The following is a 72,089-nucleotide window of genomic DNA, read 5'->3' on the forward strand; positions in this document are numbered from 1 at the left end:
ATATCCTAACCCCTCCTCTCATTCATCTCTTTCTTGTCTAAGCCAGTTTGCCGAACCTTTTCTCAGTTTTCACAATGACTCACAACCTTACACTCTCAGGCAAACACAGAACCGGTGCAACCAGTAAACTTCGGCAGACCGACGTGAGTCCTCTCTCTCTCTCTCTCTCTCTCTCTCTCTCTCTCTTGTTCCTCTTCTCAGTTCTCACTTCTCTCTCAAATCCCAGACGCGAACTCAGGCACCGGTGAGGTGGCGAACACAAACCCTAGCGGTGGCAGTGAGTCCTCTCTCTCTCTCTCTCTCTCTCCTCTTCTCACTTCTTCTCTCTCAGAATCTCAGATGCGAATTCAAGCACCGACGAAGTGGCAAACATAGGCACCGGTGGTGGTGGTGAGTCCTTTCTCTCTACTCTCTCTCTCTCTCTCTCTCTCTCTGACGCAAACTCAACACCAATGAACACAGCCATCGGCGGTGAGTCCTTTCTTCTGTTAGGTTGGGCTTTGGGCTTGAGCTCAGGCCTAACAAAATCCTGTTTATGAAGAGTAAAAACCTAGCCCAAGCCCAGCGCATGAACAGGTTTAGTGACAATGAACTAACACTGTTTTTCAAATAAATGGCTAAACACCACCTTAGTTAAATACCTTTAGAAATATTAGTGGGGTTGTCTTCATCTGTAAAGAGAATAAAACAAAGACTTCCTATAAATTTTATTGTTAACTGACACAGCCGATGCTTAGGTGCTTAGGTAGTGTGGGCTATTATTGGGCTTTTGTTTTTCAGAACTGTTTCACCTCAACATTTGCCTGGTTTTAAGGTCATTAACTTGTAAGTTAAGAGATCGACGTAATATCTCCCTACTTGTATGTGTTGCACTGAAGCCGATTTTCTAAGTTAAATACTTAAATTGATGCTTAGATTGAAAGAAATGAACTGTTCTATTGTAATGCCAATTTCTTTCTTTCTTTTTTCTTTCCGCCAATTTCTTTTTAATGCCAATTCTGCTTACAGCAATTTCATATGTTCTTAATTTCCTATCCGTCCGGCACTGTTATTTATTTATTTATTTTTTCTGAACGTCCAGAAAGGCGATCTATTCCACATTGACAAATTTACGTCCCTCCCTCATCAAGAATGATGGAATTGATGCAAATGCAATCCGGTACCCCGTCTTCTTAAAGCAGGCTCCTTTTTAAATTCACAGCTTCCTTAGCCGAACGATGAATGAATTACATTATTACATTCTTTTCGAAGTTTAAACATAATAATGTGTTGTAAAAATAATAAAGAAGGCAGAACGGAACTTATTGGTAATCGCTTTCTAAGCTAAAATTGTAGAGATGTGATGTTGCAGAAATTTGAAACTGCATTTGCCCCTTACAGTGCAATCGGGTGATCGCAAATCAGTCATCAAGATAAAACAGCCCATAAGCTTCTATTATGTGTACACTTGCTTACTAGATCTCTGCGAACCACAGAAAAGATGATGCTCAGATTACGAAAAAGACAAAGAAGAAGACTTGTTGAGAATTGATCTGTGTGAAACTGGGTCAACCAACATCCTTTTTATAGATTGGTCTCAAGCCCGAATGGACACAGAGGTGTCCTTTCAGATAGGAGCATTTTCAGAACAGTGCACCTGTTCGAAGAGGCACAAGGAGAAGAAGAGACACGAAAAAAAAAACGTTTAAATTGAAAAGCTTTAATTCAGTTAAAACAAAATGATTCTGTGCACCTGTGCCTCGACCTGACCCGTCGAGCGTGTGTGAAAAGCACCCCTAACCCCCCCACCCCCACCATGCATGAAATATCTATAGTGCTCTCCTCTTATAGGTAATTCATAGAGAGAACAAAACTACAAATATACTCTATTTCCACTCTTTTCCCAAGCAATGTGGGAAAATGAGTCTTTTCATACACTCAAGGCTAGGAAGAGGAAAAGAGGAAAACAAGAGAGGGAGGAGAGAGATTCTTGAAAATTTGAATCTCCCTCCAACAATCCCTTGCAAGATTCAAAATTACAAGAAGATTGAACAATCTGAGCATCGTAGTGAGAAAAGTATTTTACAAGAAGATTGAACAATCTGAGCATCGTAGTGAGAAAAGTATTCATGGTGATGTCTTTTGGACTTCAATCAACATTTAGGTATAGTAGGCTATGTTACAGGTGGAGTCAGACTCCTTCAACCTTTCCTCTTTATCGTAATTAGCTAACCGGCCAACCAACTCAATTCACCAATTCTTTAGTGGTTCTTTTGTTTTGGAACATTTCAGCATTGTTCCCCTCTTGAAATCATGAGTGTTTTAGAGAGTCAACCCTAGATATCTCTTACAAGTGGCCACACTTTATACTCACTTAGATCAGTTATAAGCGTGCACTACACACACCATTCATAACAGATTAAGAGCCTCATGCTCAACCTCCTCAAATTGCAGTGAGCACTATTTTACCTTGACATTTGAAATGTGACACAAATTGATAGTGCTTTCCCAAATCATCTAGCGATTCATTTTTACCCATTCAACCTAATTCCATGGATCTCCTTTCACATAGGTTGGATGTCCATCACTAATGACTTTGTAACGGGCTTCAACCCCGTTCCTACCGATGCCTCATAAACCACATTAGAAGTTTGTGGTTTGGTTAACGAATATGCAAGGTTCTTTTCAGACCTTACAAAATCCATAGTGATTATACCTTCGCTGAGGTATTGTCTTATTAACTTATGCCTTAAGCAGATATGCATTCTTTTACCATTAGATGTCTGGTTCTTGGCTTTGGCTATTACTGTTTGGCTATCACAATGGAGAGATATGAATGGAATCGGCCGTGGTCAAATTGGTATATCTGCCAGCAAGTTCCTTAACCACTCCATCAGGCCCCACAAATTCTAGTGCAATGAACTCAGCCTCCATTGTTGAACTTGTATTGCATGATTGCTTTACTGATTTCCACGATATTATTCTTCCACCTAAAATAAACACATATCCACTGGTGGAAGTACTACCTTTGAATATGAAATTCAATTCACATCAATAAAGCCTTATAAAATAGGAGGAAAACCTAAGTAGTGTAAACCAAAATTTATGGTTCCTTTTAAATATTTTAATGATATTACTAAAGATTCCCAATGTTCATTTCCGAGATTATGAGTATGCTGGCTTAATTTTCCCACAGCTATAGCTATGTCTGATCTTGTATAGTTCATTAAATAAGATATATATCCAATTATACTTGCATACTCCTTTTGTGAAACACGTTCTCCTAAATGTTTCTTTAAGTGAATACTACAGTCAAGAGGTGTTTTAATTGGTTTAGAGTCATTGTGTCCACATTTCTTAAAAATAATCTCTACATAGTGTGATTGGGAGAGAATAAAGTTTTCTTGTTGTTTATGGATTTTAATCCCTAAGATTACATCAGTCTCACCCAAGTTCTTGGTATCAAATTTGAACATTAAAAATTGTTTTGTTTGTTTTACTACCTCTAGACTAGTTCCCTTTATTAACATATCATCAATATATAGATAGATCATGACTCCTTTATTATTTTCAAATTTGCTATAGACACATCTACCAGAATCATTTCTGATATATCCATTAGTTAGTAACACATTATCAAAATTTTCATGCCATTGTTTGGGAGCTTGCTTCAAGCCATACTGAGACTTAATTAATTTACATATTTTATTTTCTTCTCCTGGCATTATAAAGCCTTCAGGTTGCTTAATATATATTTCTTCATCTAATTCTCCATTTAAGAAAGTTGTTTTCACATCCACTTGATGAATTATCAGTTTTTAAATGGATGCTATAGCAAACAAAAACTCTAATTGTTGTTAACCTTGCAATCGGGGAGTAGGTGTCAAAGATGTCTACATCTTTCTTTTGTCTGAACCCTTTAGCAACTAACCTAGTCTTGAATTTATCTATTGTACCATATGGTTTTAGTTTTTTCTTAAAAATCCACTTACAATCTAGTGCCTAAGTTCTAGGTGGGAGATCTGCAAGTTCCCAAGTGTGATTAGTGACTAAAGAGTTTATTTCACTTTTTATGACTTTCTTCCAAAATATTGCATCAGGTGAAGTTACAACTTTCTGAGAGATTAGTAGGTCCTTGTCCACCAGAAATGTGAACATTCTATCACCCAAGTTTGTTTCTCTTCTTTGTCTTTTACTTATTCTTAAGTCTGGTTTTTGCCTAAGTGAAGTATTGACTCCTTAAGCACTTGTTCTTAGTTTCTAATTTGGTGTTGGGAAGGTTCCCTATTTATTGTTTCTTTTCTTTGAGGAAAAATGTGCTCAAAGAACTCTGCATCTCGGGACTCTATTATTGTATTATTTTTGACAACATTATCAATTGTTTTAATTACAAGAAACCGATAAGCCATTGTGTTATGTGCATATCTAATGAACACACAATCACAGGTTTTTGGTCATAATTTCTTTCTTTTAGGTTCGGGTATTACAACCTTTGCTAGGCAGCCCCAAATTTTTAGGTAATTCAGAATAGGCTTTTTATTATGCCAAAGTTCAAAAGGTATTTGTCCTTTTTTCTTGGGTGGTATTCTATTATATAGGTGACAAGTTGTTAGGGTTGCTTCCCCCCACAAATACAGAGGTGCACTTGAACAAATCAACATTGCATTCATCATTTTTTTTAGTGTTATGTTTAGTCTTTCTGCATCCTTTGGTCTAAGTAGAACTACTTTTGCATATTTAGAGAAGTCATCTATAAATGTTATATAGTATCTTTTTTCTCCCCTAACTTCATGACATTTAAGGTCTCCTAGATCACTGTGTATAAGTTGTAGTAATTCAGTTTCTCTTTGTACACTTTTATAAGGTTTCTTAGTGATTTTTGCTTCTACACATAATTGGCATTTTTTAATTGTAAAATTAATAGGAACATTCAAAACTCCTAATTTATATAATCATTTTAAGTAAGGAGTACTACGATGTCCTAGTCTAGCATGCCAAATATCAAATTCAATAATATAAGCAGAAGATTATGTAGTTTTATTCATAACAACATCATAAATATTCAATACAAATAATCCTTCTACATTGTATCATTTTCCAATAAAAACATTAGTCTTAGTTAACACGGCCTTGTCTGCTTCAAGTTGAGCTTCAGTCCCGCTTTGTTGAGGAGTTCTCCCGATACCAAGTTCTATTGGATCTCTAGCACATGCAACAGATCATTCAACACTAGGATTTTTCTTGGAGTCAATTTCAGGAGCACATTTCCTTTGCCGATGAGATTCAAAGTTTGTGAGTTTCCCATGAAGACTTGCCCTCCTTCGGACTGAGTTGTATACTCATAGAAAGAATTGCAATCCCCACATATGTGCTTTATAGCACTAGTGTCCAGTATCCACTCCTTCGACTTATCAACTAAGTTTACCTCAGTTACTACTACTGCGATAACATCCTCAGTCAAATTGACTTTTGGTTTCCCAGAGTCCTTTCAGTACTGGTAGTCCTTCTTGTAATGTCCGGATTTGTTACATACATAGCAATTTCCTTTCTTTTGTTGCTTCTTGAATTTCTGATCATTTTTCACATTCAGATTCATTTTGAATTTTGTAGTCTTTTCCTCCACCAGATTGGTTTTGGAAAACTGGTCCTAATCTTTCTTTCTGTTCATTTCTTCTATCTTTCTGTTCATTTCTTCTATCTTAGTTCAGACAACTACTTGGTCCAAAGTAGTGTCCTGTCTCTTATGCTTCATAATAGTCTTGAAATCATTCCATCTATGTGATAGTTTATATGAGAGAACCGACAATGAATTCATCTGATAGTATCATGCCTTCCTTTGCTAGTTCCCTCACAAGAACTTAGAACTCATTTATTTGAGCAAACACATCCATGTCTTCTTTTATGGTGAAGTGCAGGAAGTTGACAATGACATATTTCTTATTTCTGACATTTTTGAAAGCATACTTATTGTCCAATGCATTCTAGATTTCATAGGCATAATTGTAAGAATAATAAACATTGTATAGTTCATTGGACAAGCAGTTTAGGATATGGTTAGTGCAGAGGTGGTTGGCTGTAGTGTAGTGTTCTACAACAATAGAACGGGCTGGTTCCTCCATGTTTGATGGGTTTGGTTCAATCAAAGCAAAAGCTACCCCTAACTGTTCTAAGGCAAAAAGTAGGCATTGTCTCCAACGCTTGTAGTTGGTCCCATTGAAGGGTTCAATCTTAGAGAAGTCAAGAATTGTTGACAGTATTCGGTTCCTCATGAAGGGGTTAGTAGGGATAGGTTCCATGAATGCGGTTTTAAGATTGTTATAAAAATAGTAAAGAAGGTAGAATGAAACTTATTGGTAATCACTTTCCAAACCAAAATTGCAGAGATGTGATGTTGTAGAAACTCGAAACTTGGAATTGCAGGGAAAAGGAGTGCTAAGTCGTGCCACTTGGTCATTCTCCTTAAAACCGCATTTGCCCCCTATGGTGCAGCTGGGTGATTGCAAATTGGTCGTTGGTGTAATCCGGAAGCTTGTTGTTAAGCACTTCGGAACACTAGTTTAATATTTATAAAATTTTTTGACTCTCAAACAAATACTAACGCAGTAAATGGGTGAGAATGGGTCATATCCACAAGGAAGCAAGGGAAAAATTAGTATACACTCAAATTCAGACAAGAGAACATAAGAGGGAAGTGCTAAAATATAAAAGTTAATTAATTAAACTGAGGAAAATATTGAATTCGAACAATACTAAAAGTTAAAAGTGCAAAAACATAAATAAATATAGAAATAAATAAATAAAAGAAATGAAATAAAAATTTGTAATCAGATTAGACGTAGAAGTCTCTGGATCTCTCCTTTGACCCTCGAACTTCTCGAGATAGGCCTTCCGTCTTACCTGGCCGAATTGCAGATCTGTAGAAAAGAAAACGAAGATAAAAAATAATGAAAATAAATTGCAAAAAGGAAATAACAAAACTAGAATTGAAAGAACATAAATTAAAATTAAAATGAAGTAAAAGTGGTTGGGATTTGATTCTAGAGGTGGCAGTAGTGGTGTTGGCGAACTACAAGTAGGAACCCCACCTCTTGTTTGGGTGTCCTCCTCTTGCTCTACCCTTGGGCAGAATCCAACCCCTTCTACAAGGCCCTTGGGACCCTATTTGTAGAGAATGGTAGATACAACTAAAAATAGAGAGAAAGATGGGGGGGGGGCGGCTGCTGGGATTTAGCAAAGTTAGGGATGCCCTAGGGTTTTTAATGGATGGCTAAGATGGTTTTGGGGTGATCCTATGGATGAAAATGGAAGGAGAGGGTTCCCAATATTATGTAGGGCTGAGATTTGGGTGCCCATAAATGGAGGGTGTAGATTAGAACATCTATGGTTGAAGGGTTAAGATTAAAAGAATATGTGGTGCCCTAGATTGAATGGTTGGGATATAGGATGGAGGGAGTGGTTGAGATTTAATGGTGAGGATTAGTAGAATAGGTGGTACCCTAGGGTTTAGAAGCTACAAAGGAGAGCCCTAAAATGGATGGTGGAGATTAGAAGGAGTGGATGATGGAGGTTTCACATCTGGGGTGGCTAGGGTTAGTTAAGGAGGAAAAGATTAGGTTAAAAAGGCTCCCTAGGGTTTGCTAAGGAGAGGGGAGCATGGTAATACAGTAGGATGGGCACCAACTGGGTTTAGCAGATAGGAGGTGCCCTCTTGCTCTCAGTTCTTTACAAAAACACCCCCTCTCTCAGTTGTTTTTCACACCAGCTTCCCCAAAACTACACTTCAGCCTAGAAAACTTCTCAGTTTTCTACATAATTTGCACAGAGACCCTTAGGGGTCACACAATTGATTTTAACTAGGAAAAGGGTACACTTTGACTATTCTAAGGCCGAAAATACCCCTAAATTGATGCCCTTAAGGAATTAAAATGTAGAGTTATTAGTCGCCAAGATAAAATAACTCATAGGCTTCTGGTATGCATGCACTCGCTTACTAGACCTCCATGAACCACATAAAAGATGATGCTCAGATTATAAAGAAGAAGACTTATTGAGAATTGATCTATGTGAAACTGGGTCGACCAACATCCTTTTTATAGACTGGTCTCAAACTCGAATGGACACAAAGGTGTCCTTTCAGACAGGAGCCTCTTCAGAACAGTGCACTTGTTCGAAGAGGCACAAGGAGGAAGAAGAGACACGAGAAAAAAAAAACATTTAAATTGAAAAGGTTTAATTCGATTAAAACAAAATGATTCAGTGCATTGTGCGTACATGTACACACACCCGCACCCACGCTCCGACCTGGCACGTGTATGTGAAATGCACCCCCAACCCCTCTCACATGCATGAAATATCTATAGTGATCTCCTCCTATGGGTCCCTACCCATAGAGAGACCAAAACTACAAATATACTCTACTTCCACTCCTTTCCCAAGCAATGTGGAACAAGGAGTCTTCCCATGCGCTCACGGGTAGGAAGAGGAAAGGACAAAAACAAGAGAGAGAGGAGAGAGATTCTTGAAAATTTGAATCTCCCTCCAACATGTTGCAATCTAAATAAATTTACATTGACACAAAACTATGGCAGTAAATGATTTGAATTTAAATTATGACCTTTCTTGTTTCAAACTTTAGCTTATTTTGTTTGATTACAATAAAAATGAAGTAAATTAAAACATGAAATAGAATAAAGTGAAATAAAAAACAAAACTAAATGAAAATTTACATTGTTTTTTTCATTTGCATTCTTATGCATTTGTACTAGTACAAATAAAATTATATTGCAACCAAACATAACCTAAACAACAAATAGAGCTTTTTGTTTGAGGTCACCCTAGGGCATACGATATCAGGCTTTGGGTACATGATTTGTTTGATAGACACCGGCTGGCTCACTAAGGGGGTGTTGGACATCACTTTAGTAAATTGATATTATTTTTCTAACTTTTTTTTTTGGTAAAAGACTAGCAAGGTGATTTCATTAAAAAACAGACATGAGATACAAAATCAACAGTAGTTAAGGTCTAATTAAATCTTGGTTGGCCAAATTTTGAATCCACTCTGGAGGATCTTGGACAAACAACCCAAACTCTTTTAGACCTTTCTTGGCAAGCATGTGCGCAACATCATTACAAGACCTATTTACATAACCAAAAGAAATTGTTAGATTATCAATCAATAACTTTATATCTAAACAAAGAAAGTTTTCATCCAAAACCAAATCCATACTCAAAACCTCCAGACTGTTGAGAATCGCCACTGCTTCAGCATGAATGGGAGATGATGCTGTAGATTTGCCAAAAACTACAGCTATGATTACACCATTCTCATTCCTTAGTACAGCTCCAAAACCTGACCTTCTAGGTTACAAAAAACTCCCATCCACGTTCAACTTGAGCGTCCCTGAATTTGGTGCTTTCTAAAAAGAAGAATTCACTCTCTCCCTCCACATCCTGTAAGAAGTTGCAAGTGTAACTGTAGGAGATGGGTCAATATTCTAAAAAAATTTGCTGTTCCTAGTTTTCTATATATTCCATAAAAGCAGAAAAGATATAGCAAGTAATTCATCTTTTCTATCTCTTTCTGTTAAACATAACTTGACCCAGGTTGAAAACCAACAATTGAAGGACATGTTCAGTCCACCTCTCATACCCATAAAACTTAGATGAGAGCCAAACCAGACAGCTTTTGGATGATCACATTCAAAAAGGTAGTGCATTACAGTTTCAGACTATTGATTACATGTTGGACACAAGCTGTCGTTCAAGAGTTTTCTTTTATAGATATTTTCTTGCACAACTAGGGCATTTTGAGACTATTTCCAAATAAAATTCTTGATTTTTGGGTCAATTTTTGCTTTCCAGATTTCAGTCCATTGCTTTTTCCCCAGAGGAGCCGAAGACCTAGTGGCTGGAATCGTATTAAGAGAAACTAAGGCATAGTACCCAGTTTTAACTGTATAAAACCCTTTTGGATTAAAAGTCCATTTCAACTTATCCTCCCATTCTCCCTTGGCTAAATATATACTCAAGATATTTTTTGCAATTTCCTCCCCAAAATTTTCCTCCACCACTCTTATATTCCACCTTTTACCCTCCCCCATCATGTGATCCTTTACCCATATCAACTCTGGGTTCTTCATTCTGGGCCCTATGATTTTAAATGACTTAAACATTTTTTTAGCCACGGATCATCCCATTTCCTTACTTTTATACCAGCATTAACTGTCGAACAAGCCCCTTTCTGAATGACTTCTTTAGCTGCAACCAAACTTTGCCAACCCCAAGAACCCCTCTTAGGCAGACTATCACTCCGAAAATTTCTCTCCTTTATGTATTTGGCTTTAATGATCTTAACCCAAAGATTATCTTCTTCAACACATAATCTCCAAGCTTGCTTTGCAAGCAAAGCTAGGTTAAAACTATAAGGATCCCTGAATCCCAACCCTCCTGCACATTTGTTTTTAATAATAACCTCCTAACTAATCCAATGTGTTTTATTCTGATCCTTTGTTTCCCCCCACCAAAACCTAGTTTGGATTCTCTTAAGTTCATTACAAACATTCTTAGGTAAGAGAAAACAAGACATTGTATAGTTAGGAATTGCATTGGCTACTGCTTTTACCAGGACTTCTTTCCTTGGGATAAAAGAGATTCATGCCATTTTGAAAGCAATTTCTCCACTTGTTCAATTAGAAAATTGAAAAGACTTTTCTTTGATTTACCAATTTTTGTGGGAAGTCCTAGATATATGGAGGGGGTTTCTACTCTTTTCATTTTTAAAAAGTTTTCCAAGAGCTTTTGTAATCTATGATGCAGATTCTTGCTAAAAAAACCTCAGATTTAGAGAAATTTACCCACTGTCTTGAGGCCTCTCCATAAAATTTGAGAGCATCCAGAATACTTTTCCCTTCCCCCATTTATGCTTTAGAAAATATGTAATTGTTGATGGTGCATGATCTGACTACTCCTAGCTGGTGGACGACGAGCTGGATCAGTCTGCAAAACAATCTATCAGAGAACCTGGGGTGGCTAACCTGGTGAGGTCGCTTTGATGCTTAAGTTAGTATGCTGTAAATGCGAGTTGAGTGCTTGAGAGCTTGAGTGCCAGAGAGTAGAGTAATCATGCGTACCTTTGCCTTGAGGGTTATGCCTTTATATACTGGACTAGTCGTGGGTCTGACGAAAAAGCTCCAGGATCTCTGGGGTATGGAGATAAGGTTCATTCCGCTTCCGAAGGAGCAGTACATAGATAAGGCTTATCATTTCACCTCCGACTCTAGCGGAGTCGAAACGAGTTCATCGTGATCTCGAAAAAGTCGGGATCTGTTAGCTCATCGTGATCTCAAGAGATTCGGGATCTGTTGGGGAGGCCCTCAGAATTGGTTATACAATGTTTTAGTTCGTTGGCTTTACGCCGAGGTGGGTCTGAGCCGAGTTGGCTAGATACCCGAATTGCGAATGCTGCGAACTAGGATTGCTAGGCTGACCTGTCATCCCTTGATTAGATCGTGCCCATGTGTCCCCTTCTCGCTAGGTCGGGCCAAATCACCCTTCATCAATTTCCCCCCACTCCCTGAGCCAGGGGTCTCAATCCGGTGCGGGGAGTTCATGATGAGTCTAGGTGGATTTGGCACGAGGTCTAGGTGGCTTGACGGGCAAATCATTGGTCGGACCTGTTCGACCGCCTAACTCAACCCAGGAATAACCCAGGTCGCGTCTGAGTTACGTGCGAACCTCACGCTATTTTATAAACTCCGCGGATGTCAAAACACGTGCTAAATCGATTTCAACCTCGGGGGTTATGCAAACGGTTTCCTTAGGAGCCATCGGATCGTGTTGATCTCGACCGTTGATCCCCGAACATACTGGCTATAAATAGGGGCCAAGGGGCTCATTTTCCTCGCTAGAAGTCCACAAATTCGTAATCTTTGAGGTCACGTTCAAGTCTTTTAAAGGTCGCTTTCCTTTTCTCGGTCTTCCTTTTGGTGAGTCCCCCTTTGCTTTTTCTTTTTGATTTCGTGTCTTGTTAGTATGTCTAGCTTTAGCTTTGATAGTCTCTTAGATGGGAGCGATGAATCCACTGGAGCTGAGGTGGGTACCTCGGCTCAGACCGTGGATCTTCGTCCTATCGAGGAGGTTACTTTGGGCCAGGATGCAGTCCATGGTCCTCTCGAGGTGAACTCATCTCGGCGGGAGGGAGAGGCCTCAGGTAACCTGGCTTCCACCCCACATCAAGGTCGGCTACCAGACAACTTTGGCCTATCGACAATGATGGAGGACAAGCTCCTAACCTTAGTAGCTCGGTACAGACTTCCCAACGACTTTGTGTATAGTATCCCCATAGGCAACTTCCCTTTGGATCACGGTCATGACGAGATTATGATATTCGAGGAGTAGCTTGCAGCTGGTCTTCGCCTTCCACTTCACCCTCTCATAGTTGAGATCGTAAAATTTTTCAACATCACCATTGATTAGTTACACACAAACTCCATCCGCAACATCATAGGGACCATTTCACTTTTTCACGTTTACAACCTTCCTCTTGACCTTGACATTTTTTCTTCTATTCTTTCCGTAAAGAAGAATTCGTCTTGTGTTTCCCGAGCATAGACAAACTTACTATCTGTCACCTCACCCTAGTTTTAAACTTTTTCATGAGCTCCCTAACAAGGCCCTAGCCTAGAAGAGGTGCTATATCATGGTCCGCAACACCTAGGGGTGGCCTTTCCCGACTCATTGGAGGGCAGCCATCCAGGACCCTAGCGTTAGGTTGGACTTGAAGACAAGGGAGGTGCTCTGATCTTGGGCGGAGCTCGGCCTGAGGTTCGAAGACTTCGTAACCGAGGAGAAGCTCATGTAGGCCGGCCTGAGTCCTGGTAGGTTGCTGTTTGATGTACTTACCCCATCAGTTTTACTTCGGTACTATATTTGACAGCTAGTTTTTTGTCACAACTGTCATGGACATCCCCACCAACGAGTGCTTTAGGAGCATGAAGAGGGGGAAGAAGAGAGCCACCAAAAAGGCTCGTGTTGAACACCCACCAGATGCCATTCCTGAGCCCAAGCAGCCGTCAACTGTCGATCAGCCTCCTGTGATAGATCTGTTCGAAGAGGACTCTGCAAGCCCTTCCCACCCCGCGTGCCCGAGGAGGTTACGTCTTCGGAGCTCGTCTCGGCAGCTGCCGCTTCTTCTAGTAGCGACGACGCAATTCAGAGTATTTTGACTCCAAAGTTCAGTCTTCTCAAGAGTAAGGATGCGGTATTTGATGAGGAGGTTGCTTGTTGGGCTGAATTGCCAGTTGCTCAGCTCAGAGCTCGAGCAGCTACTCACTACATTATGGTAAGTTCTCGGACTTGTCTTTTCAAACTGTCTTGTACTTGGATTTTTGTATACTGACGTTTGTTTTCTTCTCTTGGCGGGTGAATTCCACTATCCATGCCTTGGCTTATCAGCCCGAGGTGAACTTGAAGCGGGCCCTCAGAGTTGGGGAGTCTTCTCAGAAAGCTCACGCCAAACTGAACTTAGCTCGTAACGAAAATAACCAGCTGAAGAATGATGTGCGGGCTAAGAAGGAGCTGCTCACTTTGTTAGTGTTGGAGAAGGAGCTCGAGGAGCATGAGGTGGAATTCAAGAGGGAGGTGGAGAACCTTGAGGCCTATGTGAAGGAACGAATCGAGCAACTTCTTCAGGAGATGGAGGAGGCCAAGGCTAAGGCTGTTGAGGAGTACAAGTCCCTAGCGGAGTTTCAGAAAGTGATGGTTGAGGTAGGGATGATGAGTTACCGCAATGGATTCAAACTTAGTAGGTGGCTGACTTGATGTGAATTTCCCCAGCTCGACCTTAGTGCCATAACCACTTCGAGAATCATGGAGGAGATGGCCGTCTAAGCTACCCAAGATCCAGACTCTGAAGTAGAAAGTGACGGCGACCTGCTAGACAAAGATGAGGAGATCGGTGCTGGCGAGAGCCGTATGGAGACAAGTTCTCTTGCCGAAGCCTCCAGTAAGGATGAGGAGAAGTGACTAGATGCCTCTTTTCTTGGACCCCCTTTTGTAAGACACCGAGCTCGATCTATTGTAATTTTTTTTGTACCCGAAATTTCATATCAGTGAAATACAAATGTTTTTGCAATCTTTGTGTACAATTTTTTTTTTAAGTGTAGATTACTCTTGAATTGGCGGACTAAACCAAATAGGAGTGATTTTTTTTCTAAGTGTAGGTTACCCCAAATTTTCCAGCTAACGAGCTAGACTCTAAGTAGGGATAACTTCGTATCGTTGTATGCCGAGGTGGGTGGACACTATAGGGTATATACCTGACTTGTTTGCACACGAGCTACTCGCTTAGGTGTTGGTTATCCCTTAGTGCCGAGCCAATGGGCCTGACTTCAAACGGGAATAACCTATTGTTATACGCCGAGGTGGGCTAGACGTCGTAGGGTTTGTATCCAAACTATCTATGCCTCAGGCATGAGAACTGGTTTGCCTATGCCTAAGAGGTGACTAGGACTTGTCTGCCTATGCTGAAGAGGCGACTAGGACTTGTCTGCCTATGCCGTAGAGGCGACTAGGACTTGTCGTAGTGCCGAGGTATTATGTCAACTCAGTATCATGGCCCTTAGGCTTCTAGGAGTGACTTGCAGTCCTCTCTCCAGTTCGGTTATCCTTTTTTGTCCCATTCGGTGGTCACAAGTAGTACCTTCTCAGGTTGTCAATATTCCATGCTTGAGGTACCTGCTCCCCTTCTGAAGTTTTGAGCTCATACGTGCCTTCCCCAAACACCCGTCTTACTCTATACGGACCTTTGCAATTCGGTCTGAGCTTACCAACGCCGGGCTTAGGTACCATAACCTTCCAAAGAACTAGGTCACCGACACGGAAGTGTCATTTTCTGACCTGAGCATTATAATACCGAGCTACTCTTTATTGGTAAACTGTAGTTCGGATGTAAGCCATGTCTTGTATTTCTTCTACCAGGTCTAGGTTAGTACGGAGCTCGTCATCATTCATTTCCTTGTCGTAAGCCTCCAACCGTAGTGTGGGTACCTCGATTTCCATCGGGATCACTGCTTCTGTGCCGTAAGTGAGGTTGAAAGGGGTTTCACCTATGGCGGTCTTAATGGTAGTTTGGTAAGCCCAAAGGACACTGGACAGTTCATCCACCGACAACCCCTTGGCTTGAGATAAGCAAGCTTTCAGTCCATGAAGTATCACTCTGTTAGTGACTTCTGCTTGCTCGTTCACCTGGAGGTGTGCCATCGAGGTGAAATTTTGTTAAATTCCCATTTTGGCACTCTAGTTTTGAAACTTGATATCCTTGAACTGCTTTCCATTGTCGGAGATAAGTACCCAAGGTAGCCCGAAGTGACATACTATGTTTTTCTAGAAGAAATTCTATATGTTGCGGGCTGTGATCGTTACCAAAGGTTCGGCTTCCACCCACTTCGTAAAGTAGTCCACTGCTACAACCAAGAACCTCCTCTGTCTTGTCAATGGCAGGAAAGGGCCAAGGATGTCGATTCCTCATTGCGTGAAGGGCCATGGATTAGTGAGGTATTTCAAATTAGCAGCAGGTCGATGGTGAATGTTGGCATGCCTCTAACACCTGTCGCACTTCTTGACGAGCTCAAATGCATTTGTCTTCATCGTGGGCCAGTAATAGCCTTGCCACAACACTTTCTATGCGTGAGCTCTTCCCCCAACTGTCCGCCCCACAGGCTTTTGTGGGTGTCATGGAGTACATGCTCGGCCTCTGAGGGTCGCAAGAAGCGTAGGTAGGGGAGCATGAAAGATCTTCTATACAACTGTCCGTCTATAAGAACATACTTAGCTGACTGGCGCTCTACCCTTCGGGCCATGTTGCATTCTGCAGGTAGGGTCCCGTGAAGTTGATAACTTATAAGTGGGTCAATCCAGCTCGGTCCTGCTTGTGATACGGGAGCGACCTCTTTTGCCCCCCGAGAATGCTAGGCCGAGATTAATCCTCAATGTACATGATTCACTTGGTGTTACTCCTCGTACTGGCTAGTCAAGAAAAGGCATCAGCATCAGTGTTCTCGGACCTTGGGATTTGTCTGATGAAGTAGGAGATGAAACTGCGCAGGATCTCTCTGACTTTGGCCAAATAAGCTGCCATGGTGGAATCATGGCCAAATAAGCTGCCATAGCTATGGGGAGCTATAGCCTGGTAGTGGGCTGTGGATTAATAGGAATTTCTTAGAAATTACCATATGTCTAGTTTTTCAAAAAATGAGAAGGCCACTTGTCTAAATGGTGGCAGTGGGTTGTGAACTTTAATAGCAACTTCTCAAAAAATGCTACATGTCTGAATGGTGGAAAGCAACTTTATGGGGTGTTACTTGAAACGCCCATAAAACATCCAACCAAATAGAAAAAGCAAAAAAACGTTTAAAGTAGCACTTTTTAGATAAATATTTATCTAAAAAATGCCTCTCAAGAAACTCCCACATAATCAAACATAATCTTTATTGAGGTGTTTATGGATTGTCTTGGTAATCACATTCTATGTCCCCTTGGTGGAGAAACTTTTCTATAACAATATGCTACATCAATCTAAACGTATAAAGATGTTTACTCTTCACTACAATCTAATTAAATATATAAATATAATTAATGAATTTAGAAGCTAAAAATTGTTAGACATTGGGCACCTTTTCTTTTTGGTAAGAGTTGGAATCCTAGTAGTGTAAATGAGAGGACTGCATTTTGCAAGATCTAATTCTATTATTCCAAAAGGGTAAATTGCTAAAACCTCACTTGAAGTTTTTGGTAGTTGCTGAAACCTCTTTGAAGTTTTGTAATTGCAATTACCTCCCCTGAACTTTTTGACACAATTACAAGTAGATCCTCTCTGTTAGAATCCTTTAACAATAGGTACGAAAATGTTCAAAAATACCCACTGTGGCCTCGAGCCTCTCCAATCTCTTTTTGAAAATTGATTTGTTTTCCAAATTTGTTTTATGATCTCTTTTCTATTATTCATAAAGCTTATATTTTTTTTTCTGTAGAAATCAGACTCAGTAGTAACTATACAGTTCTTTTAGAAAATTTCATACTTCTTTATTAGAGGATTTTAATAGAGGGGATCTACTTTCAACTATCTCAGAAAGTTCAAGGGAGGTTTCAGCAACAGTCAAGAACTTTAAGGGAGGATTCAGCAATTTACCCTATTTGAAATAAATCATCATTAAAGTAAAAGTAAAACCCTTGTTATAAATGGATTTGGTAGGTAATTTGAGGACTACAACACCTAGGGTAAGGTGTGTTCCCTCCTAAATCTATGTCTATATATTTAAACTAGGTCTGCCACGTTAGCATGCATCTCCTTTTGCGCATTGGAAATATCTCACATGAATAAAAATATACAAGTACAAAGATGTTCCCAATGCACGATTACAAAAGGTTGTGAGGACGGTTCCATGAGGATCAAATCTGATTTCTTTCTCTCCTATTATTTATCTATTTTGTGTTTTTTTGAATTTTTATTTGTAAAATTGAACAAAACAACTTAAGCAAACAATCAATTTTAAGACTTTCATCTCTCCTCTTTAACTCATAACTAATGGGGACCCATGCGATGCACGGGATTTATTAAGTGAAAGCTAAATAATAGAAAGGGACATTTACTAAAATACCCCTTATAGTTTCATGGATTTACTAAAATATACCCTATATTTAAAATTTTACTAAAACACCGCTTATAATTCATACTTGATTTAATCAATCTTTCATTAGATAACAGTGGAAAATGATAGTGTTGACCTAATGTTCATTTAAATAAATTTAATCAAAAGAAAATAAAAATAAAAATACCAATTTTCCCTTTATAAGACACGGATAACCACTCTATTGTCTATATTTGGTTAATTTTTGTTTTCTGTACAAAAAAAGTGTTAAGGGTATTTTTGGAATAAGAAATCATGAGCCTAATGGCAAAACAAAAACTCCTTAATGAAAGATTGATTAAGTAAATAAGTTATAAAATATATGGTATGTTGTAATAAAATGAAAACTTTAAGGTAGGTTTAAGTAAATATGTAAAACTATAAGATGTGTTCTACTAAATGACCCTAATAGAATCACATAAGTGTACAATTGTTTTATATTTTAAAATTTTTAAATAATAAATAATTATTTATATTTTATATACTACCTTTAATAAATTTTTTATAATACAAAAATAACAATAATTAATTTCAGTTAGGTTTATTCATCAAACTGATGAAACCGACCAACCCGATCAACTCGACCCGAGTTGGTTGGTTTTCTAGTATTTTAGGTCGGCTTTGGTTAAAAAATTTTCCAATTCGACCAAGTTGGATCAATTTTACTTTAGCCATTTATAAACCAACCAAAATCGAACGACCTAACCATGGATATATATTAATATTTTATATTTTAAAATAATTTTTTATATAAAAAAGTGAGAAATTTCCCATATTTCTTAGTCTAAAATGTTTTATATCATAAATCTAATTTTTAATAATTGCACTATAATTTTTAAAATTAAATTAATTTTTTAAGTTTAAATCTTTTGAACCGCCTAACCAAACCAAAAAACGACCCAAACCGATACAACTTGAGTGGGTTAGTTTTCACAAAAGGTCAGTTGGTTTCAATTGACCAACTCCCCAACCTGACCAGGTCAATTTGGTTGGCCAAATAGCCTACAGCCGAACCGAACCAACTCATGAACACTCATAATCTCAGCTAAGTTAATAGTTTCATCTCTAATATATAACAATAGTTTAATCTCTTATAATTATTGAAAATTTATAGCAAAAATACACAATTATTGAAAATATATTGATAACAAAAAAATACAATAATTACAAAAATACAATAAGTACTGAAAATATATTAACTTAGTCAATAAATAGTATAATCTCTAAAAAATATTAATCAATAAGTTATAACAAAAATACAATAAATATAATAAGAACAATAAATTAAATTTAAAAATTTCACTAATAGTAGTTTAATCTCCAATAATTATTGAAAGTTTTCTATTAAATAACAAAACAAAATAAATTTATGCATAATCATTGAAAATACATTTATCACAAAAACAATAAATAATTACTGAAATACAATAAATATTAATTTTAGTATATATAATTATACAATAAATATAGATTAAGAGTTTACAATTATTATTAATAAATATTAATTTTTGAAAGTTATTTTCTCGAATTATTACTTGATATAAATGAAATTAGTTATAAAATATTAAATTATTATTAATTTCAATATTATGTTATAACTTTTTTATACTTTTTAGAATTTTTTTTTAAATTTATTACATAATTTCTTTATTTTAACTATTTAAAATCTAGTTATGTTAAATATTTTTTTTTATTTCAAATACCTAGTTATTTAAATACTTAAATAATATTTAAATATTAAAATTTTAAAATATTAGTTATTTATGGAATTTAAATATCCATAAATTCATAATTTAAACTATTATTACACAAATTCATTTATTAATTTTGTAATATATTAAGTTATAATTAATTTCAATATTATGTTATAATTATTTTTCTGCTTTAAAGAAACTTTTTAAATTTATTACATAATTTCATTATTTTAACTATTTAAAATATAGTTATGATAAATATATAGCTATTTAAATATTTAAATAATCTATAATGTATTTAAAATTTTTTGTTATTTTAATTTTATTTATTTAAAGCTATTACATATTATTAAATGTTTGAAAAATATTTAAATTGATAATCCAGAAAAACATAATTTAAGTTGTTAGTACATAATTTCATGATATATTTTGTAAAAATATAAAGTTATTTATCAGATAATTTCTTTATTTTAACTATTTACAATATATATATATATATATATATATATATATATATATATATATATATATATATATATATATATATATATATATAGCTAGTTATGATAAATCTATACCTATTTAAATATTTAAATAATCTATAATGTATTTAAAATTTTTTGTTATTTGAATTTTATTTATTTAAAGCTATTACATATTATTAAATCTTTGAAAAATATTTAAATTGATAATCCAGAAAAACATAATTTAAATTGTTAGTACATAATTTCATGATATATTTTGTAAAAATATAAAGTTATTTATCAGATAATTTCTTTATTTTAACTATTTAAAATATAGTTATGACAAATATTTAGTTATTTAAATATTTAAATAATATTTAAAATATATAAATATTTTTTGTGATTTGAATTTTATTTGTTTAAGTCTATTATATATTATAAAATATTTGAAAAGCTTTTAAGTTTATAATCCAGAGAAACATAATTTAAATTTTTAGTACATAAGTTTGTGATATATTTTGTGAAAATATAAAATTATTTTTTGTGTTTTTAATAAATATTTGAAAGTTATTATATAATTTTGTTAGAATATTTAAATAATTTTTAATTTTTTTAGTCCAAAATTTCTTTATATAGATATAGATAAAATGTAGGGGAGAGGATAAATAGGAATTAGAGATAATTTAGAAGATAAATAGGAATTAGAGATAATTCTTGAGAAAGTGGGGAAGGTAGTTTAGGATAAATTTTAGGAGAATAGATTATTTAGGTTATTGGGAAAGTGCATCTTATTGGTTGTTTCAAAAATGAAATTGAATAAAAAAACAAAAAACTCAGAAAAAGGAGAAAATTTTCTTGAATGCTTTGTTTTAATATATATATATATATATATATATGAATTCTCTCTTCTCTTTCTTATTAACTCCCTTGATTATCTCACCTCATAAATCATTCCATTACCTATATCTCTTTCTTCCAATAACACACTCCACTAATTCTCTCCCCTCATAATTACTCTATTAAATTGCTTAAAGTTCATCGACTCTTTTTCCCTTTTTCATGTTTTTGTTTTTTCTTTCTATTTTTATTTTATTCTCTTTCATTTCCTCATTAATCTAATAAGCCAAAAGCAATTTTCTTAGGGGTGATCATTTCAATATGGCTTGGCTCCAAGTAGCACCTGGCCCACAAATTTTAGGGCTAAGCTTGGACTTAATACTTTAAAAGGTCTACATTGGCCCAATCCAGCCTAAAATTAGTTAATATAATTATCATAAATAGTTAAATTAATTAACTAAAAATAATGAGAAAGAGAATTCTAAGTAGGGCTGTCAATGGGTCAGATTTAACTAGATGGACCCAATAGACCTGAACTGATTGGGTTGGTTTTGGTTCCAAGATTAGTATTGATGGGTTGGTTTTGATTGCTAATATATCGCAACAATTATTATTGATTCGGAATCGGTTGTACTTAGTATCAAACTAACTCAAACTGGACCCAATTTGGTTGTACCTAAGAACTGATCGGCTCGGTATTGGATCCCTTGGGTTAGACCCAATTGTCTTGAGAATTGATCGGCTAGGTTTTGGTTATAAAATTACAGATCATGTAGGGTTTGGTTCAGTTTTGGTTCCTTGGTATTTCTTGTCGATCGGTTCCAATTCTACCCTATTTCGATCTAGACCCAACCCATTGATAACCCTAATTCTAAGACATGGTCCCTACCCCTTTCATCATTAACCTATTTTAGCATATTTCCATAGGCCTCTTCCATTATTAGCCTATTGTATTCCAAAGAGAGAATTTTACCCTCATCCAAATTCCATTTATTTATTTTTTTCATATTCAAATTCGATTTAATTGGTTAATTGTCAAAAAATTATAATTTGAAATGTAATAAATAGAATTAATAAAAATTATTAAAGTTTATAAAAATATTAAAATTTAGCAAGTTTTTATCTAGCAATTATTAAAAAATAGTAAATTTATAAAAAAATAATAGTTCATAAATTAAAAATTAAAATACATTTTCATTCTATTTAAAAACAACTAATGTTAATAGGATAGTTGAAATTAATGGAAAAGTTAAAAAATTATTAAAAGTAATAAAATAAACCATTTACATTCCATATAAAAAACTATAAAAATTAATGAAAATAATAAAACTAATAATGACCTAATTAGAAATTTCGTAAAACTCCTTCTACTTAGGGATGATCATTTGTGACTTAGCCTAACCTAGCTAGACCTACAAATTTTCAAGATCGAGCAACTATTTTCTTCTAAGCTAGGGCTGTAAACAAATTATATTCAAATAAGGTCTGGCTGCATCCACATTCGATTATTAAATCTCTAGATCTGCATCTGCATCCACATTTGATTATTATGTTGGATTTCAGATTGGTCTTGAATTTAAGACATAATCATCTTATTATGTTTAAAATGACCAAAAAATAATAAATGGTTTTAAAAAGTAATTATTTTTAAAGTAAAGTATATATGTGTAATAAATGTATATGAGTATAAAATATTAAATCAGTGAATTATAAACTTTATATAATTATACATACTATCTATATGTACACATAAAATAATAAATTTTTATTGGACTTGGTTTTTAATGAAATCAAATAGGGTTAAATCCACATCTGATCTGATTACTAATTGGATGCAAGTTCTAACATCCAAAGTTTTGATAATCAGATTTGGAATGAAATTGGATAACATACTTACAGAGTCCATTGACAACCTTAGAAGGCAAGGCCCAAGCTAAGAAACCCCTAAGCTTGACCTGGAAATTATATACATAATTACATATATGGTAAATATTATTATATAACATTTATATAATAATTTTTATATTAATATATATAGATAGAACTTTTTGTATATTTTTATAATACATTAAAGTTAAATAAAAATTTTAATTTTTTAAAAATGTAGTTTTATAATTAAAATGGGCAAGTATGCATTGCTACCTTGTTATTTGTCATAGGCTCAGACAAATATTATTACACTTGGAGTGTCAACTGGGCTGGGCGAGGAAACTTTAAAAACAATTAATACATTATAAAAATCTTGCCCAAGATCTTTTATTTTTCTAGTTTATTGGGATACACAATGGGGGTAACCCATCCCTATAGCTCATTCGACTTCAATATTAATAATTCTTAGATAAAAGTAGTTAAAAATCCTATAATAATGCATGCAGTTGTTGTACTTGATTTGGTTCAATCCAATTACGAATGCTACAATACTACATTGTTCTTAGGGGTGCAACTTGGATGGGTTTGGTTAGGTTGAAGATCAACCCAAGTCGAACCAAAGCCTTAAACCTCAAACTTGGGCTTAGATTAATTTAATTACGACTACAACTTATTTTTATATATTTACTAATAATTACAAAAAATTATAACATTTAATCATTAATAAATTAAAATAAATAAAATAGAACACTAAAAAATAATTATTTTATTAAGTAAATAGCAGTAATTTATTATGTTTAAAAGTTAATTATTAATATAACTAATCCAAATTACAAAACTATTTTTATAACAAATTATTAAAATAAAGATCAATTATTTTAAATAGCATTACATTCCTGCTTTTTCACTTTTTCTTGAACTGTAAAACCCTCTTGATGTCTTGTTGTGATCCGTGAGAAACACAAGATGCCCATGTTACATGGGTCATATATAGAATGGCTTGGCAGAAACGTCAAGCAAAGCATGAAAAGAAAAGAAATCCTCAATCGTTGCTTTTATCACGTCACATGTGTCTTTTCCTTTGAGTTTGATTCCTTTGTCTTTGATTTTGATTTTCTAACAGTTTTAATTGTCAGAAACAGACTGCATAACGCATCCATGATGCACAAAAGAAAATGTAACCAGTTGGGGACCCACACTTAATTACCAACCATAATTGCTTACCCAATTAACAGCCATATATAATTTTTCTTGGAAAATATACATTAATAAAATTGCAATGAGCCTGCAGCCATTTGGATTTTCCCCAATCCTGACCAACCACATTACAGATTAATTACACCACACCACACCGCGCCATACTGTGTGTTTACGTCCTGTCTCAGCCAAGCTAACCTCCTTTCTCCTAAGAAGTCTTATTTAACCAACCGACCGATAACAACCTCTTCTCTCCATTGGGCTTTGCCGACAAAAGAACAAACCCGATACCCCATTTAATTTTGAGACATGTAAATATTTCAGATTTTCAGTTCATCTTCACCATGCATGTGGATTTTCAGTTTATTGCGGGTGGTTACTGGTTATCTTGGCTTCGTAGTACTACTTTAATTCTTATTCTTAAGGTTGCGTTTGCTTTTGATGTAAATTTTACTAACTTTACATCAATAATTGATGTGAAAATAAAATAAATAAAAACAATGTATTATTTATATTGATAATCAATCCATTTCACTCGGTCCATCAATATACTTTTACAACAATAAATATTAATACTCAAAACAAACACAGCCTAATGAGCCTCAATTTCATATATATCGACGCTCAGGCACAACCGAAGATCAGAGATGGAAAGGTGACAAGGGAACGATCAGGCTGGTGAATGAGCTAGCCTAATCTTCCATCCAGCCAATTGATCAATAAGGAGATATAAAATAAGCCAATCCCAACTGAACTGGATTGTTATATGTATATTTGGAACATCATATGTTGGAATTGATGGGGGCCAAAAGTTTTGGACGGAGACGTGGCAAACTGAGACCACCCGTTAGAATTATAAACCTCCAACCCCCTTTCTAAGGAAGGACGATGAATTAGATGTGATTTTTAAAAGGCTCAGTTTGGAAGGAGTACAAATACAAATATGTAAAGTGCAAAACTCATATTTTTTACGTAAGGTTTAAAATTTTGATATGATACGGCTTATATCGAATGTATCGTATCTTTTGGGCTTTAATATATTTTTTTTCTAGGTTTTTGGGGAACCTACTTTTTTTAATAAAAAAATATGTTTTTAATTCACCAAAAATTAAATTTTGAAAAAAATCTAAAAAAAATGTTTTCATTGTTTCTAAGTTCTGATAGAATGCCTCTACCAATACACAAAATAAGTGTATCGAAATTTATATGTATTTATAATATACATATTTGTATTCATACTCTTTCCAAACTGTGCCTAAAGAAGAATTGACACTTTTACTCATCCTGATGGCAGATTTTAATGGATTTGTTATTATTGTTTGACAGATTTTGTAGCTAGATGATGGATGACCAGTCGCATTCAGGTGAATGACTGAATCCCCACTTTTTTTAGGCAATTTCTTTGGTGGCGAAAGGTATTTTAAATAAATTTATTATCACTATAATGGTTAATTAAGTGTTGTGGAAGGTACTGGTTGGTGATGAATGAAATTTGTGCACTGTAGCAGGTTGGAAAGTTAGTATACCCTCTCTAACTTTAATGCATTATTGTTTGTAATGTTTTAAAAATTGACTCGAATGAAAATCGTTCTTGTCATCAAATTTTGATTGATAGTTGGACCGTTTGGTTAAAATAGATGGTCCATTTCAACTTGAAAAAAAGTAAATAAAATAAAAAAAGTAAAAAACCATTACATGAATAAATTGGATTGATGATTTGATCACTTGAGTCAATCGGGCTGCTGATCAAATCAATGGATTTTAATCAAGAATCAGATTAAGGGTAAAACCAAGTCGATTGCTTGAATGATTCCTAGGCCAAACAATCCGACCATCTAGATCAATGACTATTAAAAACACTGATTATGTCTGCTATTGCTGATTACCTGTCTCCGATCTCCGGTGTCCACTGTTCACATTCCGTTAGAAGATGATTTGGTGTAATAAAATTGTAGACTTCTGCATATGGATTCAAAGAAAAAAAGAGAACTTGTGTTTAACTAGCTCAAAAGATTAATAGTAACCACACTGAACTAAATTGAAAACAAAGCAACTTAATAGCGCATTAACCCAAATTGAATGGAAATTTCAGTAAGCACAGAGTAAAGAAAAAAGGGTCTTTTGTCTAAAGCTACCTTTCACTTTTATCTAACATTATTTTTCATTTTCTTTTTTCTTTTTTTTCTTTAATTTGAAAGCGTGACATATTCTTTTAAAATTATCATCATTTTTTTTATATATTTAGAGACCCCAAGTCAGAAAATTTTCTGACATTATTTATATACTTCCCATCAAGTCAACGTTAATTATCATAACAGAAAGGGTCCACATGCACCAAGCATCATTATTATTTTTAATAAATAAAAGCTAACCTTTACTGACCACCCTAACCTGTTTATTAATTTTTTTTTATACGACAAAACAGCACTAATTTATCTCTCTTATTTTATCCTCTACTTCATATTCATTCGTCCCTCAACATACCATTACCGGCCGCTCAATTTACTCATAATTGGTGAGCCTATTTTCATTATTTTGATTAATTAAAAGGATAGAGTAAACAGAGTGACATAGTTGTTGTAATCTCATACATAAATGCTGCTGTTTTTCCTAATGGTTAATGTTTGAGAAGAGAGTGATTAGGTAGACGGCATATATATCCTGTAAGAAAAATCTATGTTAATACTTTGAGAATATCTCTCTATGAATTTATATCTCTGGCTTGTCTTTAAGGTATTGAAAAGTCAAATTTAACATAAAAGTCAAAAAAAGTGAAGAGAATCTCCCAAAAGAATTGGGGGTATCCACCTCTCTAGTCTCTCCTGTTAGTAGTGTTTATGATGTTCGGATCATTTGTTTCTATTTGTAAAAGTTATTAGATGAAATTAATAAATTATAGTTTGAAAATATAGATTAAATTAGATTAAACTGTTTTCTGATTTATAATATGATTTGGACTATTCTATTTAGTTTAACCCAATTAGAAAACTCAAGTAACATAAATACCTATCTTGATCCCAGAATGTTCCTAGTGAAAAGTTGGCGAGCTTTAATATATTAAATATAAAAAAAAATGAATAACCTAAGTGAGGGACATAAAAACCTTACCACACTAGAAAAGCTGTACATACTAATCCTTATCTCATAATCATAATAAACACAAAAGTTCTGAGGATTAAGAAAAATAAAAAACTAAATTCTAAGGTACCGAATGCTAGCCTGGACACAGGCAAAGTCTCCATTTCCATCACGAATCACACTACCCCCTCCAGTAATTCTGGGGTTCCCACGAGTCCCACCATTCAGGGTGAATATTATTCGGTTAAAATAAGAAAACTAAACCAAAAATTGAAAAATTAAACCAAAAAGTTTTATTTCAGTTTTAAGAATTAGAAAGTTGATTAACTGGAAAAATTGAATTTTATATAATATAATATACTATATGTTTATATAGTAATATATTATAATGAAATTCAGTTTCATATATAATATATATTATACATTATAATATATTTAATTTTATTTATTAATGAAATTTGGTTTTTTTAAAATTTTAATTTATTCGGTTTGATTTTTAACTGAATGCTCACCCTTTCCACCATCTACATTCAGCTTAAAGAACCCAATAGGCAAGTAGTCAAGCCAACAACCATACTCCATTGATTCCTATTCTCCTTAATTATTCATGCTTCATGGAACTGCACAATTTAAACCCAATGGAATCTATGTTAACAAGTGTCATCTATTACTGTTATATACATTGAATCTACACTTTTTCAGACTTAAATAATTTCTCAGGCATTAAATAACAAGTTAAAGTAGAAACAAACAATAATACTGTATGAATATATATATATGTATATATATATCGGATGGAAAAAGTAACTTTTCCATATCATATTGGATGAGATGGCCCAATCAACTTTCGACTTTCTGTTTTCATGAATATGGCTTATCACAAGTAATCGGTTTCAAAAACAACAATTAAAATCACATTTGAAAAAAGAAATTCATTTTAAGAAAGACGTTAACTTACGGAAAAGTACTAACCGTCATTCTCTCCGATATCTTCAGCTCACCACCCCTGCTGAATCATCGCTGACAACAATGGTTTTTCTTCGGTGTCACCTCGTCACCCTTGTGCTTCTTCAAGTGATCCTCATCCTCTTGCTCTGTCACCTTGTCAAATATGATGGTAAGCATTGTCTCTCTTCTTTTCTTTTCTTAATTTTGCTCTTGCACATCTTTTACTTTGATGGGTTTGTCCTGTTTGATTTTATTTCTTTACCATTTTATATATGTTAATCATTCTTTCATTCTTGCGTGATTTGGGTCTTCATTTCAAGTTCCAAGCATATGGGATCTCTTTATCTTCAGTGGTTGCATTGCAAGTCTAAGTTTGCTGATTTATGGGATTTTTCTGATAGAATAACATTTGTTTGGTTGGGAGAAAGATCCTGATGCCTGGTTCTCCTAAAACGTCATGATTTGAATGCATTGTGTCTGAAAAGGGACCTGGATAGGGGAGAAAAATGCATGTTGCAAATATCCATTTGACTGGGTATCATGTTCTGCAGTGTTACTGATTCTCTCTCTCACTTACTCTCTCTCTCTCTCTCTCTCTCTCTCTCTCTCTCTCTCTCTCTCTCCCCTGGTAGTTCAATGATTCAAAGAACTGGTTTTGAGATTTTTTTCATTTTTCTTGCTAGGCTCTTGTTTGTCAGACAAGTGCTCTAGGAGGATACAGGAGAAATACATCTGTATTATTTGCAAGAGCATGATCATTACTAGATTCTAGTCTAGGTCTAAATTCTTGTATTTTAGATCTAGATGTTGTTGGGAAGGAAATAACAAAAGATGGGAACTAATAATGAGTCCTTCAAGCATCTATGCATTTGCATCACCTTATTAGTTGTCTCAACTACGCTAGTTTTGTTATGAAATAGAACAGGAGAAGGTTCTCTCATGTCTGGAACTCTATAACAAATTGTTTAATGTGTCCTGAATCTGATTCCCAAGATCTATATCTTGAATTACCGGAAGAAGATAAAAATGTAGCGGAGTATTCGGTTAATGGATAAGTTAAAGACTCTTTTAAATTTTAATTAACATATAAAAAACCAATTACCGGTTACTTAAATAAACCCGGTAACTTCTGTATATGTGGCAGCAGTACAGGTTTTAGATATGATATGGTTTTCCATATCATAGTCAGACCCATATATATTAATAATTCAGTTTATGATTGGGTGGTTTACAAAATTTTAAAAACCATAACAAATAAAAAATTACGGTCTGAAAAATTCTTAGAGCATATCAAACTATTTTAAGGCCAGGCCACAGCAAACCACTAATTTCAGTTTGATTTGGTGTGGTTTGGCAGTCTAGACCATATAGTGAATACCCTTATTTCTTGTCAAGGAGAAATCTATGATACCGAAAAGAAAGTGCACTACATACTCCATCAATTAAAGTTTCAATATCTTCTAGCTTCCGCACAATGTCTTCATCTGATTTATTGCAAAGCCAGTCGAGTGCTACCATGCAAACTCAGTGGGTTAAAAGTGTTTTTTTTTTTAATGGATCGTTCAGATTCGGTTATTCAGATAGTTTTAACCAATTCCGATCATATGATTCATTTTTTAATTGGTTCGAATTTGAATAATGTTTGATTCAATCCAATCTGATTATAGGCTCGCAATCTGATTATAGGCTCGCTATATGCAAATGATTATGTTTTAGTATTAAAATTCTTTAGAATTAAAGTGGAAATTGAGTTTTTTTTTTTTTTTTCGGTTGCTAATGTATTTTGGTTGTATAAATGAATTAAAATCGGATATCTTAATATATAAAAGAATTGAATTAGAACATGTCGAATTTTATTGAATCGAATTCAAATATATCCTAATCAAAGTTTGATTCAATCCATTTACTGCCATATTAAATTATTAATTAATAGAATAAACTTAAAAAATTTATATTTCTGGATGATTATTGATCAGCGAAACACAAATGTCTTTGGATTTTTTTTTTCAAAAAAAAAGAAAAAAAGAAAAAGAAAAGAAATATCTTTGATCTTATGCATTGTTCGATAAAGTTATCTAAAATATATCCACTTTATTGATAATAATATTTTCATCTCAATTTTATATGGATGTGTGTGTATGTGGTAATAGTGCTAGATCGGATTATAATACAATTTATGATCAGACATGTCAAGTGGGTGCCGATTTAGGTGGTGTTTGGTAAAATTAAAATCTGATATCTAAACCAGCAAAAGAAATAGGCTATATTCAGGTTAAATATTAGAGAGGAAGCGGATATCAATATAGCAAATGAAGGTCACCACAAATATATAAATGTGGATCGAACGAATTCAAAGGATTTAGATTACATTATTATGATAGATGCTATTGGTGGTCCATTTTGTTGCATTTGTAAATCTCCATCATTGTATTAAAAAAAAAAAAACTGCTATCTATAAAGCACAAATTCCTTTTTTAGAGACCTGATATTTGAAATAAAACTATCATTTTGCCCTTGAGAAAGCCTCTGCCTATACAGTATTTGCAGTGAGATCTCCTGCAAGAAGAAATTTTACACGCATTCTGAAAACATAGGCATCCAGCTAGAGAATAACACCTCACTATCAGTTTAACATATATGCATGTACTAGAGATATACCCATTGTGTGACTGTGTGCAGAATTTTTCCTTTCACAGGAACCAGGCATTAATAAGAAGGCATTTTAATCATTAAGAACTAACCTTTGAAGAGATTATTAGACGTTAATATTAGAAATTGATCTGACATTTGAATCATTTGTGCACTTTAATTAGATGTTGGATTCAAACTTGAATAAGTTGACAAACATTCTACAATATTAAGTAGGGTTCTCTCTCCTCCTAGTACATAAATAAACCTTCCAATATTTGGAAATCCTAAATGACTTTGTGATGCTAATTACATTGCATTTCCAAAAATAATTTCTTGTTTCCTTAAAAATGAACACAAATGAAAACCATCTGTTGCATCCCTTTGGAGTATTTGGCAACCGGTACTAATGTGGTGCGACAAATAGTCAAATACAATGCCCACCATTGCCACGTGGCAAGAAAAAACCCTCAAAACTTTCAATGTTGATTATTAAAAAGGCGCAGTACAGGCTGGGCACGTCATGCCTTGACTCGATACCGGAAAATTACCGTTTTATATGTATATTTGTGTGAAAAACACACGCACGCCTATTTGACATTGACTTGGCATATCGTACTTTAAGCATTCGACACGTGGTGCGGTGGGTCTGTCGACAGATAACATGACCGAGTTATTCTCCATGGATCATTCTCGCTGCTAGAGTCCTGGGAATTGTGATACGATGAAGATGTGTTTGAGTCACGTAGTTGAAGGTGAAGAGGGTCTGAACCAAAAGCCATGCTGGAATCTTTTGTGAAGAAAGGCAAATGTTTGCATGTTTCTGCTTGACCAATGAGGTGGTAATGGTGTGCGAGCAGACGATCCAGGGTGGTCCAGTCACTCAGCCCTGCTTGACATTGACTTGGCATATCGTACTTTAAGCATTCGACACGTGGTGCGGTGGGTCTGTCGACAGATAACATGACCGAGTTATTCTCCATGGATCATTCTCGCTGCTAGAGTCCTGGGAATTGTGATACGATGAAGATGTGTTTGAGTCACGTAGTTGAAGGTGAAGAGGGTCTGAACCAAAAGCCATGCTGGAATCTTTTGTGAAGAAAGGCAAATGTTTGCATGTTTCTGCTTGACCAATGAGGTGGTAATGGTGTGCGAGCAGACGATCCAGGGTGGTCCAGTCACTCAGCCCTGATTCAGCATGGTAAATCGGGTTTGTATTGCCGCAGACTTGGTCGGTTGCAGATGTTTTAGAGTCGTCTGTGAACACTTGATGCAGGTCTTGAATGGGTTGGTAACAAACTTGGCTGCTACAACTCTGAATATCATCTAGCCTTATGCTATCTTTTCTAAGTGACAGTAGAGTTGGGCTTTCATGTGCTGGGAGTTGCGAGATTCTTTCCTGGAGATCATTGTTGATTGCTATTTCGGTCGGCCTGGGAAATCTAGTGTTGTTTCTGTCAGTGCTGGTTGTGGTGTTGCCTGTTTCATTTTCTTGCTTGCAATTCCTTCCCATGTACTGAAGAATCTGATCCAGAGCCACGTCTCTACTCGTATTAACTGTATGTGTATTCGCGTCTACAGTAACAACAGACGACGATCTCTTGGCTTCTATAGATTTGTGATGGTTTTTCTTACTGAAAATACGGCAAACCACCCACCACTCTTCCTGGATTATGCAGTGGTTTTGTCAAACGACCGGGATTATTAATACAAGGAATTGAAAGCATTACACATATATAACTGATAACTCGGTGTGTGTGTGTGTGTGTGTGAGAGAGAGAGAGAGAGAGAGAGAGAGAGAGAAAGAGACAGGCTCACGTTTACGTTTGTATCAGTAGTAGTGGTGCGATCATCAAGTCTGTACTCATACATGATCCAATCAGATTTCTGTCCATGTGGGGCTCGACCTTTATAAAACACTAGTGTCTTCCTCATGCCGATTTGCTTAAAGCTGCTATAGATAACTTTGTCACGGCCGGTGGCCTTCCAGAAGCCGGCAGCCGTTGCACGGTTGGTTCGCGTTCCTGTCGGGTACTTCTTGTCTTTGTGGCTGAAGAAGTACCAATCATTTTGAGGAGTGGATCCTATTTTGCATTTTTCTGTTGGAGCCCCAGCCAGGCCACCACCACCAAAAGCAAAGTCGTCGTGAAGACAATAACAATAAAAAAAAAAAAAAAAAAAACAACGACAAGGAAGATAGTTATGGAGAGAAACACAACCTTGTATATCCCATGGCTCGAGTTTATTCAGATCCACATCCCGAATAACGTCCAAGTCGATCTTCTCATAGGCTACTTTCTTCCTTAAGTAGTAGTGCAAGAGTTCTTCTTCTGTTGGATGAAATCGGAAACCTGGGGGAACCTGGGACTGTCCATTTACCGATAGACTCATGTCTTCCGGTTCGGACATTCACTGCGCATGCAGATCTTGAATCTTAAAGACAGTTTTAAATTAGACTGATGAAGGGGAACAACAAGGTGTAGAGAGAAGAGAGTTGGGCTTAATTATGTGCTGAAGCTGAACATTAAATTAGGTAGAAGAAAAGCTGGAAGAGATTCGGATACAAGAACAATAAAGAGAAATGAATCGAGGTGGGTGTGGCCAGATAGGAAGAAGGTGCATTATTTATATATTATCTATGGGAGACTTATTGCAAGACATGAACGCTCCGGAGGAAAGAAATTCCTTGTCATTAATTAAGAAGAAAAAAATAATAGTAAATTAAAATATATATAAAAGAAAAAACTTTGGCGCGTGAATAGTCATTGTAGTACTTTAATAAGTGGGTTTAGTTTGCTATTTGCTAGGCATTGAGAGAGGCCACCCACCCACCCTATATACATAGGTGGGTCCTAGAAAGGGTTTGATAGAAGAGCGGGTTAATCGAGGGGGCGGGGGTGCTTCCATCTCATCAACTACGACCCTCGACCTTAAATTATTTGAGAAAAGCACCTCTCAAGCTACTATTATCAAAAAGAATCTCTAGCCGAGAGAGAGAGAGAATAAACCCATCAACTCGTGTTACTTGGGCAACTACCACGAGAAGAGGAAAACGGGAGAGAGCGTTGTCCTTTCATGGCCACGGGGGGGGGGGGGGGGGGTGGCAATTAGGCAAAGAAGAAATAATGGCAATGTGAATTTTTTTATATATATATTAGAAATGTATAAGAGTATATAATTGTTTTATATTTTAATATTTTTAATAATTAATTCGATTGAACTCAATCTGATTTGGTTAGATCAGTTTTGATTTGGACTTTTGTAAATCAACCAAAATTTAATTGACCTGATCATAAATATATGCTAATATTTTATATTTTAAATTTAATTTTTAATACGAAAAAGTGAGAAAATTTCCATATTTTTTTGTCTAAAATATTTTATATCATGAATTTAAGTTTTTTAATTTATTTTTTAATAACATCACTGTGATTTATTAAATTTAAATTTAATTTTTAAGTCTAAATCTTTTGAACAAACAAACAAAACTGAAAATAAACCCAAACTAATACAACTTGAATTGATAGGTTTATCACTAATGGTCAATCGGATATCAGTAACAAACTCCCGACTTGACCAGGTCAATTTGGTTGCTGAAACAGCTCGCAACTTAATTAATTGAACCAATCCTTGAACACTCCTAATTTCAACTAAATCAATAGTCTAATATCTAATAAATAACAATACTTTTATCTCTAATAATTATTGAAAATTTATAGTAAAAGCATACAATCATTGAAAATAAATTTATAATGAAAATATAATAGATATCTAATAAAAATACATTAAATACTGAAAGTATATTAAATTAGTCAATAAATAGTGTAATCTCAAATAATAGTTTAATCTCTAACAAATATTAATCTATAAATTATAAAAGATATATAATTACTAAAAATAAAATAAATACGATAAATTAAATTTCAAGAGTTAAATAATAGTTGTTTCTCTCTCTATCCCTTTTCCTCTCCCGACCACTATCCTCTCCGCCCCATTCGCTTCCTCTGCAACTAATATAAAACAAAATATGTAAAATTAATTATTAATTATTTATTTTTAATAAGTTTTAAGATATTAATTTTCTAATTATTTAATTGTTTCACAGACTTTATTACTATTTTTATTATTATCTTAATTCTTCATAATTTATTTTCAATTTATAAATTTATACATACTTTCTAATTTTATTAATATTTTAATAAATTATTTTTTATTTTTTATTTTTATAAATTTTATTTATATTAATTATTAGTTATTTTAATAGTTTTAAGATATTAATTTGCAAATTATTAAATATTTTCTCATTGCTTCATGGACTTTATTACTATTTTCATTATTATTTTAACTTTTAATTATTTATTTTTAATTTATAAGTTTATATGTATTTTTCAATTTTATTCTTATTTTAATAAATTATTTTTTATTTTTATAATTTATTCATATTTTTATACTATTTTTGACTTTAATAATTTATTTTTTATGAAATAGTTAAGCCTAGCCTATGTGCAAATTATTATTTTTCATTATTATCCCAAAAGTCTGATTTATTTTAATTCTCTTTACTTATAATTGTTAAAAAGAGTTAAGTCTATGTGATTTTTTTATTGGCATAATGGGTAATTATAAAATTAAAAAAAATAAAAAATTTAATAAAACAAAAAAATAAAAAGGGGGATTTAAAGTAAAAGTGACATTTTTAATTGACTCTCAATATATTCAATCTGTATAGGCATTTATATCAATTATAATTAATTATAATTTATGTCCCATTCTATCAAGTTTTATCTTGATGCATTACTTGACCTATATCTAGACGTCATCTAGCTCATTTATCTGTCAAAAGCAGTAATTGTACTAGTGTGAGAGTTGTCTATCCAAATATAATATTGTTCGATACTACAACAGTAAGATGAGCTGAGATCGGGCCGGTGGCATGGAGATCGGTTTTTATTAGGCAAATTTGTGTTCATATCATTCTAACAGTTTTTTTTTTTTAATATTGTATTAGAAATATCTCTTCATGAAATAAATAAAACATACAAATATAGAGATATTCTCAATGGGAAGGCAGTAAAAACTGTCCGAATGAACTTTGCCCTGACCGAAGCCAAACTTGGTGGCATGATGGTTAAGGCAGTTTAACCAGTTGTGTGCACTTCATCCATTGGCAAAGCTTCACTTTGTACAACCTAAATACTTTGCCTTGATATTTAATGGTGGTCTAATTATTCGTTTACGTGGAGTTTCTGATGATTTAATGGTGGTCTAACTACTTTGTACAACCTCTACTTGTTCAAAATTTTATTCTAATGCTGCATTGTCGGTTGTCATCGATCAGATCGGGACGGTTGAACTGTCAGTAAACCGGAAACAGGAAGCCGGATTAATGATTTTTAGATCTTCTTATAAACGCTGAATTGGTCAGACCTACTTTAAATAGTACATGTGCTTATTTTAAACTTAATTAAGATGATTAATTAGAAAGTATCACCAATTCAGAATTCAATCCATGACCCAGAGGCCCAAGCGATTGTTGTGTGTGGAGTTCAAATTTGACACTAGCTAGGTGCATGATGGTTGAGAGTAGAGTGTGATCAGCTCAAGTTAGCAGCTCAATTATGTAGGTATGAATCTCTAGATATCAAATAACTAGTAGCTAGAGAAAATACTCTTTTAACTAATCTACAGACAATTAGGTAAAGTTTGGAAAGAGTATAAATATTATGTATAATGTAAATACATACAAAATAATACAAAATATAAGGTTTTTCACTCTATAAATTTGTATTTGATACTTTCCAAAGTTAGAAAAAGTATAAATGCAAAAATATACAGTATAAATACATACAAAATATAAGTTTTTGCACTCTACATATTTGTATTTATATTCCTTCCAAATTCAGCCTTAGAGGTGAACACGTATATTCATCCCATTGAGCACTCGGTGTAATCATCACAGTGAGGAAAAGAGACAAAGGGTAAAGATGAAAAAGAAGAGTCCGACTTCGATTTGGGCAAAGCCCATTCCAACAACCTTTACAGCCTTACATTGAGAATATCTCTATACTTATTTATTTTATGGGAGATATTCTCAGTGTAAGATTGGTTGCGAGGGGCTGCTCGAATGGTGCCGCCATGACAGAAGCCGAACTGGAAAAGGAAAGTGGGAAAATACGGACAGGCCCATTGCAGAATCTGATTTTTACTGGAGATCTACAATATTTCAAAAGATCAATTACCCTCACCCTAGGTATTAATACCCACCCATAAATTAGTATCAATTCTGAGTTAACACCTACCCCAAATGTAGTTTAGGCCAAGCCTGAGTACCGTACGTTTATATGAAATTGTAATGTATCTTTCCATGTTTAAAATCATTATTTTATTTGTAATTGTCGCCTTCTAATGAGCTAGCAGTTAGCTTTAATTTCCCCATTTCTGAAAGATGCTTTGGACCTCACTTACTGTATATCTGTGATCACTACTACTGTACCTAATAAAAGGAGCATGTAAAATGAGATTAATTAATCCGTTGAGGTCAAGTTACACCCAAATTTTAATTTGTTTTAGTTTATTTTGTCGTCCATATATACAACAGAAAAGAAGTCCATTTGCCTGAACATGTGGCAGTACGTAATATTTTCAAATGAATATTGTAAAAACAAAATAATGATCGAGGTCCTGTAAACTGATCTCTATCACCCACACGTTTTTTAATAGTTCTTTTTAAACATATCGATTGGTGGGGTGACATTTCTCATCACTAATTAATAATTGCTTTCTTGGCGTGGTGCTTACTATGTATCAATGTGTAAAAGAGCTACCAAGGAGATGAAGATATAAGAATATTAACCATCGTAAAGTTTGTCCTATTAACAACCACGTGTCAATCTAAGGAGAACCAACGGAAGCCCTTGTTTATGAGATAAACAAAACTCTTCAATCCACGTTGTATTCATTATAAATGATTTTATATTCATTTCTACCATACCTAATTAAACAAAGGGTATTATTTATTGTGATATCTCGACCGGTCTCATTGGATGAATTACTTAAATACTTCCGTCATGCAGTAACGTCAAGTGTGTTCAATAATATTGTCCAAACCACCATTTCCAACAGAACCAAACTGAATTCGTCTAGTAGCCCAGAAAATTTTAAAATTTTGTTTATAGTTTCAGTACAATTTCAATTCTGAATTTCAGAAATCAGATCAGACTGTAAAATAAATTACTAATAATATATATTTCTTATCAAGGTTCTGAAAGGCCTACATATCAACGCGGGGCTGGGAAAGGCGTAGCCTAGCTCAGACTATACCAGCAAGGCTTAGGTCATGAATTTGAGGTTTACACACTTTCGGGTATTTTGCCTATGTTGCTGCCAAATAAAGAGTGAGGGCAATAAAGTAATTTTTGGTGTCAGAGGTTGATGGGCCCAACTTGTTTAGAAGATGTTAAAGGCCCCAGGAGTTACTCCAAGGATATAGGCTCTGACGATCAAGTTAGCTGAGAATTGTGAGGGTTAGACCAAGCAAATGAGGAAATTTAGAGTTTAAGTCTGTGTGTCTTTACCTCAATGTAGAAGCCTCTTTTATAACAAGAGTTGCCTTAGAAGTGGGGCAGTTGGGAGCAGGCGACGGCGGTTGGTAGTGGTTGATGATGGATGGCCAGGATGCATCTGACCGATGCCACATGTCAAGATCCGCAGGTTGGCCAAATATTTCTACATCATTTGCACCCCCACTCTAGAGACTATAGTGACTGAGGTCGGTTGGCAGATTGTGTCAAGGCTGCGGCTTTGGCTGAAGAAAGTATGGTAGATTTGCGTGGAGGCGTTGGCCTCAAATGCAGATCTCTTCTAAGCGGTTGTGTGACTGCTCCTCCATTCATGCTTCACGTCAATAAAGGATAATTCTAGGACAAAGGTTTGTGACCATGGCTCGTACGAGTGTAGGCTACACGCATGCATTGCATGTGCCCTATACAGGCGTTGATGTGATCCGTCATAGGCCCGTACGTAGGATGGGCACCGGGGTTGACTGATTTAGGTCGTGCATGAGACAACATGGGGGGGGTCCGGTTTGGTGCATCCTTGAGCCGGAGTCGATAATCGAACCAAACCTATCTCTTGGGGTCGTTTCGTCTCCCGAGGTTAGTGGGCTGTGGCCATTGGATCAATTGAATATGGACCGTACATTTTCCTTTAAATAGGGAGGTTGGTTTGAGCGAAACTTCACCATTTGCTCGAAACCTTTAGTCTTGGAGCTATCGAGGACACCTCGACTTTCCATAACCAATTCCTTAGATTTCCTTTCACTAATATCTTTAGCTAAAGAACCTCTATCTTCGACATGTCGGCCTCAGATTTTGGTTGTGAAGCTTACAACCAAAATGTCGGCCTCAGATTCACAGTAGGAATGTTAACTACGGTGAAAGTATGGCTTTCACAGCAATTCTCCATGAAAGATCTTGGAGAAGCCTCCTATATACTGGGTCTTCGACTCTATAGAGATAGATCAAAGCGGATAATAGGATTATCCCAATCTGCCTACATTGACAAAATAGTCAAAAGATATAGCATGAAAAACTCCAAGAAAGGAAATGTTCCTTTCAGGCGCGGAGTCACTCTCTCCAAAAAGATGTTTCCCAAGACTTTTGAGGAGATTGATGGAATGAAAGACGTTCCCTATGCCTCTGCTGTAGGAAACATCATGTATGCCATGCTGTGCACTCGTCCTGACATTGCTCAGGCAGTAAGTGTAGTAAGCAGATTTCAGGCCAACCCAGGGCAGGAGCACTGGACTACTGTGAAAAACATACTTAAGTACCTTCGAAGGACCAAAGAGTTTTGTCTAGTATTTGATGGTAGCTCACTACAGATCCAAGGGTATATAGATGCCGATTTCCAGTCGAATCCAGATGATAGAAAGTCTACATTTGGATATGTTTTCACGATAGGATCGTGTGCTGTTTGCTGGAAAAAAAGCAAACAGGGGTCCATTACAGACTCCACGACCGAGGCCAAGTACATTGCCGCAAGTGAGGCTGCCAAAGAAGCTGTGTGGATGAAGAAGTTCGTTCACGAGTTGGGAGTAGTTCCGTCCAACACATCACCCAACCCATTGTTGTGTGACAACAATGGAGCTATTGCTTAGGCTAAGGAGCCACGAGCCCACTCGAAGTCGAAGCACATCGAGAGGAAGTACCACGTACTGCGGGAGATTGTTGGTAGAGGGGACATCTTGATTCAGAAGGTAGCGTCAAAGGAAAATGTAGCAGACCCATGGACGAAGCCACTATCACAGAAAGTGTTTGAGAAACACGTGGAAAACATGGGACTCCGGCTAGCACCTGATTGGACCTAAGTGCAAGTGAGAGCTGTTAAACAGTTTTGTATGCCCTTAGCTTTAATCAAGATGATGTACTTTATGAGTTTATTGTAAATGAATAAATGCGCATATTTGATTCATGTTCCCTTGGTATGTTTCTGTGTAATACCCTTAAATTGGACACTTGATGAGACTCGTGTTAGTTTAGAATGTTCACAGCTAGTGGGTCGGTCTGGGGAGACCTATCCTGATAAGGCTAACACTGTGATGCCACCAAGTCGGTTGGGGTGGCCTGTCTCAACTGCCAGGGTGAAACCCTAGGCATATACAGCGTAAGATTAATTGAATCTTTGAACTGGACCAGATTTCCAATATTGCCCTGGACCTTGGAGATTGATGGGCAAAACTGAAAAGTTACACCGGACCCCTAGACTCGATTATGATACTACACTAGGTGTCGGATTGGGCTGTCTTTGATATACCAATTAGTGAGATCCTTAGCGGGTCAAAACCTGGGTATGTTGGGACAGTTTGAGAATTCATCTGAGTGGGTGATTGTAGTGGCAAGATCAGTCCCTTTGTCGGACAAATGTAATGATCGGGGATGCACTTTCACTAATGGAAACCAAGACTGCCGGCAGCCGATTTCAACCGTTGAATTTTTTTTTGCAAAATATTTTATATGAGATATAAAAGTATATATATTATGGTTTTGAAATGATTTGCAAAAGGTTTTAATTCCCGGTATCCATATAAACAGAGAGTGCAACACTGTTCCTTGCAGCCGAGGGAGAAGTCATCTCTTGTCGGGCAGTGTGTGATCATTATGGGTTGAGAGGTTAAGTGTAAGACCATTGAGGATAATACCTGATGGGATAATCTTGCATCTGCCCACAGTTCCTGGGTGTTACAAGGTGGCTTGGCCCAGGGACCACTTAGGGTAAGTGTTGGGCCCATAGAGCCCATGAGATGGGTTTCAGGGGATGCACTGTCTATAACAGTGTGTATTCGGCCAGGCCTTGTAACAAAGGCTGGGCTGAACCCATGTGGCTGATGTGTAGATCGATGTTTGGGTCCCACGCCATACAAGGAAGCCCAATTGGGCAGTAGTTTGGAAGGCTAATTGAATACATAACCTTAAATGGGCCTTAAGCCCATTTCGAACTGGGCTTATTTGATTAGTCACTTAAAGGGGCGAATTCTGAGATGGATCAGCTGATAGGATTGGGCCCAGACCCTATCAACTTAGAGAGTCCAAGATTTAAATAAGATTTAGATATGGAGGCCTCCTAATTAGATTAGGAGATTGCTGATTTGATCTATAGATAAGACAAGGGTTATCCCTTATCACTTAAAGGGACTTCTGATCCAAATATGATTTGGATCAGCAACTCCTAATGGGCTTAGGAGATGATTCCTTTAAGATTATAAAAGGAGGAGGGGGCGGCAGCCTTTATAAAAGCAACTAGAACACTCTTGTCTTCAAATATGAAATCACAAGAAGAGAGAATTCTGCACCCTGCGAATACTCTCTTGCCGCCTCCTTCCTGCAGCCGCCACCTCCAGCAATTCGATCTCCAGTTCTTGGGAGAAATCAAGATTTGATCTTGATCTCAATCCTTTGGTAAAAGATTGATTGGAGCTGTATTCACAAGCCATCCTGTTGATTCTTGCGAAGGGTCAAGTTCTTTTGGAAGAACACTGTTGATTCTGCTCCATCCTGCACCGTGCCATTTTCAGTGGGAGCAGATTTTGAATCATTCCTTGGGCGTGAACACCTCCATTGGGAGATACTATTTCTCCGTATCAGGTATAATCCCTCCCTACTCCTTTTGATTCAGATCTGGTTTAGTTTATGGTTCAAGAATGATCATTGAAAATATGATTTTCTAAATAGGGAATGCGATTCCCAATTGAAGGGAGAGAAAAATTTTTGAAATTCGTCCCTTATTCCACAATCTTTGGGCATCCATGTGATGGATATCCTATCCCTTCAGTGGTATCAGAGCCATGGTTCAAATCTTGAACCATTTTGTTTCAGATCTGAACCTGCGCAAAATGGCAAAAGGCGTTCTACCCAATTTGCGCAGATATGGGTTTTGGGAAATTTGTTCCCTAAATTGATGGGTAAATAATCTGAAATTAATTTTATATAAATTTGATTATTGTTTAGAATAGTTCTTTATGATTTTCTTGATTTATGGGCTGTTTGTACAAGAGGAGATCGAATTCTTGGTTTGCGCAGGGAAAACTGCAAGATTTGCAGTTTATTGATTTATTTATTACATTTGGTCTGTAAATAATTATTTTTTTTTATTTTTAGACTCAATGTACTAGGCATTCGATCTAATGTAATTATTAATAGAAATAGGATTTCTATTTATTTTTATTTCTGGATCGAAGATGGCGGCGCAAAAAGGGAGATTTCGCAAAGAAGAAGATTTCGCAGATGGGAGTCATAGAATCTGCGATTTGCAGTTTGTGAAACTGCAATCTATGATCTAACCTTTGTTTTGCAGGATGGATTGTGCGAATAGCCCTGATTGACTGATTCTTGATTTTCTTTTATCAGTATTTAATTTCAGATTATTTTCTTGAATTAAAGATTTAATTAAAGATCAAACCCTAGACCCATTCGAACCAAGATTGGTTCAAACTATTTGGACCAAATCTAGGGTTTAATCAAGCTGAAAGTCAGCCCTAATTTTCCCATTAATGGGCCTAAGGATTGATATTTAATTAAATGGTTAATTCGGCCCAACCTGTAAAGGCCTAGATTTAAATAGTTAAAACTGCCAAAAGCCCACTTCAAAGGATAAAGCTATATGGGCCGAACTGGGTAACCCTAATCCAGCTCATATACCTAGATAATATTAATGGTTAATATTATGGATTTAAAATGGGCTTCCAATGGGCCTTATAGATAATTAATTGTTTGGATTAATTTATCCCTGCATGAGATGTATGGATGTGTGTTGTGCTGCGTACATGGGCCATAAGTGCTTGGCCCATGCTCATTCGACAGTGGCTCTTGCGCACACCATGGCTGAACGCACATCATTGCCATGGTGTCTCTTTTGGTCATTGGATGACCTCCCTCAGTGGTGGGTCCCACATCTCATCAAGAGGTTACGTGTGGAACCCTAGCCGATTAAGGCCCACTGAAATCTGACTTTATGAAAGTCAGTGGGAGCCACTTTGGTTTGACCTAAACTAAACTAGGGGATAATAACTATTCTCAGAGATGAATAAATGGAAATGGAACATAGATTATGAGGAAACCTTTTCGCCTGTGGCCATGCTTAAATCCATTAGTATCCTGCTAGTTGTAGCAGCATACCATAACTACGAGATTTGGCAAATGGATGTCAAAACTGCATTCCTGAATGGAGATCTTACTGAAGATATCTATATGCAGCTGTCGCAAGGCTTTATTGCTGCAGGTTAGGAAAACATGGTATTTAAATTTAATAGATCCATTTATGGATTTAAGCAAGCTTCTAGAAGTTGGAACATCCATTTTGACTCTGCTGTCAAATCGTTTGACTTCGATCAAAACCCGGATGAACCCTGTGTTTATAGGAAGTACAGTGGAGATAATGTTACCTTCTTGGTTCTGTATGTAGATGACATTCTACTCATTGGAAATGATGTATGAATGTTAACTACAGTGAAAGTATGGCTTTCATAGAAATTCTCCATGAAAGATCGTGGATAAGCCTCCTATATACTAGGTCTTCGACTCTATAGAGATAGATCGAAGCGGATAATAGGATTATCCCAATCTGCCTACATTGACAAAATAGTCAAAAGATACAGCATGGAAAACTCCAAGAAATGAAATGTTCCTTTCAGGCACGGAGTCACTCTCTCCAAAAAGATGTCTCCCAAGACTTCTGAGGAGATTGATGGCATGAAAGACGTTCCTTATGCCTCTAACGTAGAAAGCATCATGCATGCGATGCTGTGCACTCGTCCTGACATTGCTCAGGCAGTGAGTGTAGTAAGCAGATTTCATGCCAACCCAGGGCAGGAGCACTGGACTGTTGTGAAAAACATACTTAAGTACCTTCGAAGGACAAACGAGTTTTATCTATTATTCGATGGTAGCTCACTACAGATCCAAGGGTATACAGATGCCGATTTCCAGTCGGATCCAGATGATAGAAAGTCTTCATCTGGATATGTTTTCACGATAGGATTGTGTGCTGTTTGCTGGAAAAGCAGCCATGTGGATGAAGAAGTTCGTGGTTGCCTATTTGTACATTGCCGCAAGTGAGGTTGCCAAAGAAGCCATGTGGATGAAGAAGTTCGTTCACGAGTTGGGAGTAGTTCCGTCCAACACATCACCCATCCCATTGTTGTGTGACAACAATGGAGCTATTGCTCAAGCAAATGAGCCACGAGCCCACTCGAAGTCGAAGCACATCGAGAGGAAGTACCACGTACTTTGGGAGATTGTTGGTAGAGGGGACATCCTGATTTAGAAGGTAGCATCAGTAGAAAATGTAGCAGACCCATTGACGAAGCCACTATCACTGAAAGTGTTTGAGAAACACGTGGAAAGCATGGGACCATGGCTAGTACCTGATTGGACCTAAGTGCAAATGGGAGCTGTTAGACAGTATTGTATGCCCTTAGCTTCAATCAAGATGATGTACTTTATGAGTTTATTGTAAATGAATAAAAGTGCATATTTGATTCATGTTCCCTTGGTATGTTTATGTGTAATACCCTTAAACTGGACACTTGATGAGACTCGTGTTAGTTTAGAATGTTCACAGCTAGTGGGTCAGTCTAGGGAGACCTATCCTGATAAGGCTAACACTGTGGTGCCACCAAGTTGATTGGGGTGGCTTGTCTCAGCTGCCAGGGTGAGACCCTAGGCACATACAGTGTAGGATTAATTGAATCTTTGAACTGGACCAGATTTCCAGTATTGTCCTAGAGATTGATGGGCAAAACTAGAAAGTTACACCCGACCCCTAGACTCGATTATGATACTACACTAGGTGTCAGATTGGGCTATCTTTGATGTACCGATTAGTGAGATCCTTAGTAGGGGTCAACACCTGGGTATGTTGGGACAGTCTGAATTTCATCTGAGTGGATGATCATAGTGACAGGATCAGCCCCTTTGTTGGACGAAGGTAATGATTGGGGATGCACTCTCACTAACGGAAACCAAGATTGCCGGCAACCGTTTTCAATCGTTGAGATTTGTTTTGCAAAATATTTTATATGAGATATAAAAGTATATATATTATGGTTTCGAAATGATTTGCAAAATGTTTTAATTCCCGGGATCCATATAAGCAGAGAGTGCAACACTGTTCCTTGCAGCCGAGGGAGAGGTCCTCTCTTGTTAGGCAGTGTGTGATCATTATGGGCTGAGAGGTTAAATGTAAGACCATTGAGGATAATACCTGATGGGATAATCTTGCATCTGTCCACAGTTCCTGGGTGTTACAAGGTGGCTTGGCCCAGGGACCACTTAGGGTAAGTGTTGGGCCCATAGAGCCCATGAGATGGGTTTTAGGGGGTGCACTGTCCATAACAGTGTATTCGGCCAGGCCTTGTAACAAAGGCTGGCTGAACCCATGTGACTGATATGTAGATCGATGTTTGGGTCCCACGCCATACAAGGAAGCCCAACTGGGCAGCAGTTTGGAAGGCTAAGTGAATACATAACCTTAAATGGGCCTTAAGCCCATTTCGAACTGGGCTGATTTGATTAGTCATTTAAAGGGGCGAATTCTGAGATGGATCAGCTGATAGGATTGGGCCCAGACCCTATCCACTTAGAAAGTCCAAGATCTAAATAAGATTTAGATTTGGAGGCCTCTGAATTAGATTAGGAGATGGCTGATCTGATGTATAGATAAGATAAGGGTTATTCCTTATCGCTTAAAGGGACTTCTGTTCCAAATATGATTTGGATCAGCAACTCCTAATGGGATTAGGAGCTGATCCCTTTAAGATTATAAAAGGAGGGGGCGGCAGCCTTTAGAAAAGCAACCATTATATTCTTTGAAGGGATAGGATATCCATCACATGGATGCCCAAAGAATGCGGAATAAAGGGGCAAATTTCAAAAATTTTTCTCTCCCTTTAACTGGGAATCGAATTCCCTATTTAGAAAATCATATTTTCAAGGATTATTCTTGAACCATAAACTGAACCAGATCTGAACCAAAAGGAGTAGGGAGGGATTATACCTGATACAGAGAAGCAATATCTCCCAATGGAGGTGTTCACGCCCAAGGAAGGATCCAAAATCTGCTCCCACTGAAGATGGCACAGTGCAGGGTGGAGTAGAATCAGCAGTGTTCTTCCAAAAGAACTTGACCCTTCGCAAGAATCAGTTAGATGGCGTGTGAATATAGCTTCAACCAATCTTTTCTCCAAAAGATTGGTATCAAGATCAAATCTTGATTTCTCCCAAGAACTGGAGATCGAACTATTGGAGGCGGCGGCTGTAGGAAGGTGGCGGCAAGAGAGTATTTGCATGGTGCAGAATTCTCTCTTCTTGTAATTTCAACTCTGAAGATAGGAATGTGTAGTTTGCATGTCAAAAGGCTGCCGCCCCCTTCCTCCTTTTATAATTTCAAAGGGATCAGCTCCTAATCCCATTAGGAGTTGCTAACCCAAATCATATATGGATTAGAAGTCCCTTTAAGTGATAAGGGATAAGCCTTATCTTATTTGCAGATCAGATCAGCATCTCCTAATCTAATTAGGAGGCTTCAAGATCTAAATCTTGGACTCTCTAAGTGGATAGGGTTAGGGCCCAATCCTATCAGCTGATCCATCTCAGAATTCGCCCCTTTAAATGGCTAATTAAATCAGCCCAGTTCGAATGAGCTTAAGGCCCATTTAAGGTTATGTATTCACTTTGCCTTCCAAACTGCTGCCCAGTTGGGCTTCCTTATATGGCGTGGGACCCAAACATCGATCTACACATCAGCCACATGGGTTCAGCCCAGCCTTTGTTACAAGGCCTGGCCGAATACACACTGTTATAGACAGTGCATCCCCTGAAACCCATCTCATGGGCTCTATGGGCCCAACACTTACCCTAAGTGGTCCCTGGGCCAAGCCACCTTGTAACACCCAAGAACTGTGGGCAGATGCAAGATTAGCCCATCAGGTATTATCCTCAATGGTCTTATACTTAACCTCTCAGCCCATAATGATCATACATTGCCCAACAAGAGAGGACCTCTCCCTCGGCTGCAAGGAATAGTGTTGCACTCTCTGCTTATATGGATACCGGGAATTAAAACCTTCTTGCAAACATTTCGAAACCATATATATACTTTTATATTTCATATAAAATAAATTTTTCAAAACAGATCTCAACGTTTGAAATCTACTGCCGGTAGTCTTGATTACCTTTAGTGAGAGTGCATCCCCGATCGTTACCTTTGTCTAACAAAGGGGCTGATCTTGTCACTATGATCACCCACTCAGATGAATTCTTAGAGTGTCCCAACATACCCAGGTTTTGACCCCCGTTAAGGATCTCACTGATAGGTATATCAAAGACAACCCAATCCGACACCTAGTGTAGTATCATAATCGAGTAGGGGTCGGGGTGTAACTTTCCAGTTTTGCCCATCAATCTCCAATGTCCAGGGCAATACTGAAAATCTGGTCCAGTTCAAAGATTCAATTATTCCTACACTGTATGTGCCTAGGGTCTCACCCTGGCAGCTGAGACAGGCCACCCCAACCGACTTGGTGGCACCATAGTGTCAGCCTTGTCAGGATTGGTCTCCCCAGACCGACCCACTGGCTGTGAACATTCTAAACTAACACGAGTCCCATTAAGTGTCCAGTTTAAGTGTATTACACAGAAACATACCAAGGGAACATGAATCAAATATACACTTTTATTCATTTACAATAAACTCATAAAGTACATCATTTTGATTGAAGGTAAGGGCATACAAAATTGTCTAACACTCTTGTCTTCAGATATGAAATCACAAGAAGAGAGAATTCTGCACCCTGCGAATACTCGCTTGCCGCCTCCTTCCTACAGCCGCCACCTCCAGCAGTTCGATCTCCAGTTCTTGGGAGAAATCAAGATTTGATCTTGATCTCAATCTTTTGGGAAAAGATTGATTGGAGCTGTATTCACAAGCCATCCTATTGATTCTTGCAAAGGGTCAAGTTCTTTTGGAAGAACACTGTTGATTCTGCTCCATCCTGCACTACACCATATTCAGTGGGAATAGATTTTGGGTCCTTCCTTGGGCATGAACACCTCCATTGGGAGATACTGTTTCTCCGTATCAGGTATAATCCCTCCCTACTCCTTTTGGTTCAGATCTGGTTCAGTTTATGGTTCAAGAATGATCTTTGAAAATATGATTTTCTAAATAGGGAATGCAATTCCCAGTTGAAGGGAGAGAAAGTTTTTTGAAATTCGCCCCTTATTCCGCAATCTTTGGGCGTCCATGTGATGGATATCCTATCCCTTCAGTGTCCGCCGCATAGGCCTCCATGGGTGTCATGGAGAATGAGCTCAGCTTCTGATAGTCACAAACAACGCAAGTAGGGGAGCATGTAGGATCTTTGATACAATCGTCCGCCTATCATGACATACTTGGTTGCTTGTCGTTCTATCCGCCTGGCTACGCTGCGATCTGCTGGTCGGGTCCTGTGAAGTAGGTAGCTCACGAGCGGGTTGATCCAGCTTGGTTCAGTTTGTGTAACAGGAGCGACCTCTTCCGTCCCCCTGAGAATGCTAGGTCGAAGCAGGTTCTCTATGTGTACGGTCCTCATGGTGTTGTTGCTCTTGCTGGCTAACCGGGACATGTATCGGCCTCAGCGTTCTCAGACCTTGGAATTTGCCTGATAAAATAAGATCGAAAGCGTTGCCGGATTTCTTTGGTTTTGGCCAAATAGGCGGCCATGGCAGGATCACGGGCTTCGTAGTCTCCAGTAACCTGATTGGTCACGAGCTGGGAATCACTGCAGATGACGACGTGCTTTGCTTGTACTTCTTTTGCTAGTGTGAGTCTGTCTAGTAGTGCCTCGTACTTAGCTTCGTTGTTGGACGCCGTGAACTCGAACTGAAATGCATATTCTAGTTTCACCCCGCTTGGTCCGTGTAGTATGGTGCCGGCTCTGCTTCCTTGTAGGTTGGACGACCCGTCCACATGAAGGATCCAAGGTTCCTCATCCCATGTTGGCCTTGCTTTGATCGGGATTAGTGCCATACTGGTTGAGGCCTCTTCTTTGTGTCCGATCTCTGTTAGTTTGGGGCTTGCGGTGTTGAAGGTACACTCTGCTATGAAATCGACTAAGGCTTGGGCCTTAATTGCCATCCGAGGCTCGTATTGGAGGTCATATTCGCTGAGTTCGATAGCCCACTTCGTAAGTCTTCCAGATACCTCAGGCTTGAGTAAGACTTCTCTCAGAGGCTTGTTTGTGAGGACTACGATAGTGTGGGCTTGGAAATACAGTTGAAGCTTCTGAGCTGCCATGACCAGTGCGTATACCAGCTTCTCGATCTCTAGGTACCTGGTTTCTGCATCCTGCAAAACTTTACTCATGTAGTAGATAGGTCATTAGACCCGATCTACTTCTTTTATTAGTACCGAGCTGAACACCTCATCACTTGCGGAGAGGTACAACTTTAAAATATCATCCTCCTCAGGTCGGGTCAGAACCGGGATACTAACTAGGTACTTCTTTAGCTCGTCGAAGGTGAGCTGGCACTCTTTAGTCCATTCGAAGTCTTTACTTTTCTTTATTGCCTTAAAAAAGGGAGGCAGTGATCTGCCGACTTGGACATGAAGTGGCTTAAGGCAGACATGCAGCCATTCAACCTTTGAACCTCTTTCAACTTGCGAGGTGGCTTCATCTCTAGGATAGCCTTGACTTTTTTGGGGTTTGCCTCGATTCCATGCTGGTTAAATATGTAATCCAGTTATTTACCCGAGGTGACACCAAAGACACACTTACTAGGATTCAACTTCATATTATACTTGCACAGGATTTCAAAAACACACAGCAAGTCACTTATTAAACAGTCTAAAAATCAGGTTTTGACGACCATGTCGTCTACATAACACTCAACCTTATCGTCGATCAACAACTCAAAAAGTTTGTTGATAAGTCATTGAAAGTTTGCCTCGACGTTTTTTAGTCCGAAAGGCATAACCTTATAACAATACAAGCCTAGCTCAGTTATAAACGTTGTCTTTTCCTCGTCGAAGGAGTCCATCTTGATCTGGTTGTAGCCCGAGTACGCACCAGAAAATTCAGCAACTCGTGCCTTGAGGTCGCACCCACTAGACAATCGATCTTGGGGAGAGGGAAACAATCCTTCGGGCAGGCTCGATTCAGGTTGGTGTAATCAACGCACATGCACCATTTACCGTTGGCCTTTTTTACCAGAACGGGGTTAGCCACCCAACTCGGGTAGTGGGCCTCCCTGATGAAATCGGCCTCGAGGAGTTTCTCGACCTCCTCATCGACTATCTTTTAGCATTTTGGGGCTATGTTGCATTTTTTCTGTCTAACTGCCCTGACTAAAGGATCAATGTTAAACTTATGAGTTATAACCTTAGCATCTATACCTGGCATTTCTGCCACGGACCAGGAAAATACATCTAAATTTTTGAGTAGAAAACTTACTAAACGAGAGCGAAGGGGTTTGTTGATTGTGGTTCCAATTTGGAGAGTTCTGGTTGGATCTTCCGCTGAGGCCGGTATGTGGATTGCTCCTTCGGTGGTCGTGGCTCGTTCCTCAAAGTATTTCGTAGGCCGCTCTAGTTCGAGGTCATTCGCCAGTTTGCCTTTTCCTTTGAGAGCAGCGACATAACACTTTTGGGACTCGAGTTGATCGCCCTGTGCCACCCCTACCCCAAAGTCCGTGGGGAACTTCATGGCCAGGTAGTAAGTTGACCCTACTGCGCGAAGTGTGTGAGTGACGGGCTGCCCCACAATGGCATTATATGGGGAGGGCGTTGCGACTACTAGGAAGGCATGCTCAAACCTCACGATGTTGGGCCATGCACCGATCTCCTCAGGTAAGGAAAATCGTCTGAGGGGTCTGACCTCTTCTCCACTGAAACCCACTAAAGGAGTGCTGGCGGGCTGGAGGTCGCCTTCTCGGCGCTGTAGCTTGTCAAAGGTTCTTTTGAATAGGATATTGGTCGAACTTCCCAAATCTACCAAGATGCGCCTGACTTCGAAGTCATTGATCTTCATTCTTATGACCAACACATTGTTGTGGGGGTATTGAATCCCTCGTAAGTCATCCTCGGTAAAGAATATAGGGTCCTCAGTTCACGACCGCTTTGGAGGGTTCTGCTCCTCATGTTCTAGCTCACAAGCTAAAGTCTTTCCTGTTGTCGTGGAACAGTCCGCAACAACTGACCCGCCAGTGATCGTATTGATTACCCCGCGAATTGGTCTTTCTTCAGGCAGTTGTCTCTGTTCACTCGACCTATTGCTGGACTCAGGAGCGTCTTTCTTTTGCTCCGCTCGCTGGTCTGTTTGGCCCTTATTATGTCTTTGTACAAAGTTTCTTAGGTACCCGCGATGGATGAGCTCCTCAATCTCGTCACGGAGGTTTTTACAGTTTTCGGTACTATGACCATGGTCCTTGTGAAAATGATAATAAACATTTTTATTTCTATGGGCCGGGTCGCTTCTCAACCTAGGTGGCCACTTTACAAAGGAGGCATCCTTTATGGCCATGAGAATTTCCCCACGCTTCGCGTTGAGGGGCGTGAAGCTTGTTCTTTCAACCGGGGGAGCTCGGGGGTTGAAATCTGACCTGTTCCCCCTGACAGGGGACCTGCTTTTCTTTCTCTTGCTAACTCCGTTGTTCGAGTTGTGGTCTTCCCTTTTTCTTTTCTCCGTTGGGGCTTCAGTCCGCTGGTTCATCTCTTCTTCAGTGCCGATGAACTGATCCGCGAGCTTCTGGAACTCTGTAATGTCCTTGGGTTTGTTCGCCACCATATGCCATTTAAACTCTCTGTGAGTAATCCCCTTTTTGGCTGTCGTAAGTCTCACGACCAGGTCTAAGTTCGGGATCAATAGGCAGGTGTCATTGAAGCATTTGATGTAGCTTCTAATTGACTCTCCTTCCCTTTGGACTATACTGAGAATGCTTTCCTGTGACCTCAGGCACTTCTTACTTGTGATGAAGTGTGAGGTGAATGATTGTATGAGTTGTGCCTAGCTTTTATCTATCCTAGGTGTAATGTTTCTATACCAAGTGCAGGCTACTCCTTTGAAAGTTGTGGAGAAGGCGACGCACATGCAGGCCTCATCAGTCCCGGTGAGATGCATCTGGGACTGGAACGAATCTACGTGGTCATTGGGGTCGAAAGAACTATCATACTTGTCCAGGGGAGGAACCCTGTGAAAGAATGGTAGGATCCATCTAATGGACGCCATGAAAGGTAAGGAATGGAGGGCGAATTTCAAAAAAATTTCCTACCTTCTTCCAATCTGGGAATCATATTCCCTAAATTTAGAATACCTTAATCAAGGATTCTTATTGAACCATAATTAAACAGATCTGAACCAAAGGAAACAGGAAAGATTATACCTGATCTAGAGAAACAATATCTCCCAAAGTTGGTGTTCATGCCCAAAGAAGAAACCAAGGACCGCTCCTGCTGAAGATGACACAGCTGTGGATGGAATGGAACCAGTAGAGTGCGTCCTACACACTGGATTCTTCGCAAGAATCCTCTGGAAACATTGAACACTGAATCCGTTTTGGTCTTTCTTGCAAGACTGTTGTCAAGAACTGATTTCTTGATTTCCTGTTGCTGCAAAGATCCAATCTTCCAACAGGGTATGGTAGTGGCTGGAGGAGGAGAAATCCAGGGATGAAGAGGGCTGAACTGTCTCTTCTCTCTGGAGTCTGTGAGAGATCAAATCTCAATTCGCAGGAGGTGTTTCTTTCCTTCACAAAACCCTAGTTCGAAATCTGATATTTCTGTTAGGGTTTTCTCCTCTTTCTTCTTGATTAAGAAACCTCCCAATATTCTGGGAGTTATCCCAATCCAAATCAGTATTTGGATAGGAGATAATCTTAATCCTATCTGCAGATTAAGTTAGTTAACTCCTGATCTTGTCAGTAGGTTACCAGATTCAAATCTAATTTGAATTTGGTCTCTTAGAGTGGATAAGGCTAAAGACACAATCCTTTTACTAACATTAATCTCAAATTCGCCCCATGAACAGGTGATCATATCAGCCCAGTTCGAAATGGGCTTTTGGCCCATTAAGTGTTCAGTGTTTAACCAGTTTCCAATCTGCTGCCTAGTTGGGCTTCTTTGTATGGCGTGGGACCCAAGCATTGATCTACACACCAGCCACATGGGTTTGGCCCAGCCTTTATTACAAGGCCTAGCCGAATTCATTGAAAGACTCAGTGAACCCCTTGAGCCCATCACATGGACCCTATGTGCCCAACACTTACATTAAGTGGTCCTTGGGCCAAGCCATCTTATAAAAACCCAGGGACTGTGGGCAGGTGCAAGATTAGCCCATTAGGTATTATCCTAAATGGTCTTACACTTAACCTCTCAGCCCTTAATGATCAAGCACTGCTCGACAAGAGAAGACCTCTCTCTCGGCTGCAAGGAACAGTGCCACACTCTCTACTTACATGGATCCTGTGAATTAAAACCCTTTGCAAATCTTTTGAAGTCGTACATATATACATATATATATATATATATATATATATATTGCAAAACAAAATTCCGATTGAAATCAACTGCCGGCAGTTTGGTTTCCATCAGAGAGAGTGCATTCCCGATCATTACAATTGTCTGACAAAGGGGCTGATCCTGTCACTATGATCACTCACTCAGATGAATTCTCAGACTGCCCCAACATGTCCCGGTTTTGACCCCCACTAAGGATCTCACTGATTGACACATCAAAGACAGCCCGATCCGACACCTAGTGATGTGTCATAATCGAGTCTAGGGGTCAGGTGTCACTTTCTAGTTTTTCCCATCTGTCTCCAAGGTCTAGGGCAATACTAGAAATCTGGTCCGATTCAAGGGTTCAAGCAATCCCATACTGTATGTGCCTTGGGTCTTACCCTAATGGTCGAAACAAGCCATCCAAACACTTGGTGGCACATCAGTATCAACCTTGGCAGGATAAATCTACCCAGACTTATCCAATGGCTGTGAACATTTAAAAGTAACACAAGTTTCTATAAGTGTCCAGTTTTAGGGTCTTACACAAAATTATACCAAACAACATGAATCGAACATGCACTTTTAATTTATTTCCACAAAATAACAAAAGTACATCAAATCCGATTGAAGCTAAGGGCATACATGACTGTCTAACAACTCCCACTTGCACTTAGGTCCAATCTGGTACAAGCCGGGGTCCCATACTTTCCACGTGTTTCTCAAACACCTTCTATGTCAGTGGATTAGTCAATGGGTCTGCCACATTATCCGCTGATGCTACCTTTTGAATTAGGATGTCCCCTCTACCAACGATCTCCCGCAGTACATGGTACTTCCTCTCGATGTGCTTTGACTTCGAGTGGGCCCGAGGCTCTTTAGCCTGGGCGATCGCTCCATTGATGTCACACAACAACGAGATGGGTGATGTGCTGGACGGAATCACTCCCAATTCGTGTATAAATTTCTTCATCCACACGTCTTCCTTGGCAGCTTCACTTGCGGCAATGTACTCGGCCTCGGTTGTGGAGTCTGCAGTGGACCCCTGTTTGCTGCTTTTCTAGCAAACAACACACGATCCTATCGTGAAAACATACCCAGATGTAGACTTTCTATCATCTAGATCCGACTGGAAATCGACATCGGTATACCCCAGAACTTGTAGTGAACTACCATCGAATACCAGACAAAACTCTTTTGTCCTTCGAAGGTATTTAAGTATGTTCTTCACAGTAGTCCAATGCTCCTGCCCTGGTAGGTTAACCTGGAATCTGCTTACCACACTCACCTCCTGAGCTATGTCTGGGCGAGTGCACAGCATGGCATACATGATGCTCCCTATGGCTGAGGCATAGGGAACGTCTCTCATGCCCTCAATCTCCTCAGAAGTCTTGGGAGACATTTTCTTGGAGAGAGTTACTCCATGTCTGAAAGGAACATTTCCTTTCTTGGAGTTTTCCATGCTGTACCTTTTGACAATTTTGTCAATGTAAGCAGCCTGGGATAATCCAATTATCCGCTTCGATCTATCTCTAGAGTCAAAGACCCAGTATATATGAAGCTTCTCCAAGATCTTTCATGGAGAACTGCTGTGATAGCCACACCTTGACCGAAGTCAACATTCCTACATCATTCCCAATGAGTAGGATATCGTCCACGTACAATACCAAAAAGGTAATCTTATCCCCACTGGACTTCCTGTAAACACAGGGCTCATCCGGATTCTGCTCAAAGTCAAACGTTTTGACGGCAGAATCAAAACGGATGTTCCAACTCCTAGAAGCCTGCTTAAGTCCATATATGGATCTATTGAGTTTACATACCATGTGTTCCTAACCAGCAGCAATGAAGCCTTGCGGCTACTGCATGTAGATATCTTCACTAAGATCTCCATTCAGGAATGCAGTTTTGACATCCATTTGCCAAATCTCGTAGTTATGGTATGCTGCTACAGCTAGCAGGATCCTAATGGATTTAAGCATGGCCACGGGCGAAAAAGTTTCCTCATAATCGATGCCTTCTTTCTGAGTATACCCTTTCGCCACCAAGCGAGCTTTGTAGGTCCCAATCCTGCCATCGGGGCCCTTCTTCCTCTTGTAGATCCATTTGCAACCAATTGCTTTTACCTCAGAGGGCGGATCTACTAGAGTCCAGACTCCATTGGTCTCAATCGAGTCCATCTCAGCTCTCATGGCCTCCACCCACTTCTGGGAATATATGTCTAACATAGCTTCCGCGTAAGTCATGGGATCCTCTTCACTAGTCAAGTCTTCCACCAGGTAGCTATCCTGGTCATAACCATATCAGACTGGTGGTCTGGATACCCGGGTGGACCTTCTAGGTTGGTCACTACCTAGGAACTTGTGGGACATCTCCCACTGCTCCTGAGCTCTCCTCATCAAGAACTATTTCCTGACGGTGAGTGTCCATGATGTATTCGGATTTTAAGAATTGGGCGTTTCGATTGCAGAACACTTTTTGCTTACTTGGGTCATAGAATAGATAACCCACTGAATCCTTTGGGTAGCCTATAAATAGGCAATGGCTGGTTTTGGATTCCAACTTGTCCGCACTTGTTCTTTTAACGTGTGCAGGACAACCCCAAATCTTCAAGTGTCTTACACTTGGCTTCCTTCCGGTCCATAGTTCATATGGAGTTTTCAGAACTGATTTGGTTGGAACCCGATTCAACATGTAGATAGCAGTCTCTAATGCATATCCCCAAAAGGATGTGGGTAATTTTGAGCGTACGAGAAGTGACCGGACCATGTCCAACAATGTACTATTCCTCCTCTCTAAAATACCATTGAGTTGAGGTGTAGCAGGAGGAGCTAGTTGTGACACAATCCCATTGTCCTTTAAGTAGTCCCTGAATTCGTCAGAGAGATACTCGCCACCTCGATCCGATTGAAGGGCCTTAACTTCTCTCCCTAACTATTTCTCGACTTCCTGTCTGAACTCTTTGAACTTTTCAAAGGATTCAGACTTGTGTCTCATTAGGTACACGTAACCATATTGTGAAAAATCATCTATAAAGGTGATGAAATACACATGTTGATTCCGTGTTCTAACACTCAGGGGACCACATACATCAGTATGTATTAGGTCAAGTGTGCCTCTAGATTTTTCAGGCTTACAATCAAATGGCTGCTTAGTCATCTTACCTTGAAGGCAAGGCTCACAAGTGGAAGATTTTTTACAGTTAGAAAATCCAAAGGACCATCCTTCACCAATCTTGTGATTCGGTCAACACCGATATGGCCAAGTCGGTAATGCTAGAGGCACGTGGGATTAACTATATCACGATTCCTTTTCTTGGGATTTTCGACCGACGTAGTTTCGGTTAGGTTAGTTTCTAGAGAATGATGTAGAACATAGAGACCATTCTCCAGTTCCCTGCATGCAATTAATTTGTTATTCCGTTTAACAGTAATCATATTACTAAAATAAACAGTATATCCATCAACACACAGTTTAGAAACTGAAATTAAATTTCTTCTCAAGTTCTGTACATAAAGACAATCTTTAAGTACAAGGACTCCTCTAAAAACTAATTCTATGGTTCCTATCACTGTAGTTGCAACACCTGCAGTCATTCCCAAGAATAGTGTCACTTCTCCATCACTCAATCTTCTACTAACTTTGAACCCCTACAGTGAGTTACACGCATGAATTGAAGCCCCGGAGTCAACACACCAGGACACAGAAGTAACTAACATATTAGTTTCTATGACACAAGTTTCGATGCTACATTTCTTAGATTCCAGGTAGGCAGGACAGTTCCTCTTCCAGGGGCCGATCTGTTTGTAGAAGTGATAGACATTAGATGCCTTGTTCTTCTTCTGCTTCTTGGGTTTGGTAGCTTTCTTCTGGGGCTTCTTTGCCTTTCTCTTTTTCTTGCCCGATTTGTTAGCTTCAACAAGCATAACCACAGGCTCATCCTTCTTTAAAAGATCATCGACCCTCTGCAACATATTGCTGAGTTCCTGGACGCTGACATTCAGCTTATTCATATTGTAGTTCATAGTGAACGCATTGAAGGAAGAGGGCAAAGAATTCAGGATGGCATCCACTTGCGTGCCAAGACCTAGCCCGGATCCAAGAGCTTCGAGTTCGTTAATGTATCCCATCATCCGAAGACAATGGTCATGAACTTTCTGCCCTTTGGACATCTACGCGATCATGAACAATTTCAGGACCTTTTGTCAAGTAGAACGGTTCTGCTCTTCATACATTATTCTTAGATTGTCCAATATGTCCTTGGCTAGTTTGATTTGATCAAATTGCCTCTGTATTGAGTTGTCTAATGAGGCAATGACAAAACAGCGGGCTAAGGAGTTCTTATCCTCCCAATCTTGGTAGTCCCTCCTACGGGCCTCAGAAGCCTTATCACCTGGACGTTCCGGGGCAGGATTTTTCACCACCTTATCTAACTTTTCATAAGTTAGGACCAACATAAGATTTTTGTACCAGTCGGCATAGTTTGGGCCCTTAAGCTTGTTATCTTCTAGAAGCTTTGCAAATTGACCATTTGCCATTTTCTGATAAAACAACAAAGACGTTAGTCCACAACCTTAATTTGATTCATGTTACCTACATAGATATGGCTTTTAATCTATGTTCCATTCCCATTTATTCATCTCTGAGATTTTCCCTCCTTTCTCAGTGACGGAGATGACAGAATGTCTCTAGAAATGTGGGAAATCACATAGGGTGCGTGAAGCCAACTGTTTCAGCTGCATAACCCCACCACCTTTTTGTGATGGATCATATCCACTCATCAGATGAGTTTCCCTTTGGCCTCTGTCAGACAAGGTTCAGAGCCGTTTTCAGGTAAACCTTTATGTCCAGTGAGTGCACACCCATCATATTCAGGTTACGCCAATGTACCATGAGAGAGTTCCCATTTTCTAGTGAAACCTCTCCCACATCGGTCTATGACGCCCCTATCATCTAATGAAACCCTCTAACAGATCCAACAGCAAATGGATAGCCCAATTTTATGGTGCATTTCCTCATTACTGATGGACCCATCATTGTGCTAATGACGGAAGGCCTTTAGAGAGTCCATCATATGGATCTCCCTATCACACACACTCATATTTGCCGGAGGGAACAAAATTATGCCCTAGTTCTAATTTAGGTCAAACCAAAGTGGCTCCCACTGACTTTCATAAAGTCAGATTTCTGGTGGGCCTTAAATGGTTAGGGGTTCCGTACGCACCCCTTTTCAGGGTTGTGGGGCCCACCAAGTAGAGAGGGGGTCATCCAATGACCTTAAGGGACACCATGGCAATGATGTGCATTCAGCCATGGTGTGTGCAAGAGCCACTAATGAGTCAACATGGACCAAGTGCTTATGGCCCATGGTCGCAGCACATCAAACATCCAAGCATCACATGTAAAGGAGGAATTGATCCAATCAATTAACTACTATAAAGCCCATCGAATAACCCATTTAAAAACCTAAAGCATTAACAATTAATGTCTACTAGGTGTATGGGCTGAATAGCAGTTAGCAGTTTGGCCCATACAGCTTTTCTCACAATAATGGGCTTTTGCAGTTTTAACCCTTTAAAATTGGGCTTTACAGGTGGGCCAAATTAATCTTTGTAATTGAACATCAGATTTGGAATAATAAGTGTGAGAAATATGGACTAAAAAATAGCCCCCTTCGAATCTCAGATTCGGTCCAAACAGTTTTGGTTCAATCTAGTCTGAAATGGTCCAAAACTGATTTTCAATTCAAGAATTAATTCATGAGAGATCTGAAATTAATAATTTTGATTTTAGACAATCACAAATCAATATGGACTGTTCGTACCACCTGCAAAACAGAGGTTAATCACAAATGTTATAGTTACATAAACTGTAAATTGCAGTAGGCGATTTCTCCATCTGCAAATCTCCAGCGCCACCATCTTCTTCCTTCTTCTTGAAAATAAATAAAATCTAGAAATCCTATTTCTATTAATTAATTACATTATTGATCAAATCCTATACATTCAGTCTAGAAAAAAAAATTATTTACAGACCGAATAATAATAATAAAAAAAAAGGTGCGCAGACTATCTGCGCCAAATCTGCACTGCAATCTCCAGGTTCGAACAGTCCATTAAATAAAAAATAAATACAGAACAATTCTAAATTTAGAATACATTATTCAAGGATTCTTATTGAACCATATTTAAACCAGATCTGAACCAAAGGAAACAGGAAAGATTATACCTGATCCGGAGAAACAATATCTCCCAAATTTGGTGTTCACGCCCAAAGAAGAAACCAAGGACCGCTCCTGCTGAAGATGACACAGCTGTTGATGGAACGAAACCAACAGGGTGCGTCCTACACACTGGATTCTTCGCAAGAATCCTCTGGAAACCTTGAACACTGAATACTTTTTGGTCTTTCTTGCAAGACTGTTGTCAAGAACTGATTTCTTGACTTCCTGTTGCTGCAAAGATTCAATCTTCCAATAGGGTATGGCGGCGGATGGAGGAGGAGAAATCTAGGGACGAAGAGGGCTGAACTGTCTCTTCTCTCTGGAGTCTGTGAGAGATCAAATCTCAATTCACAGGAGGTGTTTCTTTCCTTCACAAAACCCTAGTTCGAAATCTGATATTTTTGTTAGGGTTTTCTCCTCTTTCTTCTTGATTAAGAAACCTCCCAATATTCTGGGAGTTATCCCAATCCAAATCAGTATTTGGATAGGGGATAATCTTAATCCTATCTGCAGATTAAGTTAGTTAACTCCTGATCTTATCAGGAGGTTACCAGATTCAAATCTAATTTGAATTTGGTCTCTTAGAGTGGATAAGGCTAAAGACACAATCCTTTTACTAACATTAATCTCAAATTCGCCCCATGAATAGGTGATCATATCAGCCCAGTTCGAAATGGGCTTTTGGCCCATTAAGTGTTCAGTGTTTAACCAGTTTCCAATCTGCTGCCCAGTTGGGCTTCTTTGTATGGCATGGGACCCAAGCATTGATCTACACACTAGCCACATGGGTTCGGCCCAACCTTTATTACAAGGCCCAGCCGAATTCACTGAAAGACTCAGTGCCCCCCTTGAGCCCATCACATGGACCCTATGGGCCCAACACTTACATTAAGTGGTCCCTGGGCCAAGCCATCTTATAAAAACCCAGGGACTATGGGCAGGTGTAAGATTAGCCCATTAGGTATTATCCTAAATGGTCTTACACTTAACCTCTCAGCCCTTAATGGTCAAGCACTGCCCGATAAGAGAAGACCTCTCTCTCGGTTGCAAGGAACAGTGCTGCACTCTCTACTCACATGGATCTTGGGAATTAAAACCTTTTGCAAATCTTTTGAAATCGTACATATACATATATATATATATATTGCAAAACAAAATTCCAACGATTGAAATCAATTGCCGGCAATTTGGTTTCCATCAGAGAGAGTGCAATCCCAATCATTACCATTGTCCGACAAAGGGGCTGATCCTGTCACTATGATCACTCACTCAGATGAATTCACAGACTGCCCCAACATGTCCAGGTTTTGACCCCCGACACCTAGTGATGTGTCATAATCGAGTCTAGGAGTCAGATGTAACTTTCCAGTTTTGCCCATCTGTCTCCAATGTCTAGGGCAATACTAGAAATCTGGTCTAGTTCAAGGGTTCAATCAATCCCATACTGCATGTGCCTTGGGTCTTACCCTGATGGCCGAAACAAGCCATCCCAACACTTGGTGGCACATCAGTATCAGCCTTGGCAGGATAAATCTCCCCAGACTTTTCCAATGGCTGTGAACATTTAAAACTAACACAAGTTTCTATAAGTGTCCAGTTTTAGGGTCTTACACAGAATTATACCAAACAACATGAATCAAATATGCACTTTTAATTTATTTCCACTAAATAACAAAAGTACATCAAATCCGTTGGAGCTAAGGGCATACAAGACTGTCTAACATCTTGAAGTTTGTTGACACCAGGGAGGCTAGGAGCTCGGGGGATAGCGGAGAGGGTACCGACAAGAGGGGAGTGGCTTTGGTGATTTTTGAGCTTACCTATGCTCTACCTTTAGGCTACTCAGGTCGGGTGGACGCTTCGGTAGGGCTTTGGCGCTATTCGGATGGTTCCGCATTAGTGTTGCTAACCTCCGTACTGTCGAATGGTGCTTTGGTTGGGTGTGACTTGGACTGTCGGCTGTTGCGGGCCGAGAGGCCCTACATGGAGTCCTAAGCTAGGACCTCGAACCGATTTTTTGCAAGAAGGCTTTCAGGTCGTGAAGGCCAAGGTGGGCTGACTCTAGTGGGTCGAGTACCTTTCGACCTGCTCACTTGGAGTGATGTGGGGTGAACTTGTTTCTCTTTTTGCTGCGAGATGAGGCCTGGGAGGTTTCCTCTCGGTTAGGGCGGTTGCCTTGGTGGTGAGGCTTGCTCGGGGTGATTGGGCACTACGGCGGGGTAGGTTGTTGGTTTTGCCGCAGCAGTGGAAACTGCTACTGGTACATGTGGTGCAGAACTTGTTGGTATTGCTGAAACTGTTGGACCTGCTGCATTTGGGCTTGCATAGCCCACACACTGTATACTAGGTCGTTTAGTTGGTTTTTTCCTGCTCTCGGGGAACTACAGACGGTTCAATGGGGGTTGGGCCTACTACCGGAGGGAATGCGGCACCCACAGGCCCAAATGGTTGAGGCACGGCAGGTGCTGGGATCCCATCCGCGAGAAGCAGTATGGTGAACTGGCCTACACAGACAATTGAGGGTTGAAGTTGCCCCCAAGAGGTGTTCGTGTCCCTGAGTTGCCCGACATTGCTGGAAGAAGCCATAGGTTTGGTTTCTGAGTTTTCTAGGTGTTTAGAACAGGGATAAAAAGGCTTTTTGTAAGAGTTCCCACAGACGATGCCAATTGGTGTGGCGTAATCCGGCTACTCCCTGTTGGAGGTGACATGGCTTCCAGCGTCGATGAGGATGGGTTTCTGAAAAAGGGGAGCTCAGAGATCCCGGGGTGACTCACCTGGCGTGGATACTCCGATGACTAAGTTAGAACACAGTGATAGTGTAGAATTTGAAGGTGATAATAGTGGGAGCTCAGAGAGTAGAGATTTCACACAACAATAATAGTAAAAAATAGAACATACCTTCACCCCTGGTGAGAGCGGGGTCATTATACACTGACTTAGGTGGGTAGGTGGAATAGTCACTGAACCCCTGTTACGATGGGACCTGTCGCGTGTTAGGTTGTTGAACTACCATCAAACGGTAATACTGTCACTTCTCGTCAGAACGGGGAGTTGGTGAACTAATGTTACCAATATAAGTACGATCCTATGGGGTTCAGGGATGGGGGTGTATTCCTCAAGATGGCCATGCGGAGATCTGTACGGTAGATAAGCTACCTATAGGATGTCAGGCTGCTCGGTAGCGAGCTAATGAGTAGCGAACTTCTCGAGCTCGTGCTTTGGTCTGTCCTTGCGAACGCCGAAGTGTCCTTGGGCCAAGGTGATCCCAGTCTAGGGTACTAGCATGCCCGAGCTCGCTTTATACCAAGCTGGCTTGTGCCAAGTTGTCACTTACATCGAGTCATGTACACGCATCGTCTGTATATGAGGTCGGGCCAAATCACCATTCATCAGCTCTGGTACCCCACCTTTCGCTTTTCCGTCCTATAGAATCAAAGAGAAACAAGAACTAAACTGAGATAATGGATCAACTAATACAACGGGAAAGAAAAAATAATGAAATAGATCCAGAAAAAGTAAATAAAAATAACAGATCTAGTGGTGGTAGTTGCAGAATGGTTGAACAACTTGCAAGAATCCCTCCTGACAAGATCTGGGTGTCCTCTCCTTCTACAACCCTTGAACTCCTCAAGAAACCTTAGCCTTGTTAACTGGGTGAATTGACCAACCCATTCTCCAAGGCCCCTAGGGTCCTTTTTATAGAGAATGGTGAATATAACTGGAATTAGAGAGAAAAGGGGGGCGACAGCTGGGCTTTAGCAAAAATATGGGTGCCCTAGGGTTTAGAATGAAGGCGATCCTAAGGCTGAAAAGAAAAGGAGAAGACATCCAATATTATGTAAGGATGAGATTTAATGGCTAAAGGCTGAACGATGAAGATTAGAAGTTAGGTGGCTCCTAGGGTTAGAATGCTAAAAAGAGAGTGCCCTATAATGGATGGTGGAGATTAGAATGGATGGAATGTGAGGATTTAGCAGTTAGGAGTGGCCAAGGTTTGTTAAGAGTGAAAAGAATGGATTAAAAGGTGCCCTAGGGTTTGCTAAGGCATGGGGAGCATGCTAATACAGTAGGAGGGGCGCCAAACTAGGTTTAGCAGCTAGGAGGCGCCCTCCTACTTTCAATTTTTCACAAAACACCCCCTCTCTCAGCTGGAGTTCACACCAGCTTTCCAAAATCTGCATTTCAGTCATGAAAATTTTCCAGTTTTCCCCAGAATTTGCACAGAGACCCTTAAGAGGCAACAACATTGCATTTAACTGGGAAAAGGGTACACTTTGACTATTCTAAGGCCGAAAATATCCCTGAATCGATGCCCTTATGGCATCAAAATGCAGGGTTATCAGTTGCCCATATCCGATATGCTACACCGCACTCCATCTCTTCTTGGGAGTAGTTAGAGAGCCAATTCTTGGCATAGTTCACATCCAGCTAGGGACATTGAAAGACTTTGGCTGGCCTCATGCAGGTGCAACAAAGGAAGGGGGAAACCCTCAAAGAGTACTTGGCAAGGTTCAACACCGAGGCCCTACAAGTACACACCCTAAACTAGTTCGTAGCAGTGGCGGCCATCATGCAAGGCTTACGTTCCTCTACATTTAGCTTCTCATTTTCAAAGAGCCCTCCTCCAAATCTATCCGTGCTATTGAAACATGCCCAGAAGCACATGAACGCCGAGGAAGAAGGAGGATCAGCATGACTGAAAGAGGAGAGACCACAATGAACACAGGGCAGATCGAGAAAGCAAAATAGCATATCAAGAGCTGCCCAAATTGCAACTCAAGAGAAGCTAGGGGCGGCAACTTCTAGAAAGTTCAAGAGAAGCTAGGGGGAGCAAATTCTAGAAGGTTCAAGAGAGGCTCGGGGCAGCAAATTCTAGAATGTTCAAGAGAGGCTAAGGGTGGCAGCTTCTATAATACTTGGAGAGAAGAAGGAAAAACTATTTAAGGAGATCTCTTGGAGGAAAAAGATGTTCAGCACCTTATGGTTCAAACCTTTTGGGGTGAATTCCTTTTGGGGAAAAGAAAAAGATAGGCGGAAGAGAGGAGAAGAAAGGAGAAGATTCAAGAATATTCAAGAGAAGAAGAAGCTGATTTCGAATTTGGAGAAGAAGCCATTCGAAGAGATCAATCTAGGTTGTCTTCTTCCTTGATTTCTGCACAAGTGGTAATCGAATTCAGCTAGGGTGTTCATGTTTTTTTCTCCATTAATTCAATCTTTCTTGCTATAATTGAATGATGTTTCATGTAATTTTTAGATCTATAATTAGTTCTCTAGGGTTATTCGAATGGATTAAATTCAATTTTGGTGTTTCTTGATTAGAAATTTGATTGTAGAATTTCTAGCCGAACTGTTCTTTTGTATTATAATGTCTGAATTGCTTGAGAAAAAATTCAGGCAACATTAATTCTGTTTGGCCGAATTGTTCTTCGTTCTTGGAAGTTCTAGAGTGCTTGAGAAAGACTCTAGAATTTTGGATCTTCTAATCAAGAACCGAATTGAGTGTGAGTTTGGAGATAACTTGCACAATTCGACTGGTGTTCATTCAGCTGAATTGATGCCCTAAAATTGCTAGATCTTAATGCATGCATGAGGATTAGATCCTTGATAGAGATATAAGGACCATCACTTCTGCATAGATTGAACACGTGCTTGAGAGAGGCTGTTCATTGCCTTGGGGTTTCACCAAACCAAGGCTGAATCCTAATTTACTCGAATGACCTAGGAATCTAATTGTTGAATCAATTTCTATGCATATTTAGCTTGTCTTCTCAACTTGCATGCAAGGTGTTTGATCCAATTTCTTAGAGATAGTTTGTTAGCTAGGAATTCAATTTTAGGTTAGATATACAATTCGGTTTATCAGATAATAGAAGGCTAATATATTACTAGTAGTTGATGCATAAGTTCTCGTGGGAAACGATACTCTATTCAACACTTCATTACCTAAGTGGCTAGTGTATTTGCTAGTGTAACAAATACGCATCAACCCGACCCCCAACATACAGGAACTTCACACCCTTGAACGCACCTCAGTCTGAGATATTGATGCAGATCCGCAACCGAAGGTTCGTCAGATGGTCCGAGAAGATGAAGTTTCAAAACAACAAAAGAAGTCGAGACAAGTACTACAACTTACACCGAGACCATGACCACAAGACTGACAACTACCACGATCTGTGCCATCACCTTGTCAAGCGTAGGTACTTCAGAGGCTTCATAGACATCGATGGGCATAAGCCAAAGGAGGAAGCACGTTGGTCTGCTGGACCTCCAGCCTGAGCCCCCCTAGCCAGAGCCATTACAATGATTTCCAGCCGAATGGCATCTGGGGGGGGGGGGGTAAGTAGCTTAGCCCACAAGGGATTCGATCACCTTCACCGAAGACAACCTCAGGGGAGTCTAGAACCCTCATGATGACACCCTCATGATAACCACTGAAGTGGCTAACTTCGAAGTCCGACACATCTTGGTGGACACAGGAAGCTCCACTAACATACTCTTCGAAGATGCCTTCGAATAGCTCAGCATCAGTAGGGACCGTCTCACCCCGGTCAACACTCCCTTTGTCAATTTTTCTGGAGACTACTTTATTTCCCAAGGAAAGATCACCCTACCTCTATTAATCAGAGACAACAACATCACCACTACAATGACGGTTGACTTTGTCATTGTCCGAGTCCTCTCTCTATACAATTCCATCCTCGGCCAGCCGACTTTGAATGCTCTATGGAACTTGGTTTCCACTTATCATCCGGAGGTCAAGTTCCCGACCCCATATGGAGTAGACGTAGCACGCAAAAGCCAAAGGACCACATGAGAATGTTATCTGAAGGCCTATCGAGGAAGGCCTTGATGAACCAACAATTTATCTATAATTTTTTAGGACTTTAGCATAGATTTTTATGCCGATTTTTATTAATTTTTGCCTTAATTTAGCTTAATGATAAGAATAAGTTTTAGGGGTAATTAATCCAAGAAAATGAAGGAAAAAGGCAAGAAAAAAGATTCAAAAAGACCAATTTCAGCCCAGCCTGGTTGTGGAAGCAAAAGAGAGTACTTCGGCCCAAGAAGAACAAGTGGATTCCTTGAGAAAACCCAAGAAAAGAAAGCCTAGCTAAGAGTAGAATTCAAGCCAGCAAAGAAGGCCCATTCTTAGCCCAAAAAAGCAGCTCAAAGTATAGCTATCATGTGCTAAGAGAGAGCCCAAATGCAGCCCAAATAGCAGCCCTTAGGAGGCTTTCAAGAGAGCTCTAGAAACTTCTAGAAAGGGGTGTAATACACCCCATTCTAGAGGCTTCAAGAAGGGCAAGATCCCCCTTGAAAAACTATATAAGGAGGCCTCTAGGAGGGAAGAGAGGTGTTCAATTGCTTGAGATGAAGGATCTCCCCCTCTTAGAGGTTCAGCCACCTTGAGAGAAGAGAAGAGAATAAGGCTAGGCGCAAGGAAGAAGAAGAAGAAGGGCTGAAGAAAGTTCAAGTCAAGCAAGCAAGAAGAAGAAGGTGAGTTCAAAACTGGGGGTTTGTGATTCAAAGATCTTTTGTAATAATTTAATTGTAGTTTCATTCTCCTTTAATTTGAATTCAGTTTCTTTGTTATATTTTCTTTCTTCTTTCTCATTCTTCCATTCTTTCTTGATGTATTTTAGCTTGTAAAATTTCAGTTCAGCAATCAAATTCTTTTTAATTCATTCAAATGCTTATGAATTGTACTTGAATATTGAATAGGAGTTAAATTGTAGATTAATTCGGCCAATTAACCTTCAAAACTCAGATCTGAATTCTCAGATCTAAGATTGCAAGATCCGAATTGCTTGAAAGAGAATTCAGATCTGCAAATTTCAGATTGGGCGAATGGATCTAACGCTTGGAATTCCTAGAGTGCTTGAGAAAGACTCTAGGAATTCAGATCAACTATTCAAGAACTGAATTGAGTGCAAGGTTAGAGATAACTTGCATAATTCAGTTGGTGATCAATTCATATTTGAATTGATGCCTTAGAAGTGTTTGAAGAAATGCATGCATGGGGATTAGATTCTTGCTAGAGAAAGAAGAATCGTCACTCATGCATAGGATGAACATGCGCTTGAGAGAGGCTGTTTGAATGACCTTAGGGTTTCACAAAACCAAGCATCAATCATGATTTATTCGAATGATCCAAATTGATAGATTGCTAAATTCTGAGATTGACATTTACTACTTACTCTTCTAAACTGATTTGAAGGCAATTGGGTCAATGATTTAGATAGATTTTAATTTAGGATTTTTAGCTTTCATTAAAGTTTTGATTTATTTGTTAATCAGATAAGAAGTACTCAATTTAGTATTGATACTTGTTTCCTAAATCCTCATGGAAACGATATTTCACTCACTACTTTATTATTTGAACGGCTAGTGCACTTGCTAGTGTCTTGCTAGTGTCACAATAAGCCACATCAAGTTTTTGGCGCCGTTGTAAGGGATTTAGGGAAACAATATTAGGAAACATTGAGCATTCTTAATCTGGTATCATTCAGCATTGCATTCATAGTTGGTTTAATTTGCTTAATTTTTCATTTTTGCTTTGAATGCAATTGTTGTATTACTATAGTTATGCTTCTTTATCATGGCAAAATTGGAGTATCGACTCCATCTCCTTCTCGGGGACACATCTCCTTATGATCTGATCTGCATACAATTTATACAAAAAGGGTTTCTTCCATAGATAGTATTTTACATCAAAAAGGAATTTCTTTTTCTGTTGATATGAAAGGTTAGGAGGAAGGACTTGTGCAGCTAGATAATTAGCAAAATCAGCATACCAAGGATATGAGTATTCCTGTATTGAGTACAGTTGTTCATCCGGAAATTCTTCTCGAATGTTGCTGGTTATCTCCTCTTTTGAGCTTACTTTATTCAACTGGGAGAGATGGTCAGCAGTCAGGTTTGCAGCACCCTTCATGTCTCTAATCTCAATGTCAAGCTCTTGCAACAAAAGGATCCACCTGATCAATCTTGGTTTTGAGTTTTTCTTGGTAAGCAAGTGGCTTAATGCTGAGTGATCTGTGTAGACAATGACTTTGGACAATATCAGATATGAACGAAACTTGTCAAGTGCAAATATTACTGATAGCAGCACCTCCACACAATTCTCTATTTTAGACTTCTCTTCTGATATTGCAGATCTGCAACTTTTCAGATCTGAGTTCATTAGAACTCAGACCTAAACTGATGCAATCATGAGGTGAATTGGGAGCCATAATCACCCCAATTCACCCTATTATACATCTTCCAGCCCCCAAAAATAGTTGGATAGCAAAGAAGGGCAATTGAGATAAGAACTCAAATCTGAATTCAATTATTAACAGTACCAAAAATTGCAATGTGTCACATTGCAATCTGATGCATCAGATCTGATTTATGATTGCAGTATATTTCATTGATGCTTCATTGATGTGGACTTGTAGCAGTATACCAAAAATGTGTAAAAATCAGATCTGCATCATTGATGAAATAGTAGCAATGTGTGATGATATCAAAGTGCACTTGATTTCTACTGTGGACTGACTGATGACATGAGGAAGTATGTGGACTGATGATCTGAAATCATATATGTGGACTGAGGCTTTTGTTATCCTTTAAATTACTTTCATCCGATCTGATTGACTGTTTGTCTGTGGACTACTGTTTGTGTTATATCTGTGGATTGATAATCATATATGTGAACTGAATTTTTTTAGCTTTAAACCACTTGCACCAGATCTGAACTGGATGAGTGTAATATACTGGCATTTAGGGCTGCTTACAGTATACAGTTAGTAGACCTGATTTCAGGTTTCTGCAACTACTTAATTTGAGCCATCATCATCATGATTTCAAGTTTCTGCTTTAAACCTCTTGCACACAGTCTTGGATATCCATTAGTAAATTCAAAGTTTTAGATGGCCAGCTCTGATTGCTATGAGATCTGATATGAAATTGGGCTCAGTTCTGTCCTGCAACACTGCTAAATTGCAGCAGTAACAATGCCAAAACAGTGCAAACCTGATTTCAGGTTTCTGTAAATTTGTGAACTGAACAGCTTAATATATTTGAGCTAGACAGATAGGGGCTGATATGAGATCTGAAGCAAAACCTGGGCTGAATCAATAGTTCAGCCCACTGTTGCCATTAATCTAGATTGAAGCATCATATACAGGTTGTATGCTTTGCAGACCTGATCTCAGCCTGATTATTTATGATAGATGTGAGTACTTTGAATAAGATGTGAATATTGGAGCTTTGATCTAGGCCCCAGCCCTAGTTCAATTCAGATCTCATTCCAGCCCTGATTGATGTATCCTTGAGTACAACATATTGCAGATCCACTGACCTGGCATCAAGTAGCTTCTATATTTGATGGAATAATTAGCTTTATATTTGGTTTCAGCTGCTGCAAAAATTTGCTATAGCTGAAAAATTGTATTTGATTGAAATCACCCAGATCTGAACTAGAATTGTGAACAGACCTAGTAGGGCAGAATTTGTTGTATTTAAACAACTTGTGCTATGCTCTATCTGAGCAGATTTGGTTGAGAAAAAGTTTGTATATTTTAAGAATTTTTTATGCCTCAATAGTTTTAATGCAATGTCTTGAATTTGAAAATATGTGGAATGATTAGTTTGCTACTGCTGCACTATGGGTTGCTATTTTTGGCTTATGGGACATTTGTATGAATTCATAAGGAATCTCAACCAAAATATTGATTGGATTCATTGTGAACTAAACTGCTTTCAATAGCAGCAGCTTATGCGGGTCAGTATTAGACCTGATTTCAGGTCATAAGAAATCTTCAAGATTTTTTGAAGCCATACACTTGCATAGCTCACAAGCCTGAACCTGGCTCAGGTCGAGTTATAGCTCAAATTATGTCATCTGAAGGCATTGTCAATTCAGCTTTGATAAACTGTCCTCAGTCCAGTAGAGGTGAATGGATGTGTACAGTAGTGTACATTGCATTTCAATTCAAATTTTAGTTATTATTGTTTGAACCAACAATCCTAAAGAATTGTAGGTCTAAAAGCAGATGCTACAACTAATGGATTGCTGGTTCGAAATTATTTATGATTGGTACTTGTATGACAATAATTCATTGTACTTATCTTAACTATGATAGGCTTAGGTAATTATATTCTTTTGTATTATCTTGTTTATTGCATTGACTTTCACAGTTTCTGACAAGCAGAGTCGAGCTGGAGGAAATCCTCTATGACCCAAAGATTGAAAGAACTCTCTGTGTCCATCTAAGAGCAGCCAGACAAGTTCAGCAAGAAGCTCAACAAGCTCAACAATCTCAACAAGCTCAAGAAGCTCAAGAAATGATTGAGCAGAGGACTATGATGGATTATGCCAAACCCACACTCACTGGAGCTGCCTCCAACATTATCAGGCCCAATATTGCTGCTAACAAATTTGAGATCAAACCGACCATCATACAAATGATTCAAAACATGATGCAATTCTGTGGTTTGGCCCACGAATATCCCAATGCACACATTTCTAACTTTTTAGAAATATGTGACACCTTCAAACATAATGGGGTAAGTGATAATGCCATTAGGCTGAGGTTATTCCTATTTTCTTTGAAGGATAAAGCCAAAGCATGGTGAATTCATTACCAGCAGGATCAATAGCTACGTGGGATGAAATGGCCAACTGTTTTCTCTCTAAATATTTTCCCCCTTCTAAAACTGCTAAAATGAGGAATGACATCACTACTTTTTTTCCAGCAAGAGGGGGAATCTTTATACGAGTCATGGGAACGATACAAGGAGCTGCTAAGGAGAGTTCCTCACCATGGCCTCCCCATTTGGCTACAAGTGCAAACTTTCTATAATGGTCTTACTGACTCAAATAAGACCATACTAGATGCTGCAGCTGGAGGATCCAAAAATAATAAAACTCCTGAGGTTGCCCATGCACTTATTGAGGAAATAGCAGCCAACAACTATCAATGGCATTCTGAAAGGACTCAAACTAGGAAGCAACAAGGCCTGCATAATGTTGATACTTATACGACACTATCTGCACAAATGGGAGAACTTTGTAAGAAAATTGATGAAATGTAGATAGCTGCCATGCATGTGCAGCCTCTTACTTGTGAATTGTGTGGGGGAGGCCACATCAGCACTGACTGCCAAGTTGGCATTCAGTTCAGGCCATCTACTGAACAAGTCGACTATGTCAGCAATTTGTCAAGATAGCAGGGTTACCAAAGTCACCATACCTTTCACCCAGGATGAAGGGGACATTCAATCAGTCCTGGCCAAGTCAGCATACTTCAAAGCCTTTCCACCATACTTATCATCAGCCCGAACCAAAGTCCAATTTGGAGGAACTGATGACAAAATTTATAGCAAGTGCGAAAACCAGGTTCCAGAACCAGGAAGCCTCAATCAAAAACCTGGAAAACCAAGTGGGGAAATTGGCACAATTAATCTCTTC

The 72,089-nt window shown here is 38.5% G+C and overlaps 3 protein-coding genes and 1 non-coding gene across 4 annotated transcripts; all 4 read right to left on the reverse strand.

Moving 5' to 3' along the window:
- Positions 1-14,904: 14,904 nt before the first annotated feature.
- LOC148881116 (uncharacterized) lies at positions 14,905-15,240 on the reverse strand. Its single transcript, XM_088978058.1, has one exon. The coding sequence runs from the start codon at positions 15,238-15,240 to the stop codon at positions 14,905-14,907; it is 336 nt and encodes a 111-aa protein (XP_088834184.1).
- A 16,035-nt stretch (positions 15,241-31,275) lies between these two features.
- Positions 31,276-32,957, reverse strand: LOC148881117 (NAC domain-containing protein 43-like). The gene is made up of 3 exons (XM_088968984.1): positions 32,601-32,957; positions 32,200-32,480; positions 31,276-32,047 (listed from the first exon to the last, which is right to left on the reverse strand). Exons 1-3 carry the CDS (start codon positions 32,788-32,790, stop codon positions 31,301-31,303), a joined length of 1,218 nt encoding a protein of 405 aa, XP_088825110.1. The 5' UTR covers positions 32,791-32,957; the 3' UTR covers positions 31,276-31,300.
- A 3,847-nt stretch (positions 32,958-36,804) lies between these two features.
- On the reverse strand, positions 36,805-49,278 carry LOC148881118 (uncharacterized). Its single transcript, XM_088978074.1, has 2 exons — positions 48,563-49,278; positions 36,805-36,874 (listed from the first exon to the last, which is right to left on the reverse strand). The coding sequence occupies exons 1-2, from the start codon at positions 49,276-49,278 to the stop codon at positions 36,805-36,807; spliced, it is 786 nt and encodes a 261-aa protein (XP_088834200.1).
- Positions 49,279-71,340: 22,062 nt separating this feature from the next.
- Positions 71,341-71,448, reverse strand: LOC148881119 (small nucleolar RNA R71). The gene has a single exon (XR_016106349.1). It is a non-coding gene; the product is annotated as a small nucleolar RNA R71 (small nucleolar RNA).
- Positions 71,449-72,089: the final 641 nt, after the last annotated feature.

The sequence above is a fragment of the Nelumbo lutea genome, chromosome 1, assembly GCF_056320005.1.
Source record: "Nelumbo lutea isolate HS-2025 chromosome 1, American lotus-T2T, whole genome shotgun sequence".
NCBI classification, from domain to species: Eukaryota; Viridiplantae; Streptophyta; class Magnoliopsida; order Proteales; family Nelumbonaceae; genus Nelumbo; species Nelumbo lutea.

Bases quoted from the DNA above. Each gene is read 5' to 3' on its own strand.
- LOC148881118 (XM_088978074.1), bottom strand. From the start codon at position 49,278: ATGAGTAAAGTTTTGCAGGATGCAGAAACCAGGTACCTAGAGATCGAG. The intron at 36,875-48,562 runs GTCTGAGAACGC...TCCTTTTATTAG, and splicing joins TTTATCAGGCAAATTCCAAG to GTACAGTAGTAGTGATCACA.
- LOC148881116 (XM_088978058.1), bottom strand. From the start codon at position 15,240: ATGGCACACCTCCAGGTGAACGAGCAAGCAGAAGTCACTAACAGAGTG.
- LOC148881117 (XM_088968984.1), bottom strand. From the start codon at position 32,790: ATGTCCGAACCGGAAGACATGAGTCTATCGGTAAATGGACAGTCCCAG. The intron at 32,481-32,600 runs GTTGTGTTTCTC...GGGCTCCAACAG, and splicing joins CGAGCCATGGGATATACAAG to AAAAATGCAAAATAGGATCC. The intron at 32,048-32,199 runs GTGAGCCTGTCT...TGCATAATCCAG, and splicing joins CTACTGATACAAACGTAAAC to GAAGAGTGGTGGGTGGTTTG.